General features: G+C 40.6%; 1 long non-coding RNA gene across 1 annotated transcript; it reads left to right on the top strand.

The window, feature by feature from the left end:
* The first annotated feature begins 42093 nt into the window (after positions 1 to 42093).
* Positions 42094 to 68792, top strand: LOC121182924. The gene is made up of 4 exons (XR_005894173.1): positions 42094 to 42364; positions 54342 to 54472; positions 65147 to 65243; positions 68093 to 68792. It is a non-coding gene; the product is annotated as an uncharacterized LOC121182924 (long non-coding RNA).
* The last annotated feature ends 3297 nt before the right edge of the window (positions 68793 to 72089 follow it).

Here is a 72089-nt window from a genome sequence, read left to right as displayed (position 1 = left end):
CATTTTATCATGACCTCATTAGCACGTAAAAGTGGATCCATATGTGCTTGTAATGCCCGTGCATGTGAACTGACACATAATTTACATAGTTAACAAGCAGCCGAGTATGAATAAAACATGTGAACCGTAACAAGACGGGCAACATCCTGCAACATATGTCCTGATCAGATAGAGGCTCGGCCCTCTTCAACCAGCCTTGTTTAGGCCTTTAGCAGAACACCTCAATGCCTCGAGAGCGAGAGTTGAACCAGATGTAATTTTTTACTGTATGATAAAATTATTAAAACTCTCCAGCTGTGGATGCACAGCTCTTTCTGTTACATTTTATGGCATTTTGTGTGGTGGTGTTATGTCAGGAATGGTTTTAGCTCGCTGTAAATCTGGTGCTGAGCCACACAGGATGGGGCTAGCTAGGAGATAATATACATATGGGATTACTGCATGTCGGATATGGCCCTGCCTAAAGTGCCTTAATATAAACTAACTTATGTTAGACGAGAGCGTGAATTAATGGCAGAGAACAGTCACACCTGGCGTCATCTTTCTCTGTCCCTTCTTTCTCTGTCTCTTGCTCTCTCTTTATCCCTTACCCTCAAATACTATGTGAATTGGTAATTGCCTGATACACTGGGAGTTTAATGAGAAAATGTCTGGCAAAGGCAATCACCAGTTTCAGGCTATTTGCTTTCAGCACAGATTATTTCAGTGAGTGAGTGCACAAAATTGGATCATTATGGAGTGGGTTTTATAATGTGAGACTGACAGAGAGCATTAGAACAAGTAGGCACGATGCTTTCTTATTTAACTATTCCACTCATTTTACATTCATCTGTCCGGTAATGGTAAGAGGTCAGCAGAACATATAAGAGACAATGTTAAAAAAGGTGATGAACAGAGAATGTGCAAGAAAGTGTGAGAGAAAAGAGAGGCAGTAAATAAAGGAATAGCAAAGAGAAATGTTTTTCTATGTTATTATTATAGAACATTTGTTAAATCTTTAAATGTGCTGATAGCTCCACTGACATCAAGATTTTTCTTATTAAGGGTCTACTTTCAAAAACAACAGCACCACATTTATTTGGAGACTGACAGACAACACAGCATTTCTAAGTATTAGGCAGTCTAAAGTATGGTGGGAAAATAGAGAGGGAATGAGAGACAAGCAGCTAGAAAAAAAAGAGGGATGCAGTTTTATAAATAGGATGATATTTGTTTTTATCTGATAGTGATGAGGACACTGATGAATATTAGATGGTTGGTATTTGCCAGTGGCCAGCTGTGGTTGTACTGGGCAACTTGTAGGTGTGAATGTTACACTGAGTGTGAAGCAGGTCATTTAAAAAAGAAAAAAATAAGATAAAAAAGAGAGAAAGAAAGAAAAAAACCTGGGAAATTATTCATTGCAAAGTTGTATTTTTTTTTTTTGTTTGTTTTATATCCCGACTATCCTCATTCCCTCCATAACACCCCTAAAATCACATGAACCTTCTTCAGACCTGGTACCACAAGCCAAGACATTTGTGTGATTGGTACAGTATGGTCCTTATTTCCTATGTATGGTATTTTGAACGTGTGGGCCAGATTGAATAGACAAAGCCAGTCTATCCAATGCCAGCAGGGCAGCACATAAACTTGATCTTGGTCGATCTTTCCATCCAGAAAAGTGTTGGAAACATTCCCAGAGTTACGGTAGGCTGAGGCCATGATGACTTCACCCTGAGACAGCCTAATTGGGGAACTGTCATGACATTACTGCTAAACCCCCATTAAAAAAAAGCTTTGACTTTGAATCGTGCTGTGAATTATAGTCTGGAGGAAAATGCCTATTGCGACGTTTTTGATTAATAGTGTCAGAGGACGTATTAAAAAGTGGGGTGGCGGGTCTGCGGACAGAGGAGGTAGTCGATCTGTGAATGGGTAATCACATCTGCAATCCCGGGCTCTGCCACCTAATACTCACGGCAGGGTCCAAGGTAAACACAGCTGTGAAATGTCCTGAGTGACTGCACAAATAATAAATCTGTGTGGGTGCAGTCCGCGGCTGCTGGGCTGCTTCTCCTTCAACCCCCTGTCTATCTATCTGTCTCTGTCTGTCTGTCTTTCTCTCATTCTTTCCCAGAGGGACAGTAGCAGCACTCATAATCAGTAGTAGAATGCAGTGACTGTGTACGAATGAAAGACGGCAGCAAATCAAGATGGATGACAAAAAGAACGACAACATGCATGCTTAGGAGGTATTGTAGATTTGGCTTCATCCATCCATCCACATATATCCTCAATTTAGACAAGCTGTTTTGTTTGGAACACTGTGCTGCTTAGAAGTGTGTGAAACATTATGAGACAGAATGCATTCATGTGAGAAGAATACAATGTCATCTTTTTAAAGCTGTGTACTGCAGAGCTGGCCTTATATGTTTGGTGGAGGTAAGAGGTACTAAGCCACATTATATGAAATGTTGCCTCCCCTCAGGATAGAAACTTTTTATACTTCAAATCCAGATTTAGCAAGCTGAAAAATTTCTGCTAGCAAACATGACTCAGACTTAACTGGTGTGTGAAAAACAACCAAAATAGAGTTGATAGCCTGAATAAAGTTGAGATATGTTTGATGCTGGGAGAGAAATGTCTATTTTGACTCGTCACAGTAATCTGTTTCCAGAACTTAAGCCAAAAAAAAATCCTCTTGTCATTCTTAATGTTATTCATTTTCCTGCCTAAAGAATTAAAGAGTAGTTTTGGAAAGCTACTGTTGTGTCAAGCAATGTGAGACGACAGCCCCGACCCTTGTGACACAGTCCCATGATGATATTTAACTATCAAGGGAAAAAATGTACATTTTTAAAGGGATGTGTCTGTTGTATATCCACATAAGCTGTGTCTCATCACCAACAGTAATAATAATAATTTTACCCTCCCCAGTCAGTTGGCTATTTTTTTTTTTTAACTCTATCCCCAACCATAAGATTCCTACAGTCACTATCTAAATTTCATTTTGAAACTCAGCATTCTTTTTATTATCAAACTGAAGTTAGTTATATGGGCAAGCAGGAGATTAATTTAATACAAACAAAATGTGACCAATCCTGACTCTTCAAACTTGAGGTATTTCTGTAAAAGCTGTTCTTGTTCTTATGCTATTTTCCCTTTCTGGTGACCAGGACTGGCCTCGCCAAGCAAAATCCAAATACACATTGTGATTTTGACTTAAATGGTCACAGTCTGGTTTTTAATAGGACCTGGCGGCACAAAGTTGTGGATTGTTATCCAAATAAAAAAGCCAAGCAATGCAGAGGGTCTACTGTACAGGCAAATGTTTGCCTAAACAATTCTGTAATTTCTTTGTCACCAAAGTGTGTAAATCTCCTAGAGGGGGTTCAAGGCAGGTGTAGGAACATTGACTTTGTCATCTCTTTTACTTGTGTACTTCTTGTCAAGAGGTGTTGAATCCTCTCTGTGTCCCTGGCAGTGGGAGCAGTGAAGGAGGCCAGGGAGCTTTTCCCACTCAGACATCACAGACACCCAAAGCACCTACTGGACACATCAGTGCTGTCCATGTCAATAATGTCAGAAGCAAACAGTGTTTGACTGGCCAAGAAGAGATTGGTTTGGAATACATTCTAGGGCGATTATGGCACATTTCAGTTCTGAAATATGCAGATATATTCCCATGCCTTAAGATAGTTCCATCTGGATCCATATCCATTAAACTTTCTGACAGCAGAAGCAGCTTGCACCAACAGTGAAAGCTGAAGAAAAACTTCCTTACAATATCCTGGTCACAAGCATTTGCCCATGCTATTAGCATTTTATGTTTCCATGCTTCCAGTGCTTGCTGAGTAATACTGTCAGAAGACTAAGAGTTCGAACCACAAGAGTTTATCCTGCCACCCAATGTGCAGCAGAGAAATTTCTTATGTTGACAGCAGTACAGTTATTACTGAAAATCCCCTTAGCATCTCTGCTCTGTGTTTACTTGCACCTCCAACATGACCAGTCCAGCACCACAGCAATATTTTCAGGGCTCTGTGACACGTATTTATTATTGCAAGAACTGAATCCTCTTGTCAAAACAAGCATTCAGTTTTAATTGAGTTTCCCGTGTTGAATCAAAGCCTCTAAGGATGTTTTCACACCAAATCTGTCAAAGGCTTTTTTTTTCTTTCTTTTTTTTCTTTATCCTGGTCTCAAAGCCACTTATGCAGAAGCTGCTCTTGAACTCTGGCATGGTCTAGAGAACAACTACTGATAATAAGAGAACACCTGAGGCTAGAATCTTACTGTGTATATTAATTTACTAATACATTGTCCTTCAGAGTTGTGTTGTATTTTTGTTTGAATGTTATAACATTCATTATAGGGTATGAGTGCACAATTTATCCTAGCTTTTTCAAATTTTATTTGTAATATAATTAACATCAGATAAATCAGGTTGTTATAATAAGCTCACCTTCATGAATGCAAGCAAAGCACAAAATGCTCCTCCCATATCAGCATTGCTGTTTTTACATGTTAGAAATACGCTTTCTCTAAAGCAGATTAAGTGACTTAAGATAGAGTGGCATACCGTACTTGTGAGTGCTGACTGTGGGAGAGAATTGTTCATCCTCACAAGTGGTGTATTGGCCACGTAAATGAAATGTAAAGTACGTGTATTCCTAAAGCCTTCAAATAAAAGGTCACTGCAGCTGATTTCCACCTCAATGACCGGGAGCCATTTTGTCAGATACGGTCACTATCATCATTTTGCTGTGCCTTTAAATGCACTTTCATACTTGGTTACGAAGACTTGTGTGTGGGGGGCACCGTTGTGTTGATTGAGTCACATCCAGCAGGGCTGCTGTGGGTGCAAAACAGCCTCCGGTATTAGCATGTATAAACAGGCTTATAAATGGAGCACTATTTGGCTGTTCATTTTCATCCTCTTAACAGTAAACAAGGCGGAACAGGCCCTGACACCCTCAAATAAATGGAAACCAATGCACGCAAATTCAGCTACAGCAGGGAACCGAGGAGGGTTGTTTGAGTTAAGGTCAATCCTGTTTAGATTGCATTGGTCATAAGCTGTTTTTTTTGCGTTTTGTTTGTTGAGCTTTTCTGCGAGGTTAATCATGTATTCATGTATTCTGAAATCTGATGTTGTAATGAATGTGACTGTGCTTGCTTGTGTTGCTGGGCGGCTTTTTATGGTGAAGTGTGTGTTTGTGGTTGGAGTAGGGGACGGGGTGGGTACAAAGGATTCAGCACAGTGGATGCACTTATTTAAATAGAACCACATTCTAGCAGAGGATCATGGATGAAAATATACAATGTATTGTCTATCTAAATTTATGGAGACATATGTGGATATTTGTGTCATACACACTGTCTTCCGAGTGTTTATATTTTGTTATGTAAATAATCAGAGCTTTGACAGGGGTCAAACCGCTGATTTTAAGGCTTGCTCAAGAAACTTATAGCTGTAAAAAATAAAATAAAAAATGTCAGTTGCACCTACATGAACCATAAGAAAGCTGTTATGATTGAATCAGTATCTTATATTCTTTAGTAGGGCATGCAGCTGAAAAACAAACCATCAAACAAACAAACAAACAAACAAACAAACAAACAAACAAACAAACAAACAAACAAACAAACAAACAAACAAACAAACAAACAAACAAACAAACCTTAAACCTAATTTCACATGCATCTGAAATGAGGTCGCACCAGATTCAGAGTCACTGGGCCTCCCAGTGAATAGGTTAGATTACAACCAGTGGCAGCTGTATGAGTTTGAGAGAAACTCATACAATTTATGCTGCCTACCAAGCACATAATGCCAACAAGTCAAAGTAAATTAGTGGCCGGTAATGACATCTAGCAAGCTAAAGGTCCAGATACCAAAGTTAAGAGGTGAGTTAATGTTGGACATTGGTTATTGTTCATTCAACAGTCTTCACTGTTCACACACCAGTTTTCAAAATTAGTAACCTTTTTGTCATGCAAACTATTGGAAAGGTAAGTTAATTATAGTTATAGGAAAAATTTGTTGCCTGTACAGTTGTTGGATTAAAAACACAGAAGAAGATTTACATTTGAATGCTAGATCATACTAAGGAGTTGGACTGTCCTCATAACCATATGATACAAAGGTTTGGAGTCAGATACAAAGAGATATTTGATAGATACAACTGACAGGCTTCAGCAATACAATTTACACCTTGTCTCTATTGGCTGAGGTGTCTTGGTTTGAGTTATGCCACAAGAAAGGATAATAGTGATTGTCAAAATGGTGGACAGGTTATATATGAGATCTCCATTCATTGAACTTTATCAGTCTTTTCTGAAGAAGCCATTTAGATGGGTGCGCTGGAGACAATGCAGCATGTAATTGTGATAGGTCCCATCTTGGCTTTTTAGTGCTTTGCTAAAACAAAGACAGGATTAAGAGCATGGATTGAAATGCTAAACCACAGTCAAATACATTTGTTTCTCTAACACGGCACAGTCCCCGCTCTCCCTGCGGCGACCTGCTCCGAGTTATTTATGAAGTCGAAATTAATCTCACTTAGCACGATGAGGCTCTCGAAGAGGGGCCCTCCTTGTGAGTCGGCTGCCGAGCGAGGGATGAGAGAGAGATTGAGGAGAGGAGAGAGAGCGCAAAGCCACCAAGGACTTATTCAAATCCTCCCTCATAGATTAGCAATCGCAGCTTGACAAGCCGCCCTGCAAGTTATTATTTATTTAATTTTTGAAAATCGAAGCTGTTTCTCACTAACATGTCAGAGACAGGGGGGTAATCCGTTTGGAATTTACGAGTGATGCACAGGAGACAAACTCGCCAGCGTGTCACAGAGTACCGAGGATGCAGGAAGTAAAATATGTAAATGAGGCCTACGGGCTTTAAAGCAGCTGTCTGTTTGATTGCTGCTCTCTGGCATTGTTTGCCCATGATGGATGGAGGCTTTCATTGCAGGGGCCCACTAGGAGTACAAATATTATGATTTATGATTACACATGATCTTTGATTTTGAATTGATGTGAGGTTCTTTAAATGTATGGTGTGGTAGTTTTCAGAAATGTATATGTAGTTGTAAATATAGACTAATATTAAAATAATAAAAATTGAACTATTCAGTTTAATGCTCACTGGTGTCTGCATCTCCAACAAAGTGTCCAACAAAGATTTAATTTGGGTAGTTATTGTGAAGTGCTCATGAAAAATGCAAAAAGAGCAACTTGTGTCCAGGACTTGCATCAAATTGAATACACTCTCTGCAGCCCTTTCTCTTGACTAAGACTTAATCTATTAAGATAATCTTTCTGCTCAAACAAACAGAATGTGACAAGGACTGTCTGAGGGAATAAACACAGCTCCTTTGTTGCAGCTTCCTCACTGGGACAGTGTTTTAAACAGATAAACAAAGCGTGCAAGTGAATACCAGTCACCGCTGGCACCTCTTTCTGCAAATGCTGATTGTAATAGAAGAAGAAGAGTTTGGTTGCTTGTACAGAGCAGAAGAAAAGTATTAAAAACTACTATGACATTTAATTAACATGATGTGCAGTATGTTAAATAATGCCATCGTCCATTAAATATACTACTCTTGCTGAAGTTTTGTTGAACTTTAACTTGATTTAAAGTAAAACTGATGTTGTATAAATTTACATAAGTAAAAGTAAAAGGTTGTATTTTACAAACAAAATACTCTGAATATGTGAGGGTTTCTGAAGTTCCTTAAAAGAGAAAAAGAAGACACTTGATATATGCATCAAATTCTTTATATGGCCAAATCCTGATTCATATGGTATGATGAGTACCCTATTTTTTTTGGTCAGTAATCCTTGAAGATAAAATGCTCATGAAGCAAATAAGAACAGTGCTAAAAAGCAACTCATTTGCAGAATTATGAAAAAAAATTTTCTTCTACCCATGCTTAGATGGCAAATGGTGCAAAGTAATTTTAATTAAATACAGCTCAATTAATCTTTTAGAACAAGAGAATATGCAACAAAGGTCAAGGTAGGTTGAATTCTTTTTCACAGTCACGCTCACCCTAAACGGTTTCAGTAAGCCAGTCTAGCTCATTAAAGCTGGGATCCTCACAGAATATGCTGGCATCATTTGGAGGCCTTAGCTCCGTGACATTTATAAATATTTGACAACAGATGAGTGGGCTCCGTGGGATGCCACTCCAAGCACCACAGACAAGTCTGCTAATAAAGCAAAGGCCATCACCAGTTCCTGTGTTGAAGACCATATTCAATATCCAGTGGCTGGGATGGTGGTGAAAATACGCACACTCCTGCTCATGCACACAGTACACCCTTGCCCCTTGCCTCACGCAAACTTAGCTACACAAACACAACATATACACACACACAGACACACTGAGCCAGTCATCACAATCAATAACAGAGCAAATAAAAAAACAATTAGATGTTTTATGACCAACTGTGATTTCAATAATAACATTGTGTGTGAGGAATGCTGTGCCTCTCATTTTCTGATCCCCCTCACATTTTTGCTGCTACACTTGAGACAAATTGTAGCAAATAAAATATAATTCCGATGGTCACACTGCGGACAGTCACAGAATCCCCACTTGCTGGATGACTAATGAAATGTGTGTGTGTGTGTGTGTGTGTGTGTGTGTGTGTGTGTGTGTGAATGCGTGTGTGCGTGTGGGAGTGTGCATCAATCTTCTTCCCAGGCAGCTGTTAACCTTCCAGGTTTGAATGAGAAACAGGTGGTGGGGCCAAGTACACACTCTTGGCTCAGAGGAAACACCAAAACAGTATAATAGCTGACATGTTGCTAATAATGCCCTAAACATTGCCTGATGTGTCGAGGCGTTTGTATGTTTTGTGTACTATATATTTTGTTTGCTGCCATATTACAAATGAGCTAAAGTGTAGCACACTTACTGTATGAAAACCTGGTTTTCTCATTCTGAGTTGCTTCTTTGCCCCACTTTACCCAGCGAGTATTTTGACGTTGAATAAATAGTTGTTAAATCAAGATGATACTTGCACAACACCCTGCTCATATGCTGACACTTCTGTAAATATAGCAACGCAACAAAAATTGCAGCGACATCTGCTGTCATCCAAAGCTTCTCATTTTATCATCTTGTGAAAACAGGGCCTAAATATCTTGATGGTATTTGTTCAAAACAGTTTGCTGAGAAAAAAAAAAGTGAATTCCCTATCCTAGTACAATGTTATGTTGTGAAATGTGAAATGGAGCCACACATAAAATGTTGCATGGTGCAGCTTGCTCCTACTTGTCTTTTCTTTTCTGCATTCATTTTTCTGTTTCTTTTATTCCCCACTTTTTGTCAGCCTCTTCATCTGTGATTACTTGTCCTTTGTTCTTGCCCACTTCTCCTTTTCCTACCTTCCATTCCTCCATCCCCATCTCTTTCTGTCCATCTGTATATGTTGCTCTCTCTATGTTGGCACGTGCATCGCTGTTCCCCTGTTGGTTCTTGGCCAGCCCCCCCCCCCCCCCCCCCCGCCCCCCCAATTCCTCTGTTCTCGCTCTTGTTCATCCACCCCCACCTTCCTCCTCCTCCTCTTCTTCTTCCCATTTTGCATGTGTGCCAGGGTCCGGGGGGCTCGGCACAGTGTACAGCCCAGTGGCCTAAAAGTGAATACTTACGTAATTGCCAACTGTCTCCAATCATTAGGGGCAGCCCTTAAAAAAGACATGCTTCGCCGACAGCTGCGTCCCCTCGCCTTTGCCAGCCTTTCAGATCGCATTTGTTTTAAAGGACTCGTCCGCATTATATTTAACCCCAGAACACTGTGTGCACTGTGGATGACGGGGGAAATAGATAAAGGGTACACTATTTATGCAGAGTTCTGCAATATGAAGTATGTAGGAAAGCAGAGTATAGACTTTCTCAGAGCGTGACGTGAACTAAGTCGGAGGATGTTTATGTGTAGTATTACTTCTAACTGATTTTGGGAGCTGACTTTATAAACAGCAGGTCAGTCACTGCACAATAATTACCACGGCATGTGCAGCAAAAGTGTCTTGCATTGTCCATGCATATCTTGCATGACATCTTTCTGTGTGTAATAATCACAGTGACATGTTTATTGTTTTTGAATTGCGGAACATGGTTGAAAATATCTTTTTCCCAACTACATACATGTAATTTAAATACTGCAGTGCATTAACGGGTAGGACATTCAGGGTCTTGCTCAAAGGAGACATCACTGCCTCAGGGGTCAGACCTTTGACCTTTCATGTACATTATCTTTTCAACCAGCAGGCCTCATAGTAGTGCATTCCGCATGAACAACGAGGACTTAAGCTTTGTTGCTTCTCCTGCATGAATTCTCAGTTTAATCCACTGATATAATGTGAGAAATTAAGGTTGAGATGTGCTCAGAAGAGACTCATTTGTTTGTATTAACTACTGACAGTTCCCTGCCAGTTCCTGCTGAGAGATGAACGTACATTTTATTTCCGTGCTTTCAGAGAGACCTCCCACAGTATGGTTAGTGACAGCTGGGTCAGGTCCCCACATATCGGGGACACAGCTGCCCTGCAGACATGTACTCTCACACATACACACACACACACACACACACACACACACACACACACACACACACACACACACACACACACACACACACACACACACACACACACACACACACACTCCCTTGCACCAGGCAAACAGGAACAGGAAAGCAGAGCATCTGAACAGCCTCGGAGCACAAACATACGACCATATTTCTGTTGTCTGACAAAAACCATGTATCTGCAAAAAGATATTTCAACAAAGAACAAATGAATGCTTATTTTCACACTGATCCCCATGTGTTTTACAGAAAATTTGACAATACAAGAGGTTTCAAAGGACCATAAATGGCCATGCACATTTTCAACTTAGGACAGAAAAGTAATGTGTTCAAATCATTTTACTTGATTTAAATTTACCCACAGTTATCAGAAGTATTTCTGAATTGGTGTTTAACTCCTTGGCTGGTAAACGCGTTGCCTAAGGAATGCCCCTGGAGGGGCATGGAGCCACTGCACGGGGTCAGGGGGTGGGGGCGTGTTTTGCTGATGCTATCGTACTGACATTTGTTTTACAAAAATTCAGTTTAGATACATTTTTATTCATTACTTTCCCTATGATTGCTAATGATTGATAAAAATTGTGTGGTGTTGGAGCTTCTCAAGAGAGGTATGCAAGGACAAGTTTGAGAACCACTGTATTTGTCACAACAGCCGTAACTAGCACAACTAACACTCATGATTCATGCTGTGGTCAGGTATAACTAAACAGACAAGCAAAGTTGAAAAATGAAATACAATACAGTTTCACAGGCTTATTTTTGCCTTTCTTTAACACATAAGCACGATGTTAGTGAGGTCAATTTGACATATAGCATGGCATCTCTAACACTTGCTACAACGGGCAAAATGCAAGAATGCCTCTTTTAGATGGCAACTTTTCTACACTGACTGTGGTAACAGAAACCAGAGGGAAGAACCAAATGAAGCAAAATGCCAAAATAGGATTGTGCCGGCAGTCCATACCCACTGAGTCAGATGCGAAGTGTTAAACTAGCGACAAGTCCTTCAAATTAAATGGCAAAATACATCTTTTGTCCATGTCCACTAGAACAACATTTAGGAATGATTTCCTCTCTGATGCCCGTACTGGCAGGGGGACATCATTTATCTCTGTGCTCCAAAACCATCACAAATCACTGTTAAAACTGAATCTGTTTCATGATGCAACAACACTGTGGTTAATGTTTGGTTAGGGTTAGGCATGAAAAAGATTTCAGGGGCGGTAAGGTTTAGGGAGAGATCATGGTTTGGGTGAAAATGATTTCATTTTAGTTAGTGGACCTTTGCTGTCATGGTTAAAATTTTAACCCTGTGGCTAAGGTTAGGGAACAATCATGGTCATGCTTAAAAAAAAACAAAAAAAAAACAACAACAACAACAAAAGGCAGTGCTGACTGACAGTCAACAGTTTTGTTGACCCATGCATCCACCATGAGGACGGTAGTAACACTGGTAGCCACTGAAACACATTTATTCTTCACTTTCCTTGTTTTAAGTTATACTCACGTACTGCACAATGTGGTGAACTCAAACTACTTTCAGAACGTACCTTGTTTTGCTCGGACTGAAGGAATTTGAGTTGTCTTAGAAAAAAAGTGATGTGCAAATAAGTGTGTCAGGCTGACGGCTTGTGTAAACGGTCCCCTAACAGAAGCTCAGAGGGCCATGAATCAACCATGAAGGATAATCAAATCAAATGCAAATGTGGTTTGTTTGAATTTTTTTCTGTTGCTGATGCTTGATGCCCTAAGGGCCCCTGTCAGTTGTACAGGGAGGGGCCGTACATAATGAGGGGTCACGCTCGAGGGGCCCTTTGTAAACATGGTGAGTGGGAGCCCTTTTCTCGGGGACAAGATTGTGGAATTAGTCCAAGACAAAGGGACGTGTGAGCAAGGAGGACCCTCATCCCCTTGCGCGCACACACACACACACACACACACACACAAACACACACACACACACACACACACACACACACACACACACAAACCACCTCCTACCACCTTTGTCCTTTTCATTCTCCATCCTTGTGCAAACCCTTTTTATTCATGAGACTATGTATGTGCGTGAGACATCTAGCGAGGGGCCCAGGGGAGGTGAGTGGGGGCTCCCAGGCCTTTGGGGTGAAAACTGGATTTTGATATTGATATGCTACAGTTGGACATTTCTGGAAATCTGGGAAAGCTTTCCAAAACTGGGCTAACAGCCAACAGATCTACGGCCATCTGTTCTTGTGCAGAGAAAGTGATGATGTCTTAGGTGTATTTTGAGAGCACTGTCCTTCTTTAATCTTTTATTTATTAAAAGAAGGTTTGCTTCCTTTGGATAAATAGAAAGGTTTTCTTTTCTGTAAGACATTTTTACAGGTTTCACATTCACATTGTTACATATGAGAGCAGTTGACATTCTAACTCTGTGTCCTTAGTTGTAAATCAACAGTCCTTATTATCATGTGGCTGCAACCTACAAATGTATATGTATAAAATTACTAAAATGAACCCAAGGTCAAATAAACATGTGTTATTGAACAATCTCTGATACGTTCAATAACCAGTATCCATTTCTCTCTTGAAATGGATATCTTCAAAGTTACGGTCTTTTTAGGAGAAAGATTTCATCTTAGTGTTTCCCCATTTAGCTGGGATGAAGGGACAGGATTTGCCTGTGCTGAATGACAAAATATGTATTTGTTGTTAACATTCCTGACAGTGGAAAACAATAGAAAGCTTTTATTCGAAGTGTTAAAATATTTGTTAAACATAGGCCACATCTAAATCCAAACTACAGAATTTTTCAGAAACACTTTGTTAAATTTGATTGTTTGAAGATGGAAGTATAAAAAGTTGTAGCTTGTATAAGTATTTGAGATTGAAAAGTTTCAGAAAAAAAATACCCTTCAAAACCTTCACACGAGAGTCAAGGCTTGTTTACAGTAATGATGCCCTCCATGGTCACCACAGAGTGTTAAACTGTGATGTGTGACAAAAAGTATATATGGATCGTTCCTCAATTCTGCCTCAGAAGGGAAACCACTAAAAACAAGAGGTGTGGTCTCTGATTGTATGCAATTTAGTTAGTACACTGTTGCCCATAAAGTTGGAATAATTTTGTTTCCAGACACATTCCTCTTTTTTATTCCTATTTTTACGCATCAGTAATCACTTTGGAAGTGATTGATCAGTTACATTTTGAGAAGATATACACTTTATCTAAGAATAAATCACATTGTCACAATCATTTCATGAGAAGAGGGAAAATATATTTTATTCCAACTTTATGGGCAACAGTGTAGTTAACCCTCTAGCTAGCTCAAGTTACTGTTGCTTCTCTCTAGTAGAACATGGGTGGTGTAATTTTTACAGATGACTTTACTGTGACACACCTGCAGCAGAGATGGTATCAGACTTGATTGAAATGAGTATTGTTGCACTTTGAATAACAAGGGATGGATGTATCACACTGGTTTCACACTGACACACATTACTTGACACGTGGTGCACACATATAAACATACTGTTTGCTGCTTTTGTCTTTGTGGGCATGCCTCATTCTCTGTTCATTCTCTTTTAAATCAACCAAGAACAGAACTTCCCACTTGTTTTTACATACATAATCTCAGAAGTGTTTGTTGGAGTGATTGATTTTTATTCAATCATAAATCATCATGATAATGACATGATTCGGACAGAAAACTTTAATCACATAAAGTTGTAAAAACCGTAAAACACACAATAAAGCTAAGGCTTATTTCCAGTGTAGTCCACCCTCAAACATTTTATAGCTTTTGGAAGTCACATCTGAGGGTGCTTATGGCATTCATAGTAGAGTGCTGGGTAGAGTGTGTCATGCCCCCTAGACAGAGGAAACCAGACAATATGTGAGAAATAGCTTTGAGCCTCCCACCTGTCTCCTAAACGTCATGGAAGGACTGTAATTTTAAGTGGGCAGGGTGATGTAAAGTCAACAACAGATTTCCTAAAACAGCTGAAGTGAACTGAACACAGTTGGATAAGTTGAGACACGAGTTCATGTTACTGTACAGCCACTAGATTGTAAATTTGGCATCAGACCACACTGTCACCAGTGTAATAACAGACGTTGCTACTTGAATGTAAATGACCCTAATCTTTCAAAAAAAAGTTGCATGTGTGTTCAGTTGAACCACATTAACCCTCATATCGATTCTAGGAAGTGGTGTTTGACCTCATATGAAAATGAAAAACCATTTTAAAGATACCTTAACTGACTTGCCTTGCACAATGTCTATGAAAATATATCTGTTTAATTAATTTATTTGGTTGTTTTGACACCAGTTAAGCCAGGCAATCACACAGGAAATAAATTCAGCAGAGTAATTTAAAATCCTGTCTCCCTACCCTGTTGTATTCGAAAGAAAATAACACATCACTATGCTTCCAGCTCCTGAAAAAAAAAAATTCTAACTTGTAACATGTGACATGGGAAAAACTGCATAAATATTAACAAAATATAATTGAAAACATGGTGTGCAACTTCTCTGAGCAGTGCTTACTTTATTTACATGTCCTTCAGTTGTAGAACAGGCCACTTCAAAAGCAGTGCAACCAATTTATTTTGTAGCCATGTAATATTTAGAGGGACCATAGTTCATTTGGTTAATATAGCCAAAGCAAAGCTGACTTTAACAACGTGGCCCGGGTAATTCACATGCAAAACTAAAGGCCCTCTATCAGAGCCATGTGGAAGAAGGCTCGTGCATAATTACAGAAGAGGGGTCTCAATAGCATCGTAATTGGAGGCAACACCCAGTCCAGAAAGGGGCCATGGGGCTCTAAACATGTTGAGAGGTTTATTGCAATGAGGTCCGCAGTCTACTACTCTTTAAAAACCACAATGGAGGAGAGTGGGGAAACAATAGTGGGTTAACATGATTGTGCTTGTGTGTTTGACTAGGCCTGGGAGCTCTCTGTTGTCTTTTCTACTGCACTCCTGGTGAGGGGGAAGTGAGGCGTACTGATGACAAAAGCGACGGGTGCTTGGGAGCATAAAGGGGCTGGTTAATCGTGGCCCCAAACTACAGGAAGTGTCTATTCAATGAAGCCTCAGGCAGCCAAGAAATGGTGCAATCTGGGCACTGGGGTGGACCAGAGTGTAGCAGTGGGAAGGTGGCAGGAGAAAAGAAATTGAGTTATGACAGTTTTACAGTGCACAGGCCTTTAGGATTGTTGAAGAGTACAGTTGACTTGCTTCCATAGTTGTTTGGGCTACTGACCAGTATTACAAGGCTTTTGACTATTACCAGTTTGTATACAGTAGGCACGAAGAACTATAATGAATAAATACAACATGTAACATGAACAAAAACTCAAAGTACATATTTGGATTTGATACTTCTTCTTCTTGTGTTAATCCTTATTTACCCTTCTGTTCCATTTGCATGTCTTCTGACTTTGAGCACAGGACATAAATACATTTTTTCTGCCCTCATCCTCACCCTTAAAATTTAAATATAATACATTTTAAGCTCTTTTCATCTTTGCGTGCCACCACAATAAAAAACATGAAGACAGCTGAAGCCATTTAAAGCAAATGTTTATTATCCAGTTTGGGTGTGCACCCATCCTGACTAACTGCTAAACAGATTTTCTGAGCTGAAAACATATTAAAATATCTTTCTGATTCCGCCGACTTGCACCAGAATTTGTGAGGCTGAAAATAATGAATTGCCTATGCCTCACGTACACAAATGCATCTCTAATGAGTAGTGTCCTACTTGTTCAATTCATTACAGAGATTTTCTGACGCTTTCATCTTGTGCACATGCCTCTGTGTATGACTACAAACCTTGTGTGCCACATTACTTGTCCATGCTTTGTATGTGTGTGTGTGTGTGAGTAGGAGGGGTCGGGGGGGTGGGGGATTGGTAGTTTGTACACATCCGTATTATCTCTTGCTGCTCATCCGGCTGAGAAGCTGGCCTTAATTACAACTGTCTGCCTGAGTCACTAGCGTGCTCCCCTACCCACACATATAGACAGCAACAACAGGCAGGATCTCAAAGGAAAGGCAAGAGTGGTTTCGCTTCTTAGCCAGAGGGCAACATCTCCCTGCCAATGAGATACAAAGGTACTGTGGGCCCACATCCAAATGGATCCCTAGACCCTTTTCTCTTGGGCCTTGTTGACTTCCAATTGCTGTGCAAGGGCCTGGAGTTTGGATGGGCTAAATCCATTGTTTATGTTTTTTATCCTGTTGGTTAACTGGTTTTGTTCTCCCTTTTCTCTCTAGCCCTTAAAAATCAGCGACATCAAATCAGCTCTGAGCTCTGAAATTGTGGTTAAGGGAATGGTCCAGAATTAGGCTATAAGTTTTCAGAGAATGTACGTCTATCTAATTCAGACAGTGATCATCCCAGAGGCATTGTGCTGTATCTTGTCTGGTTGCTGTGATAGAGTCTTCATGTGTAGGCAGTTTTTTTTTTCTCAACCCACTCCCAATGCCTGAAACTGTCGACTCAAATGAAAAACTTTACATGGGAACTGACGGGGCTTCAATTAAACATCTGGAAAGACCAGGCACAGCCCAGCTTGGGTGGAAATCGGGTTTAGACTATAAATAAATTCCATACATTTCCTGTGGCCACAGACTACCCTAGCATGCAAAGAATTTCATTTGATGTTTCCATAAAGTTATAACAAGGCTTGGATTTTGGCCAAGACATCTTATTGTTTCTCACTATTGACAGTCTTCCTCAAGCACAGTGTTTTAGTAGCTGGCACTGGTCCATTAGCAGCCAGTAAGATCACCATAAAATGGCAAACCACAGTCATCTGTGTGCATGAATGTATATCCATGCAGAACAACATGCATAATCGAAACTTAGTTTGCTACAAACCAAAACATAGTTCTCAACTAACTTAAAACAAGGTGAAAAGCCACTTGCAGAAGAGCAGCCTCCATCATTTTCTGGAAGTGTTTCAATTTATGTTAAATTATTTCAGAGATTAATTTTGGTATTAGGAAAACAATTTCTTATTTTATGATTCTTTTGCAGAACCTACATTTGACCAGAATGTAATGCTAACTGCTCTGCAGAACACTTCTCCTATTTTTCCAATGACTGCATCTATTTATTGTCGTATATCTATTGTGTGTGTGTACAATTGAGGTTAATCAACGCACTTAGGTATACAAAATGGGAAAAATGTCATTTCTCACTTCCCTCCAAAGTAACCAATACTATGGCCACTAATGACGTATGTATGTTACTTGTTTTCTGGAGAAGAGAGTCTTTATTCACTTGATCCTAAGAAGTAGAGCTGTGTCGATAAAATCGATTCTCCTATTCTCATTTTATTTTGTAAGGATTGATTCGTACGTGCTCCCGTACGAATTCACGCATGCGTGTGTGGTGTGAAGCTACCAAACAATGAACATCGTCGGACAGTAAGCAATGTTTAGTTAACGTTAAAAATAAAAAAGTGCTAACTTGGGCATTACTAAATTACATCGGACAGTAAGCACTGCGTACTGTCTGACGCCATGTTCATTGTTTGGTAGCTTCACACCACGTGCACATGTGTGAATTCGATGACGTGAGTTCATACGCGAGCATGTACGAATCGATCTTTACAAAATAAAATGAGAATAGGAGAATCGATTTTATCGACACAGCTCTACTAAGAAGTGTCTTCACAAAAATCAGAAAATGCAGTTAATCGTTTTAAAACCATTTTAACAAATGACCAATGTTGTTGTTGACAGTCTTTGCGTAGAGCAAGAGTAAGGCCTACACAGAGTCCTACACAGGCACAAGTTTGCAAACCCACACCTATAACATTAATTAAACACATAGTCTACACAATGTGTTCACACAGGACTTGCATGACAGCTGGTCTGACAATATGGCAGCTAATTATACTTTCAGTTTTACTATTGGTTGTGTCTGTAAATCAATATAAACATATTTTTTACGCAGTATGTCAGTTTGTCTTGTATTGACATTTTAGATGATAACATCATTGTAGGCATAAATCTTAGTGTATTTTTTCACACTTACTCATTTACAAAAGTGTGTTTGTGATCTTTTATCAAGAATGTACATCTATCAACAAGGGTTTTATCTGTACCATACAGCATCCAAATAAGAGATGCACTGGGGTTTGACTAATTAATTATGCAGCATTTGATGACCGTAACACAGGCTAGTTCTGCAAAATGTTGCTGGGGAGAGAAAACAAGGTATTCCAGGTGAAAAGAAAAAAAAACTTAAGAATATTTTTAGACACTGAGACATTGGCAAAGCAATCTGATGACCTAGGTCACCCTCAGTGGATTTATCTGCATTGTTCCTGCATTGCAGATAAGGGGAAATTATGCAATTAGACCAACCTAGATTTTAAAATAATGTTTACTATCTCAGCCAGATAGCTGCCATACTATTCTTAAGAAATTCTGATTTAAAAAAAAAAATGGGGAGGGGGGTGAAGTGCACATTTCAGAAAAAGTTTTGCCAGAAAGACACAGCCAAAGTGCTGCACTAGTTCAGCTGGCAAGGGGTAAGAAAATAGGACAGTCAAGTTCTTCAGATCAGAAATACGATTCTGAACACAAAATAGCATTACAAATGCCACTGTTCTGCAAGCCTAGCACCTAGAGCCACTGATGCTGTGTTATTACTGCTCAGGATGGAGTTCGTTCAGTCAGTCACCCGGTGTGAGGTGGCGGCTGTCTTTGCTCGCCCAGCCGCCCCTCTGCTCCTCTCTCACTGCATTAACAGCAGGGAGTCGACTTCCAAAGCCTGTAAAAGACACACTCCATTACGTCTCCTACAGGACCCTGACACTACTCAGATACATGAAGAGAAACAAAAAAAACAACAAAAAAAAAAAGCTCAGCTCTGAGAAAGTACACTACTGTCTTTTTGATATAGACTTCTGAGGTGCACATGGTGGTGATTTAATATGGTCTAAACACAATTGTCAATTATCACAATAAATGAAAAAGAGTGTGTGTCAATATATACTGAAAGAATGTGACAGGGTATGTATGGCATGTTGATAGACAGAAAGAAAGTGTGAGGGTGTGAGTGTGTATGCATGTTGAGAATGACAGACAGAGGATGTGCTTGAGCAAATAAGAATATAAGCCATGTGTTTGCTTTTGTGTGTATTTCTGCATGTTTGCATTTATGTGCAGAGTTCCATGTGTACATGCATGCAGCAAAATAATTGCATAAGGTCAAGGGTAACTGAAGACCTGTTACTTTTAAATAACGTGTTAACATTATGACACTCACTCAACATTATTTCACTGTGAGGGAATCCAAACATGTTTTACATCAGCACAGAACTGTTTGCTTATTTTTAACTTCTTAAAGTTAAGAGATGAGATTCATCCTCTCTAATTCTGACTGAAGGCTTGGCGTCACCCATCTCTGTAGTTAATTGCATTATTGTGGTCAGTACTGTTGAAGGGTTGGCTGTGCACATTTTAAAAGTTAAATAAAATGTGTGTCATTTTGTTGTCACCACACTTCTGTGATGCAAAGAAGGCGTTGTTGTTGAGCAGGCGTTGTTGATGTTCTCTAAAAAATCTTAGTCTTATCCATTTTATTATGAAAAATTGATCTGATATATACAAATTCCTAATCCCTCCACCACCTCTTCCAGTACATATAAAACCTTTTCTTGGTGTGTTTTGAACTTGTATTGTCATGCAGGAGTACAAGCAGCATCTTCATAATGACCAGAGTTGTACGGATATTGATTTGTGCTTTTTTGCAGGAGGGACAGAAGCAGAATCAACCTCTTCCTCATCACATGCAATGCATCAAAATAATTGGCAGTACCCAATTATCCTGTGATCCGTGTGCAGGAGATCTGACGAGCCGCTTGAAAATGAATCTGTAATCAGGAAGCCTCTGGTATGAATCGCAGATGTGACACTGGCAGGTCAACATGTTTGGATAAAATAGGGCAGTGCAACTAGCAGAATGGCAAATGTCTTTTCAAATGTCACATCAAAATTCAACATGGAAAAAAAAATTGCTGACAACAAGTGCCAGCTTACGTGACTTAATCAAAATGTGGGTCAACAGTAGTTACTTAACAGTGAATTACAACTGTGACCATTTATGCTCAAGAGTCTAAAGCCAGTGGAGATGTGGAAGAAGTAACTGTTACACAAGAGTCACATTAATGTCAACATGGCTGAGAGTCAGACAGCATGGACTGCGTATCACCAAGACATTTGGCACCTGTAGATGATTCCGTATTACACTGAAGTTGATGATCAGCTGAATTGTTATAACAGAGCATTGTTCTTTACTATTTCAGTGGTACTCCTCGTGTGCTCTGGTTTATTTCATTAGTATTAGAGAGATGCAGTTTCTTTCATAAAACAAGGAAGGATTAACAGTAATATACAGCTACACTAAAAATAAGACAAGTGATGTGGGTTCACTAAATTACTTGGAGTGCTGCTGGTTGTATTTGTGAGAAGGTGAATAAAGAGCACTTAAACCCGCTTATAAGTAATTGTTTTACTCTCTGCTTTTAGCTTTTTTAGGTTATGTTGTTCAGTAATACTTTAGCAGCTCATATCCTAGCTAACACGGGGGACGTTAACTGGTAGATTAGAGTTTCAGTTGGGCAAACACATCCCTGATGTAACTCAACTGGCTGAGTTAAATCTCAATGTGGGTAGCTGAAGAATAGTCATTTTTCAAAACGCATTTTGGCTAACTGGCTAACTTATCATAAAAAAGAACACAACAGCATCATCTTCAGAATGTGAGCAGTGAGGGGCTTTACCAAATGAGGTAAACCAAATCAGTGACCTGATGAACTGGTGGTATACCATTTACCCTGGACCTACATGAGCCAGAGTGTCTATTCTAACCTTTTCCAGTAATGAACACTCTGAAAATTGGCATAAAGAAAGAATGTCTAAAGTCACAACCCACAGATGACATGAAACGTCAAGAAAAATGTTCAAACACTTTATGGGGAAGGACACGATGATAGGTCAAGCTTGAGACAAAGTAGTCAGAATGAATGCCTTCCAACCATGAAATGTCGTAGCTGTCAGTCAGTGGGTGAACGAGATTGAAGCTGGCACCGGCCATGTCACAAGGTGGCTCCTGTCTATGTGGGGTTTTCACCATGCTGCTTCAAAGAGGAACAAATAGCAAACACTATGACAGCCGCTGCGGTTCAAATAACAATCGTTCAAATTGTGTTGGTCTCCACATGACAAACTAAATACAAGAGACAGGGTTAAAGGAATCATATCAGTACAATGTGTCTTTTTGTATGTAAGAAGTGAACATGATGCTGTTCTCCATGGTGACTTTCTCTGTGCTTGAACAGGTGTGGGGTTCTATGGTCCAAGTAAACATCAACGACTCTAATGTTTGGAGCCGAGGATGTAAGGTAAACATGTGACCTTGTGTGAGAATAACTTTCACACCAATTAAGCTATGCTAGCGTACTGTTGAGCTTTCATCACAGACTGGCCAATTAGCATTTGTATATCCTTCTTGGTGGATGGTGTGACCTACTTGGAGAGATGGATGGGCGGAGTTTTTACATCAGGAGAGTCTGATGTTATACGTTGTCAGCAGGATCAGAAATTAGGTACAGAAAAAAAATGGACTCAAGCTTTGATGAAAATGACTTTAAATTAAAAAATTACAACATAAAAAAACATCCTTGAAGATAAGGAGTACTAACTATGGGGAGTTGTATTCTGTAAGTTGTCAGTAGGTACAATAAAATCACGGACAGAAAGTGGAAAACACCTCCATCCTCTTCTATAAGGCCTGCCATTGGATTTCCATATTTACAAAGAAATCCAAGACGTGGGATATCAAAACAAAACAGATCTTAGCCATACAAAATAAATGCATATTTATCAGTATGTAAAGATAAAATATTCATTTAAGCTGCCTCAAAAAGAACTAAAATATCTCTAAAAATCAAATCAAGGGGATAAAGTGGAAGATGGCTTTTTCTGTCCCTTACAGCCAAATGTAGAAAATAGGAATGTTCTTGTATTTTCTCACACTTTGTCTTGTGTGAAAATCTCTGTTTCTACGTAAAATTAAAACAAGTTAATATGTAAAAATCAAGCGTGTTGTTTACAGAGATTTGTAGATGTGTACTCACAAAGAAGTAAACAAGAGAAAACAGTGTCATTTAAAATTCTTGCTGCTTATTTTTCATCACTCTTGAAATAAGAGTCACAACCAGAGGACTCAGCTCTTCGAGAAATAATTCATGTCGCACTCCCCCTTGAATGCCACCTTTCTCTCACGTGTGTTCCTCTTCCACCTGCTCCTGCAGGGAACTAAAAAAAATGTACATGCCTGTTTTATTTAAAGCTCTTATTTTCTTATCTACAACTTCCTTCTTAAACCATTCTAGCAACACAGCTGGATGTTACAGCCCAGACACAGTCCTTACAGTAGTGGATGTGTTTTGTGTTGAAGGGCTAGAAATAAAACTTCTTCCAATGCAAATTGTCCAGAGTTGCTCTAGTTTAGAGCCTCATCCAAAGACTTTGAATCCAAATACATAACACAGCAGTTAGCACTAATACATGTAGTACTTACAAATATCTATTGAGATTGCCACTGTGTGACCCTCTGTCTGAAAACACTGAATTTTCTTCCAGCAGATTATAAAAACCCATCTGAGATAAATGACAAACTCTGAGTTGCAGTGCCAGGGAGGCAGAGGCTACATCGGATTATGCTTGAGCGAGCATGTAGGCCATACGCCATGGATGCACCACACACCCTGAGGTGAGTGGAGCAGAGCGTTTTTTTATATACACGTCAAGCAAGCTTCACTGCATCCTTGTGACACAACCCCTGCCTCAGAGAGGAGTCAGCCCTGTACTGAATAAAATAGGCCTGATATCGGCACGGAATATGGTAAATTGTTGAGGATAAAGATTAACTGGAGGGTGGAGGTGTTTGTGCTGATATGATTGTGCTGACAAATTTCAAATAAGTGTGCAATGTGTTGTAAATAGCCTATTAGATATTATTATTATTATTATTATTGTTAAAGAGTCAACATATATCCCTACATTTCACTGTGCCTCAAATCATGGACAGAGTGTGGAGGTTACAGGATTTCCTTTTCCTGTGAGTTTCTACAGTTAGGTCATTTACTGTCACCACAACATATGAAAGAAAAATGACAGCTAAGCCCTTCTCTTTTGTTTAATACGGGACAAACACAGCTCTGAGAACAAAGGACCTGCCAGTGACTCAGCAGGTGTTGAGCTAACTCTAAAAAAAAAAAAAAATCTAGTGGAATTCCGTATAAACATTGCCAAGTTGGACTAATGGGCTTCAACTTTCTGAGTGGAGGCTAATTAATCTAGGTTGTTATAGCCTCCCCTTTCTGAGGAAAATAATTTAACAACACTGAAAATTCTCACAATAGTATGATATGAACGTTGTAAGATATTCAGTATGACATGCTCCAGTCTGTAATGCCCCACAGAAGCTGACAAGATGCCTCCCAGCATTATTCCTTTCTACAAAAACTGAGAAGTCAAAATTTCAGATCAAGAATAAAAGAGTATCAAGAGAGGTAGATGTACTTTCACCATTACAAAACCCACATAGCCAACAACTGAATTAAACATACCAAGGAAGATGTGGTTACTCTGTTGCTAGGTGATGTGACCTATCACATCTTTGGTGAGAATGGGCAAGCCAATCCTGTTTCCTCGTTAGAAATCCGTGGTGAGATTAGATGTGAAATTTGAATATGAATAAGGATATCTGAGCTAATTATAACCCCTCATCTCACTGCTTCGTCAGCACCAGGCAACATTCAATGGAATGAAAAAACTCCTGGATGAGAAGAGGAGGGGGAGGAGGAGGAGGAAGGGAGGAAGAGGAGAGAGGAAGAAAGGAGCAAGGAGGGAGGAGTCAAGAGATCAATCCCTAGTTTGGGATTACGTGTGCTCAGATAACATCCTCCACCCCACCCACCCCCACAGAGATGTGCTTCCTTTCAGGGTGAGTATTTCAAGGCTGCACTGAGAGATTCCCTAACCAACACACACACACACATGCACACACACAAAAGCACCTTCAGTTATACCCTGCACCCCCCATCCTCATAATGCCGCTGGCCAAGTTTACACCTAGCTCTGCCGCCACGGTCTCCAAATGCGATTAACGCTTATCTGAAGGAAGACCAAACTACCTTCATCATCGGGTTCATCATCGTCACATCCATATTCATGCCGTTCAAATCCCCTCTGGAGTAAAACTAAAGGGATTCAAGCACCTGAGAACACGGAGCGCTTAGTGGAGGAGGAAGGATTGCAGTTTTCTCTATTGAGGTCACAGCACCGTCTAAAAGAGGCTTTTTTTTTTTTCAAAGAGTTTTGTTCCACAAAGAGATACCCTCCATGGGAAGAAAGTGACAACTATTCTCATACAGTGATAGATTGCACATAATGAGAACAAATTACGACACCTTTAAAATGACAGGAGGTGATGTAAGACCTTCCATGACAAAATAATAATCATGTGACAGACTTTCATCTATATTTTTGAATTTCTTACAGTACTCTTAAAAACTCATTTCTTTCTGAAATATAATATCTTTCTTGCACAAGCTCATGTATTCTGTAGTTTTCTGCTGATAATGATGTGAGTTTTTCTGTGGTGCTGTGGAAAGACAGGAGGATTGTTTTTCGCTGGTAGTTCAAGTTGCAGGGCTCAACAATGACAGAAGCTTCCTTTACATGGAACTGGTAACATTGTTGGGTTTAATTACTTGAAGTTGTGTTAGGCATTCGCATATACAGCAGGTTTCGTATACTTAATGAGTCTGTAAACACAAGATGGCTCCCAATAGATTAGGCATTTCTTTCCACTCGCCATGTGTGGCAGCACTGCAGGAGACCAGTGGTGAATTGGAAAATGAGACCACAGAGTTTAACTGAGTGACTGTCTATTCCCCTTGACCGCATTAGGTGTTTCATGTTTGGAAAACCATTAAATTATTTCCACTGTAATCCTGGGCTTTGTAAAACAGACATATGTAAGAACATAGTAGCACTTTTCTGTCTTCTGTCTGCATGTGAGTAGTTGTTTTCCAACAAGATATGCAAGATTTTTAACAAACTTACAAGCTTCTGAGCAAACTCCTTGAGCATCTTAAACAAATATTAACTCCAGTTCCCACAGTGTCCAAGCTGAATCGCAGAGGTAGGTTTAGGCTAACTTAGCACAGAGCTAACCTAGGCTAAACACAGGGGTTGCAATACCTGGCAAATCTATGTACTGAATCAACAGGAAAGAGGGTTATGTGGATTTTCTCCTGTGACTCCAATAAAACAGCAAACAAGTATAATTTAACATTTCATGTGACAGTGTTTTAATTTCACTCAGCATTTTTAACCTCTCTGTTAAACTGTGGTTTTGAGCACAGCTGGTGTCATGAACATTCACTGTCCAACCCACTGTAAAGATTTCTGACAGGGTTTTCTAAAAGTTGAGCTCCAGCTAGAAAACAAAAGAGGTGACTGAGTTGAACAATGTCAAACTTTTCTCTACCTGAAAAAAAAAAAGAAAAATTCTCAAGCAAACAAATATAAGGTCCTTTTACTCATGATCGGTAACAGTCAGCTATCCAGAAGAAAGAAATTATGCCCTTTGTTCTTGAAAAGCCACAAGTTCAACATATGGTAAAAATAAAGCTTCCTCTTCCACTCTTTTACTCTTATTCCTTTGTCTTGTGCTGCTTCTCCAGTAGATTCTTGTCTCTCCATTACTCTGTCTTCCTATGTCGTGGCCACAGCTCCTCTACCCTACTGTAACGAATGTTTCCCATCATCAGCCACATAGGCCTACCTTCAAACCACGGCTTCAACGGTTTCCTACCACTTCCACCTCCTTGTTCACAATGTGTGTGTGTGTGTGTGTGAGGGGGGTGTGTGTATATGTGGCTATATGCAGCTGTCAAAAATGCAGTCGAAACCTTGATAGCATCATCACACAGGAAAGAAGCTAGTGAACTAGACACTACTGGCGCTCCTAAATGTGGAGGAAAGGGGAGCATTGCAGTTAAGTGCTAATCTGTCTCTTTGTGGATTAAACAGATGTTCAGCAAGCATGGGAACCCTTCAAACTTCTTCACTGTGGCTTCTTTGTGGAGGTCAGGGTAGCAGCGTGTCCTTATCCAAAGTTTATTACCACTACTAATTAGCTGAGACGGATGCACAGTATGTGTAAACCAAATATTCACACATAGGCTTTAGACAGCTTTCAAAGAAAATATGAAGTTACAGCCAGACTCTGGTCTTATAGAACATCCACCTGAAACACACACATTCATACTGTATAGTTTTCAGTGATATACCTTGCACAAGTCCCATTTTTTTTGTCTGGTGCTGAATTATTGTAGCCACAATGGCTTTTGTATATTTTTTCAGTCTAAATCATCAGTGGTAGATGTCAAATCTGTAAAATAGATGTATAAGATGTGGTTCTTTTTAGAGCCGCCATGTTGCACCAGAGTTTAACAATCACATACTGTGTGGAAGAGACATACCCACCGTACTGCTGCTTACTGAATAAGATCACAGTCATACCCTTTATTCAGTATTTGCTGACTTGCCTAGCTATAGATTGAGGCTAATCCTCTGGAGATAATTAGGAGTTATCCTAAAGATATGAAATCACTTGCATTTTGGGGGCAAAAGAACGCCTAAAAAAATAAATAAAATAAAAAAAAAAAAAAAAAAAAAAAAGGATCTACAAAACTTCCACAAAGAGTAATCAAGGGTCAAGGGCAACACAACACAACAATTTTGAAAATACTACTTTAGACGTTTCAACATTAGTCCTAAAACTCAAATCTATTCATGAATGAAAATGAGCTAACTAATTAAGTAGGGCTGCCAGTTTAAACATATTTACTGCAATGAGGGAGTCAACTGACATATTGTATTGATGTTCTAAAAGTGTATAAGTCTAGTGCTATCCACTTCTAGTGTGTGAGGGTGTACTTTTCCCCTAACAATTCAAATGTAAACCTTTTTGAGGATAGAGGGAAAGATACATACACTAACTGTTACATGTGTCACAGTATTTACATTATGCAAATATGAGTTAATTTGCACATGCTATATCCATTTTTGTAGTGGTTCTATTTTTGACTCCATAACAAAAATGTCCCTTCTGAACTAAATTCACCCTGACTTCTATCGAGTTTTAATAATTATTCCCAAGGCAATAGATGCATATCTGTCCACAATCTGGTTTACCAATCAGCTTATCTAATATGCTGCAAGTGAACTTTGTTCACACCCCACATGTTCTATCCCTGTCCCCACCACCATACCCCTCCTGCCCTTTTCCCTTGCTCCACAGCTTTCATCACTCCACATCCACAGGGGAGATGTAAAGCTTTTGGAGTAAATCAAGGCTTTCTCCTTCATAAACGCCTGTGCAATTAACTTAGCTCTTTCTCCCACTGATTTACAGCAGCCATGTTGGAGACTGGAGTCAGCCAGGCCTTCTGGGTTTCAAAAGAGAGGGTTGGTTGGCTAACTTCCCTCCCCCCCTCTCTCTATCTCTCTTTCTCTCTCTGTCTCTCACACACTTTCAACCACAAACACTGTACGCACACACTCAGACTCATTCACATCTGCTTCTCTGAGAAGAAAATACGGAGCGAAAATGAAGAAAAGAGCAGTGAAACGATGAGGCATGGTAGAAAAATGGATGATTGAAAGAGGGAGTGCAAATTCATCTGACATCAGCCTTCTTACTAAGGTGTATAGAGACTAGGAGTTTATGTTTAAAAACAAATTTACTGTTAATGACACATTAATCATAATAATAACTCTGCCCTGGATAAACTTTAAAAAGGGACTGTGTTTCCTTTTATCTTAAAGTAACAAACATCAATTCAATTCATCAATACATCAATTTTAGTTAAATCCTTTAAAAAACGAACTGTTTTGGCACCATGGTGCACCATGGGAGTGATGGTACACACAATTTGGAAAAAACCAACCACGTCATTCTCCAAGTGGCTGGTACAAGTTGGAAAATCAGGGTTTATTGGTTGACCCAGAATTTTCCCACAGACAGTCCTGGCCTCTGCTTTTGGGGAAAAACCTGGCTTCCACAGACGTTGCGTGTCTTCCTTCCTCTAAAAAAAATATAATTCTAGTGAAGAAATGAAGACATGCCTTATGATAAAATGCAACAAGTTCACTGTGAATGAGGAAAAAAAAAATCAATCTAAGTTGCATAAGTGTTCCATAATACAGCTGTTGTATCGAGAACACCTGCAGTTTTGGTGGTTTTCTTCCTTGAACTGGTAGCTAACTATACAGGTTTCATGAACTTTGAAGGTTCAAAACTACATTGAAACACCCTTTGCATGAGTGCAGTACTACTGTAGGAGAAAGTGTGGTGTGGTTGGTAGTGTTTCTTCTTTACTGTAAAATGTCACTCCCACAGTTGTTTTTTATTCAACAGCTGCGATAATTTGACTCTGCTGTTCGGATAATGCATGAATGCAGACGAGTGGAAGAAATAAGACAGACATTCCTATTACAAAAAAATATCATTAAAATATTCAGCTTGATTGATTGCCTTAATGAGGTTTAGTGTTTAAAACTTCATCATAAATATCACAGTAAATCAATCGGAATCAATCACATGTGTTGTGCCTTGAAAGAATGGGCCTGCTGATTAAATAGAGCACCTGGCAGTGGGATTAAAGAATGGTTAGACAGATGATGCTGTGACTGAAACATCACAGAGTGTACTGCTGGAGTGTCCTTGAGCAAAACACTTACAGTAACATCCTACCTGTGTGCTCACTGTAAGGCGGATAAGGAATGTCAGCTAAATGGCTTTAAAGTTAAAAGAAACACTGACATAGTGAAGTCAGATTTAGTTTCATAATCTTAATCATAGTTAAATGTCGGAGTTGAAGCACAGCTGTGACAGGTTAAGAGGCAGACTGATGCACCTTGAAAATTAGAGCAAGGGAAAAAGAGATTCTAAAGACATAGTCCATGCAAACTGAATTTTCAATCTATGCTCGGGTACAGGATTAGGATTACAGAACAGAACTGCTCCTACTAGAATTAACAGGTTAATTTTCTTTACTGCTACCAAAGAAGAATACAGCACTTATCAGATTTTTGGTAGGCTATTGTCCAGATAGTTCAACCAACGAATCTGCGGGGTGAGCCCAGGAATCCAATAATTATGCATCTCCTATATTTCCCCTATGTTTGAGATAGACCTATGGGTATTAACTTGCCATTATTACCAGTTCTGAGTTTGAACTGACAAGAACAGGAACAGACAATGACTGAGAATTTTCATTTTGGATTTAATATTTCTTTGAAGGTTTTTTTTTTTCTCAAATCCTTTGAGTGCTGCTTTTAGACAAGCTTCTAAAATTAGCCTGGAAACGTCCATGATTTTAATAATTTATTCCTAAACTGGCCTATAAGTACACAACTCTCACGTCCTTTCAGGGCTTTGTACTGTAGATACGACCACAGATCTCCCAGTTTGTCATAATATGACTCCCAGAATGTCTGAGATTCTATTTACGACTCTGTCTATTTATTTAAATACATTTCAGACGTATGGGCCAGAGCCCCTCCCAAAACCTACCCACATTTTCAAGCTCTCTGCACCCCCAACACACACTTTCTCACACACACATGCCCCTGCAAAACCCCAGCCCTGCCCTTGTCTGCTGGCTGCCTCGCTGCACACTGGCTCCATTCTTCCAGGCCACGGATTGAGTGTGTGTGTGTGTGTGTGTGTATGTGTGTTTTTTAGAGTATAGTGGTGCATACAGCGCATAGGGTGTGCTGGAAAGTCAGTGTATATGTGTGGTTGTGTCAGGCCATGGATCAAAGGCTTTAGTTGTGTGTTTCATGTTTTTTGGAGTGATTATAGTGTTAGCGTGTGTGTAGAAGGGACAGACTGCAGATGGGCTTAGCGCATGTGGGAGGGTAATGTGTGCATGTGACAGCAAGAGGGAGGGAGACAGACAGATACAGCATGTCATGATGTGTGCAGGAGTATTCAGGCAGATGACCCTCTAGTCCCCTCTTTTACCCCCCTAGTCCAACCCACCATCCCTCCACCCTGTACCCCCCCCCCCCCCCCCCCTTGCAAACCCATCCACCCCACCCACATCTCCACCCCGCCTTGCTCAGGCCAGTACACAATGTTCTCACCGAGGCTGGCCTGTCATCTCCTGGCACAGGATGTCAGAATGGATGTAATTGGTCGGTGTCAGTCTCAAATTATGCTTTCATTTTTGGCTGAATGATGGCAAAATAATATAAGACAAGTTTATTAGTCCCCCAAGGGAGAAAGTGGTGTAGAAACAGGGAGAGTGGATGTGCACACACTTTGAAACTAAAATTAACATTACATAAAAGTATCTATAAAGTCGCTGACATTCACTCTGTCATGCAACAGTTTTCATTAATGGACACTGTTTGATCACTTGTTTATAACACCTTTTTTTTTTAGGTTGTACATGTAACATTTTGTGTTTCTCAAACTGTAGAAAGCATTTCCCAAAAACATGTTATTTCTTGTCATAAAGACAATGTTGTTACTTCTACTTACTGCTTCCTGGCATTTCATCAATGATGGAGAAGAAGGATAAAAACAGATATCAAACCCTTGACTAAGGCAAAAACAAATTTTGACAAGAAGGCAACTTAAAATATTATTGTAAGCACACAGTTAAATCATTAGTATGGTGTTTGTTTTTTGTGCCACGAACCAGTTTTCCTTTGTGCTGTAAACAAATTCAGCTGGTTTCCAACCAAATTGAATCCAGTGGCACACAGTATAAAGTAGAGCTGGATGCTTGTCTTGGCGGGGGTATAATAGTTCTGTCTACATGTCTCAAATTAACATGGTAATTATTTTTGACCATAAATGCAACAAAAACTAAATTTAACTACAGAGTTCAAGAGTTGAGCGCAGACGCAAAGCAGTTATTTACTAAGATATATTTTTGGTTTCTGAGTAAAAGTAGTGTAAGGAGCGTGCCTGTGAATACACAGTCTTTGATCACTGAATGGCATAATCATTGAAGTAGTTTACCATCAAAACAAAAATGCACAGTGTGATGCAGTGAGGCACGGTGCTGAAACCCTGAACCTGAAAGCTGCCTTTGCTTTCCACTTCTTGCACCACATGGGCGCTAAATCACAGAGACAGGAACATAACAGCAGCTCACCTTTGTGTCAGCCCATGGCACTCAGCAGTTTCTCCCTCCCTACACCTTCACTTTGTAGCCCATGCCAAACACTGTCACCCCAAATCTCCTTCTAACCTGCCTCCTTATGGCAGCAGTGCTCAGAGGGCCACCGCGGTGGCATGGCGGAGCCACGCGGCACCATCTGCTTCAGTGGGGCACATGGAGGAGGAGAGGGAAGGGCTTCCTCCCTGCCTCACCCACTCTCTCCCCCTTTACCTTCTTCATACAGATCCTTCATCCTATGTCCCAAAGATCACCTCCTTCCACTCCCCAGCACTACTCCCCACCCCCCTAAAAAAAAATCCTCCTGATAATTTTCAAGGAATGAGAATTCCCTCTGCGCTTGGATTTATGAACTCCTGCGGTAGCCATAGCAACCATGGGCAACTTTGTATTTGTGGAGGGGAAAAGGGTGGGCGACAAGGGTGTTTGGGTGGGGAGGATGGTGGTAAGATGTGTCTGTTTGGAGGGGGTGGAGGGGTCTTGCAGAGAAAGAAGAGGCATTGTTGTATTGGTATTCAGGGTGTCAGCAAACCAGAGTAATTGCTGGGTCTTTATAAAGGGGAAGAGGTAGAAGGTTTGTCTGGGGAGGGTGCAACTCTCTAAATACTCCCAGCACAAGGCTGAAGGGAATAAACACACACTCAGTTTATTGCCTGTTGACGAAAATGATTTTTATAATTTTTTTTGGTACAACAGTGATGGAAGGGTCAATTCAATTTGTCTGGGTGCAAAATGAGACATGGCAGAGCACCTTTTTTTTTTTTGGCTAAAATTTATCCTCACAGGCACTTACAATCCCTTCACTATGCTTTTAGATGCAAAGGTAGAAGTTGGCCAGCTTTTTACAGTCACCCTATGCTAAAACCTCTGTATCATATGCCACATGTAAATCCTAGAAACATAATGTATGTGATCTGTTTACTGTCTCCCTGACTGTGTATCTGCAGCTCACTCCAGGATGTATATATCTTCTTTCAGCCTCTTATCAGGCGCTCACAGTGTTCCCTGTAAAGTACAGACTCAACCACTATAGAGACGTATTTGCTGTGAAAAGACAGAGTGAGGGAGAGAAAGAAAACGAGTGACAGAGAGAGAGAGAGAGCAAAAGAGAGAGGGAGAGAGGAAGGAAGAAAGAGAGGGGGATGGAAAAAAAAAACTCCTGACACCTCAGACTCCACTTCACAGCCAGTGAAGGAAGAAAGTGAGTGAGCCGCTAAGCCTTCCCTCCCCACAGCCGCCTGCAAGGTGGAGATATTACCGTTCACATTTGGACAGAATGCGAGGATCCCACTGTGGTGTGTGTGTGTGTGTGTGAGTCTGTCTGCGTGTGTGTGTTTGCACGGCTAAGGCCTTCAACTGTCACTGAGATTTCCACATACACTAAATATCTATTACTCTTTGATTAAGTAACATTTAAGAAATATAATTTTTTTTTTATTCACAGACTGACACAAAAGTGATTTTAGAACTGATTCAAAGCTGTAAACTGCAAATCTGTAAACGTGTCCTTTATCCTAAACTTTGGGAAGCATGTCAATTTCTGTGTGGTTGTGGTTGCGGTAATTGTTTGCATCTACCTCCGGGAGAGTTGGACACTTGCTGGGAACAATGGACGGATGCTGGTTTTTATGTATCCCAAATGGTCAATTTAGAGAGCCTGTAAAGGGTTTTGTTATGGTCATATTTCTAAATGCACAGCAGGATTATTTCTAAGTGTGAGCTTTGAAAGGCTTTATGATTGAGCTGCTAGGGGGAACAGAGCAAACATACTGCAAGAGACAGGGGCCCTATTGGGTGTAATACTGTGTAGTTAGAGAACAGCAAGACAATAATAGCATAATCAAACATGACATGATCTTATTGCCCTCCAAATGTCAACTGCTGCTAGCAAACATTCAAGACCACTTACACAGGGAGTAGCCAAGCAAAGGAGGAAAAAAAACATTACAGTGGGCACAAGGCTAAAAAGGCTGTAAAACAAATTCTCAAAAATAAAAACAGTTGCAGTCAGCATATGAACTGAACCAAAATGGATAACTAGGAGGAAGTCTGAGTGACTTGTCCATACCCTAGTCTCATGTCTTATGCACTTTCATGTTGCATTATATTTAATTATAGATCATACTGGGGCAGCCCTTAACAGGGCCTGCTTGCCTCACAGGTACAAACAGTTGAATAATTCAGTAGCCGGCGTGTAGGATGGGATGTGGTGTGAGTGCAGCAGGAGAATAAGCTTACTGTTATTCAACCCTCAGCTCCATCTTGCTGCGGGAAAAATAGAGATTCAGTGAGGTTAAATGGCACATTTTTACAAGCATGTCCTTTGCAGCATAAACTAACCAGGACATCTTTCAGGTAGCCAACAGAAAAATATCAAAGTTGTGGTTTACGAGAGACTGACAGCAGCTAGTTGCTGATGTTTTATTTTTAATGGCTGTACAAGTCATTGGCAAGCCATTTATCCAAAAATCAATTGTAACAAAGAACAAGCTTTAGAGCATTAAACCGTGTCAATGTATACTCCACAGTTTATTACAGGTTGACAGTTGACTGCTATCATTTTCAGCCAAACCCATTACTGTTATCTTTCTTTTATCCTGTGTACCCAATATCTTTTTACTTTCTCCATTATGAGAAAGCAAATTGCAGGTAGAGCTATAAATAAAAAAAGGAATCTTATTATGGCTGCAAGGAGGGAAACACAATTTTTTTGCATTTCTGTTTATAGCAGGAATTAATGGACTCTGGAATGACCTAAAAGGAATGGTAAATCAGGTGGCATGCAGAGGTGATATAATTCCTGTACTTCCTGAGTAAATAATAAATATGTGCTTGCTGCTCATGTTTCTAAAAAAAAAAATGAAAACAGAAATGACTGAATATTACTAAAGTTGAAGAATAACCACTGAAAAGGGCAGAACATAGTAAAAATTCTGTTGTGTACAGTGGACAGCATTTGTAAATAAAAAAATTCGAAAAAAAAAAAAATTAGAGCGTCAATGAAATATAATCAATAATGGAAGCATAATTTGAGCTGGCGTTTGTGTACTGAGTGCCAAAGTGGGGCCAGATAAAAAGCTACTTCTTTCATTTTCACAAACATGGCCATCTTGATTGGGTTTAGGATCTTCAGTGCTGTTAACAGAGCTGCTCTTCGCGGAACCCTGCACTTGAAGTAAAGTACCAACTGCTTTCATCTTTTGACTGAACCCTGATTTTATTGCTTTGCATTGCCTGAGTCAAAACATGTTTCCTTGCACTGTCTTATTATATACATGTAGTTTTTTTGGAACCTTCATTAAATCTGACCTTTGACCCCAAACTTGAAGAATGAGTTTACAATACAGAACGTGTATGTAGCCTCTGCAGATACATACAGTATACATGAAAACTGTATCATGGACAGTTAATAATGATGTAGCAAAATACAGACATTATCATGAAGCCCATTCAAATAATGAAGAAAAGGCTTGACACCAGACAGTAGTAGTTAAGTATGGAATATACTGTATAAGAATATAAGTAGAATATGTAACACCCACAAAGAAACATACAGTATATGTGAGGGATAAAGTACCATTTCACTTTGTCTGCACATGCCTGACATAGCACATGCACTCAATATTGCATGAATACTGTATCTTTGTAAGTTTACAGTGCAGGCACACTTTGGGAAAAATAGGCTACAGTCACAATATCAGAATAAAGAGGATGCTTGTAGTAGTATTTTAATGTTTCCAGCTGCTGTCTCCACTGACTGTGTTGAAAGGCAGACTTGAATGCACAGCGGGAGTCTGGAGTGGTGGGAATGTGTTGTGCTCTCCTCAGTGATTCCTGCTGAAACTTTAGAATGAAAAGGAAAACTCTGGATGTTTGTGCCATTCATTTTCTTAGAAAGTCAGCTGCTCATTTCTGCCAGCCACTGACAGGAAAAAAAAAAATATATAGCTTTTGCCTGTGGTGTGTGGGATGTAACTCCACTCCAGGTGTTTAAATCCAGGTCAGATATTGGCAGTAAGACTTTTATCAGAATTCAAGACTGCATGTGATCAAAAAAGTTCCAGGTATAGACATTAAAGTGCGTAACAAATGAGAGAAAAATGACAACCCTCAGCATGTGCGTGAGAAAATAGAAATGGTTTATGGGACAGATAGTGAAGAGGAAGACATATAGATGGGGGTGGAGTGACAGATAGAGAAAGAGCAAGAAGGGAGTGGATGCAATGAACAGGAAGCATCCGGAATGAATTCCCAAAGATGACCACGCATGGCTGGGCTGAACTGGCCTGGATCCGGGAGGAGGAGGCTGGGTGGGGGGTTGAGAGGCTCCTGCACGTCCAGCTGGACAGAAAGAGAGAGACAGAAAGAAGACAGAGGGAAAGAGAGAGGCCCCCGGGCGCTGACAGGTGTAGCCCTCCACTCCAGCTGAGGCCTCACAGCTGACCTGGATCTCTGGATATTTCTCTCTATGACTATGTCTCTCTCTCGTTCTCTCTCTCCCCCTGTCAAAACACATGCTTTAACTCTGAGGGTTACACACACGACAAGCTACGGTATGTTACACCATGTTCGCTATTCCTCATTTAATATGGCAAGTCTCCCAACCAGGCTACAGCACAGCGACAATTCATCACACAATTGCCTAAAGTTAAAAACTAGCACCCACTGTTAAACACTAGAAAAGTCTGCCTTTGTGCATCCATCCTGTGTCTTACTGCAGCTAATTACTTCTTCCTGACTGATGTACAGCAGGGGCATATAGTAAAGTACAGAGACTCTTAAGAGGGCAGTAAACTTTCCACAAGCAGGAAGTGAGTAAAACTTTGTTTTTTTTTCCTCAAAGCAATTCCTCTTAGGATCAAACACAATGCAGCACCAAGCATGTACAGTAATAGGAAATGCGCCTACAGTGGTTAGATCTGTATATCTCAATCATAAAAGCGGCTGTCTGAGGAAAAGCAGAGAGACCTCTTTGAATTTTTGTCTTGGGTGACAGTGGCAAGCAGCAGGAAATATGGGATGGCATGAAAAACATCTCTGGATGAATTCACACCCAGGACATTGTAATTAAATGACCTGGACCTCCAGGCTAACTGGACACCATATAATCCCTAAATGTACTCAGTGTGCACAAATTTCACTTGATGCAGTTTCTGCTGAGAGATAAATCTTGTAGAGCGTTAATACACTCAGAGTACAAGGCTTAAAACAAAGGCCCAAAGCTGACTAAATACCTCTGTATTTCTCACAGCACTGGTATTGTTGCTGCCGATGTTTCAGAATTTTAAAACCACATTTCCCATAAACTCAGTTGCTTCCTCCCACAAAGAAAAAAAAAGGACTTTCTCCAGTCAATGCTTCTTTCTTTGGCCCTGCTAAGAGAATAAATATGCAGTAAGTGACTTTTTTCACTCCAAAACATTAAGCTTCAGCTCTATCTGCAAAGGAAAGGAACTGACCTCTTCGAAATCTAAAAAAAACTTCTGCTAAATCTGACCAATAAATCTAACTGTAAAATGCAATGCAGAAGGTGCATACACATTTATAGAATAATACTCAGTCAGTTCTGGTCAAAAAGACCAGGTCCTCCTCTTGTCCAATGTTGTAATATTAAGGTACATGTGGAATATAAAGAATTATCCCTTCCATCTCAAAACCATTTTTTTTTTTTTTGCCAATTAGTGTTTCTATCATCATCCAGACCTTTTTGTCATGCACTGTTATTTGAAACATCAACACGATTAAAAGTAGCCCAGAATTAATTTAATTTGCTTCACTGGGTCGTTACGTGAGGCGACTCTTAACATGATGAGTAAATGACTATTCCAATATGACAAGTTAAAATGATAAGGTCAGCGCTGCTGAACAAAGAGGGACCGTTTTCTGTAATTCGACAAAGGACTAGATTACACTCATGTTAAATAAACAATGAATTAGAGCGAATGAACAAGAATAGATTGATTTGCAGTTAGCAGCACAGCAATTAATCTTACACCGCAAGTGAGTGTATAGGAAAAAAAAAAATACAAAGAATGAAAAAAATACAATGAGCACCATTGTGAAAGCAGCATTGTTTCATGTCATTGTCAAATTTAGTGAGTGTAATGTACTGTACTTACTACATGTTTTGTCTTTCCCTGCCTAACAGGTTTCATACTTAGTTCCCTAAAAGAGGTAAGGCAATCTGCAAAATGGGTAATTTCATTTTTTAAACAGGGTTACTCGCTTTGGAAAAAAAAAAAATGTAATCATAATAAAAATGTCAGAGTTCAGTTCTACATTCAATTAGTTCATTCACAGATATTTTAGCAGAATTGCAATTTATTTGTGTCATTGTAAGTTTTGTTTTTGTGTTGTACCATTTATGATTCCTGAAAGCAAAGGCATTCCTCGTGAGGAAATATATCTGTACACACTTCTGTGAACATTTGGCACCAAACTGTTCAACTTTCAATACTTCGGGGACAAGCATTTTTGTCTTAGCTGCGATATTTGACTATTTGGACAAACATGCAAGTGTGTGCATTGGTGCATGCTCCCACCCACATACACACGCTCACATCCCTTAAACCAAGCTTCTCCTTCTCAACACACACCCCTCCATCCAACCACACACGTACACTCATGTGGATATTATCAGTGGTGCTCAGCTGAGGCTTCAGGCCTGTCTGGTCCCCATGGCGTAGTGGTGACCAGGGGAGTAAGAGCTTATCTCGGCCCCAGGCCCCTCCCTCGGCCCTATGCCTTGGCTCGGGGAGCTGGGAGGCAGATGCCATGCAGGCCCCCAGTGTGGCGTGTTTCTGCGGCCAAAGCGTATAGCGTTTAATGCTTAAGGGACAGGCTTTTGAACCAGACAGTCCATCTTGTCTGTGTGTTTGTGTGTAAATGTGTGTGTTTGTGCAGGCCACACAGCAGATGGAGGTAAAGGCTTTTACTATGACCAACTCCCCCTGGCCCACCTGGACCCGATCAGAGCATTTGGTACTCTCACACACACGCACACACACAGACTTTAACCGGCTATACTCCCTGGATAATAATAAATGGGACTGAATTATAACCAGGTGTACTGTTATTCCAGAATTTTTTTCTTTTAAATTCATAATGACTTGATCAGTGGGATGGGATTTTAATCATACGATGATAGAGATGAGAGTAACAAAGACGCGAACTGCAGAGGTAAATCGGGTGATGCTCTGAGACAGTGAGGGCGCCTTTAACACCAAAGTTCACGTTGTTTTTGGAATTGATTTCAGATAATACCAATGCCCTGGTGTGCAGCTGAAAGAATCAACCACCTCCTCACATTTACAATATGTTCTCACAGTCACACTGCACCATCATCTCCATTCATAACAAACTATTTCCTCATTGAAATGGAGAGCGTTTCATAGGACGACAAAGGCGAGAACAGGTGTTTTTGGAATGCGCAGCTGAAAATCTCCAAATGAGTTTTAAAGAGATGAGGTTAACAGCCTCCAAAAGCTCCTTTCGTCTCAGCGAATTATGCTAAGTGTTCACAAAACATCGGTCTAAATATAGGCCTGGAACGCGCCGCAGATTAGCTTGCACAGTGATGGGTCTATAAGACGGCGGCACAGAGCTGTCTTCCGTCTTTGACTGGCACGGCTTTGAACCCCACAGCTCAAATTCACTCCGCAGTGGGTAAATATCTGCAAGTGTGTGTGTGTGTCTACCTATTAGCCTCTCTGTGTATCTTCACACACAAACCAAGGACGAATGGTTTTTCTGTGTTCTGAGCAAATCCTATGCGTTCAAATGTTTGGTTGAAATTGCTGATGTACAAGCTGTACAGGGCACTGCAGTAGAATAAAAATGACGCCACTGGAGTTTATTTTAGAGCAAGAGCACCTTCCTCTTGGCTGTTTAAAGGTATTAAAGAGAGACTGACATTTTGGCTCTCGGGGCTAACTGTATCATACAGGCTCGCAACCCCCTGAAAACACTGAATGGTTAGACTTGCTCAAGTCCTGCGAAGACACTCAGGCTCTAATATTGGAGTCTTTCCTTTGATGTGTAACCACACATGCGCATGTCTACCACTCACACATGCACAATACATTTGCTGAGATAAAGTGACTGCAATGTATGACCCATTTTGCAGCGGCAGGGTTTTGCTTTCATAACGATGGGGTGTGAGTGAGCGCGTGTGTGTATGAATGCAAAACCAGTATCATACACCGGGATGATGCAGCACGACAGGCTTTTAAATCTTGAAAAGGAAGTGCTAGGCTGGTTTCTGGTAAAAATGCTACTGTCACACGTCCAGTCATAATGCCGTTAGCCATACTCCCCCCAGGGCGACAGGCAAGCAAGTACTGAAAGTACTCACAAGTGGCAAGAAAAGGGGAAGCATTATCTTGAGTCAAAAAAATTCATAAATCTAATGTAGGGGGTGTTGTGAAATATATTTCATGTTCCTTAAGTGTGACGACAAGCCTCGAAACCCCTGAACATGCTCCTCAAGCAGTTAATAATCATTGTTTCACGGTGTTGGAGGAGCGAGGCGGAGATAATGTTTTGTGTTGAGATAACGCGTTGCCTTATTTCTGCCGACTCCCCTTAATGCACGAGACAAATGGAATGGGTGCATTGCCTTGGAGCCATCCAAATGAGGGTGTCTGCCATGAAGTGAAGTGAAGTGAAGGAGGAGGAGGAGGAGGTGGAGGAGGAAGAAGGAGGGGGGCGCAAGTGCCACAAAAATCAGGGAGCGGCTGCTCGACCCTCATGGCGCATCACGGCAGCAGTCAAGTGAATGTGAAAACAAGAGAAAGCTTTGCGGAATATTGATTTAATGCCGCAGCCTGAGCAGGGGAAGATGCGCGCTCCAGATTACATGCGCTCTATTTCCCCGCCATACAGATCCTTGAGTTCCTCTGTCTCCACACTCCAGAGAACCAGAGAGGGACAGATATAGACTGTTGTTTTATGTGTTGTTGCCTTCTGTGAAGTCCACACTATTTAGAAAATCAATGTGGAAATAGAAAAGAGGGTAAAACAGCATAAATATGTAAAATATATCCCTTACTCATAAATAATGACTGAGGTTCAGAACTTATTAGGATCTAAAATGATTGTAGAAGTTGGTTTAGGTCCTTACAAACTATAGTGGCGAAGCATCAGTAAAAATTCAATATGAACCCAAAATCCTTTTTGGAAAGTGAAGATGAAGATGTATAGTGTCATTTATATTATACGGGCATTACTTAACAGTTTCTATTTCCTCCTTTTTTTTTTTTTTGGTTATTTTTTCTAATCAATTGCATGTGAAGATTACTTGCATTTGAGGCCCACCTGTGATGATTGCATTGTTAAGTATCTTATTAGCAGAATTCCTGATCAACCTGCATCAGTTCCTTTGCTAATAAATGTTCCAGGAAAACACTTCAACAAATCAAACTGTATGAGCCACAAATTAGATGATTTATTCCTTCTCTTGTAATCAAGTAAAATCCTGCTGCTGTGCTTTTCATGTTATGTCACATCATAAGCAGTGGTAAGTATATAATAAATATATTTCACAATAAAGTACTAAAAATATATCTCAGTTGATAAACAAACCACTGAAATTCTTGCATGAACCACACTCATGCAAACTGATTGATTGAAAAATTGATTAACTGACAAGATATTTATCAGTAATATTAAACTGCCAGTGTATTAAGCTGCCAGTGTATTAAGCTGCCAGTGTACAGTTAATGTGTTAATGTACAGTTAATGTCTTTTTAGATGATGCTTCAAATTAACTTTTTTTTGTCAATTTTTATGTCATCTTTACTCTTTACAATAATGATGAAAACTTCAAGATCATATTTTGCACTATTTAGATTAAAGTGTCCGCATCTTTAAGTTGACTCAAAAGTTATGTTGACTCACCATTTTCATTCATTCCCCTTTATTGTAGAGAGGAACCAACCATAGTGTGTACGTTTCTCCGCGCTGCCCTTCGTGTAACTCTGTGCGTCGATGACAAAAAAAAAAACAGAAGATCTTTGGAACAATTTGTTACTTAATGTCCCCCCCACCAACCCCCCCTCTGGCTGCTGAAAATTATGAACAGTGAGCCGCACACACATTCTTGCGCACAGCCAAGTGAGGAGGCGCCTCCGCTCCCGTCCTGGGCCAATGGCGCACAGAGAAGCCTTATCATACTTGTCCCCGGCTGGCCAATGGCGCACCTCTCCCCGGCTCACATGACGCCTTTCTGTGCGCTCCTTCTCCTTTCAGCGCTCAATCCCGGCGAGTGCAGGCATCACTGAAGACCTGACAGCGGCGGAATCGGACGTCCTCTGTCCCCGGCAGAATTAACCAGGTGCTGTCTTATGCAAACTTTATAGCGATCAGATGTAGCTGACCATCCTGCCACTGAGAATGACCCTGCTTCGCCGGAGGAGCAGACTTTTTCCGTCTCCAAACGATCGGAGAGGCGCAGGGGCGAGACAATAACGCCCAGAAGTTATTGAAATGAATCGTAAGTAGGCGATATTATATATATATTTTCATCTTCTAATCGCTTATTTATTGCCGCTACTCTGGAAAGTAGTAGTTATATTTAAAGTCCTTTTGTGGTCGACTTCAGTTTTAAATCTATGATCGCATGTGTCACTTTTGCGCCGTGTGCTTTATGTGTTTTTTGTTTACATTCAAACGAAAATTAAACGTTTAAAAATGTTTTATATGCTTTTTTTTATCGCTAAATAGATTTGACTTCAGTTGGTACTTGAATGATCTCTTAAGTTCATTTCGGTCGGTCGACATTCTTTGTGCGTCTCTGTGCATTTTCTCATTGTGGATGTGTGGCTGTCTCCGCGCAGCGCCATAGCATGAAATATAGATAAAAAGCACACGGTAAACCCGCTGACCCCAGGCAGGGAGGCTGTGCAACCGGTCCACACGGCTCAATGAGGACAATTAGGGGGTGGGGGGGGACAAGAGAGGGAAAAAAATGGAGTACTTGAAGCGCACTAAAAACAGGACTGCACTTCTCTTCAACCAGCCAGACAGGATAAGGGTGGATCTTCAACAACCTTATGTGCCATTTACAATGCAGGATATGACCAAAAAAAAAATGTCCCTTAAGTTTAAACTTAGGTCAGGCTCAGAGAAGGAGGGCTAAAATTAAATGCTTTATTTTTTTAGGAATGAGCAAACAGGCATTTATGTCAAATTCCAGTGAATTTGACAGACACTCTTTGAGGTCATGCCATTCACTGAACCCTTTTATTGATTGTAGATGAGTGGGGTAGTGGGGTCGCTGGGGGGTTTTATGTACATTTGGGAGTCGAAGCCAAAAATGGGTGCCCTCTGATTTTCCGTGATTTCTGCACAATCAGAGTGAAAAAGCGGGGCAACGGGGCCATTTGATGTTTTGAAAGGCTTCAGATGGCTTTAATTAGGACCTATAAAATCTGTCTGCCCCATTCTCTGAGGCGGCGCTCTGGTGGAGCAAGAAGGGAGGGGAACTGACAAAAAAAAAGAAAAAAGAAAGAAAAGCAAACCGACACAGAAAGTCACTTCAGTGAAGATCGTCTAATCAAATTTTTATAACCCTCCTTTTTTCTTCTCATTCACCCCCCTCCCCCCACCCCCTTGCCTCCCACCCTCCCTTCCTTGATGCTGGTGGTATGTAGGCAGCCCTCTTATTCCCTCTTTGTCTGGCTGCTGTGGTATCTACACTCACCCCCCCCTTAGTCCTCCCACCACCCTCAACCTCACTACCGCCTACAGTCGGCCCGACCCCAAGACACCTGAAGGCTAGACATAATGATCAAGAGAAGTTCCAGTCTGTCTGGAGCACAGCCAGTTGTTTTAGGTTTTCTCCTTCTTCTCCTCCTGCCTCTTCTCTTTTTTGTCCTCCTGCTTGCCTGGCTGGCCCTGCCCATGTCTCTCCCTCTTTCCTTGTCCTCCATCCACAATCAAGGCACGCTATGTTGTTTGTGAGTTGTGAGTGTATCTGTGTGTGTGTGTGTGTGTGGTATGAGGGTTCGCAGTTTCATTGCTACTGCTACTGTTGCTGCCTCTGCGTAGCCTATATGGATCTTGGATGGAGGGTGGGTGACTCACACAGCTGCAATACACACGCTCATGAGGAAACATCAAAGACTTCCTCTGTGTGTCTGTGTGTGTGTGAGAGAGTGAGATTTCAGCTATGCTGTTCTGGTGAGCGTCTACAAGAATATAGGTATGGCGTGGTGCCTCTAGGTATTTTAATTTTTTTTTTCTATTTTGTTCAAATGTACTGTGCTGCTTAGCTCTTTTTAAAAATGTTACATTAATTCTACTATATCAGAGTTATGAATTTTTCTGTACGGCATACAGGAGGCTCTGAAGCTTGATGTTTTCCATGTTTTAAGTTTTTCCAGTGTGTTGATATTAAATAGTCTTAGTCTTGATCTTGGAATTCAAACGGATTAGGGTCAATAAAACAACATTGTCCCACTATTAATGACCAAGAGTTAAATCGTTTGAGCTTCTAAAATAAACATAACATATAATCTCTGCTTGAAGATTCCATTTTACTGGAGGTTTTGAATGAGACCCTTGGATACGCTCAGTCGCACCTTGACTGCGACGATGGGCGTCTTAAGGCAAGGTGGCGTCTGAAGTAAGAAAACACTAATTAGAGGTGGCAGTTGGTGAAAATGTTTCGACATGTATTATTTCTTTGACAGACAAATACGTCGTCAGGAGTGTTTTCCTTTTGAGGAGAACACGTCTTTGTTTTCTCGATATGTGTTGGTTAGGGATTACATCATTTGGCTGCTGCTGGGTTAGCTTGATAATAAGCTAGCTTGCTTTATGTAAAATGGCTGGTTGGAGTGAAGTCTTTGTCGGACATCTTTACTTGACAACAGCGAAAATCAGAAGAAGAGTTGTATGTAATGTTTTTCTGTTTCCAGTTGAATGAGGCTAATAATTTTTGTAGCATATTCCGAGTTGTTTTTCTCTACAGTGTCCGTTCTTTTTTTTTTTGATAAACTTGTTTGTTAAAAGATTATCCCCTAACAGCTGTAGTGTGTTCCATCTGTATCCACAACCATGTAATCTTCTCAAATGTAATGTTTTGAAGAACATATGTTCGTAAAATTTGCACAGGGCTCCAGTCAAAATCCTACCACTTGTTTGTGTGTGTTTACTTAAAGCTGACTGTGTATCATGGCATCAAGGAGACGGAGGATGTCTCTTCTTCTGCCACCACCCTTTGAAGGGGGAAGTAATAAAAAGCTCAATGGGTGCAGCAAGCTGTTCTGCCCTCCTACACTTTGAGGCTTTCTACCTGGAGATGAATAGGAGGCCCCTCCATAACGAAGGGGGAGAAGAGAACATTTTACTGAAGGCTGAGGATGTGGGGGGATGCGACATAGCTTATAGACACTTGGTGTGAAATAGTCCACTTGTACCAGTTTACAAGACAGCACTGTCTACTCAGTTTGACATAAGAATAATTATTATTTTAGATCCTGTCAAGGCATAATTTTCTAAAACATCACTAACCTGTCAACATGTTTGAATACAAATGATGTAAATCTATTAGGTTTAAGTGGGTCAAAAGGGTGTTATGTAAACATTACCAAATTGTCCTGTTAAATCCCGTTTGAAGTAAAATACCATTTTCATAGCATGATAATACAACATCCATGATAATGACATCAGACGATCGCAAAGCCACAGATTAGGATTTTCAGTAACCAGATTTATGCGTGAAGGAGTGAAGTCATGGTCAGGAATGTAAATGGCGGAGTCATTCAATTACCACTGTGCCCTTTCCTGGGAAAAGTCCCCAGCCGTGAAGAGGTTAATTGTTTTTGAATCTCCATCCAAGGGGAGAAAATGGGCAAACAGGAGGGATAGGAGGGATAATTGAGCTGCTGATAGTTGAGTGGGTTATGGATTACGGCGCCTTTCCAGAGGAGAAAAGAAAAGGAAGTAAATGGGAGAAGAAGGAGAGAGGGAAAGAGAAGGATGGGATGTGAAAGGCCCATGTTCTGCAGCCGCAGGGATTGTCTGGCCTTCTTAGGAAAGAGGGAAAACTCTACTCCTGACCCTTGACCTCTCGCATGCTCCTCCCTGCTCCAGGTGCAAGCCCTCACTGCTGGCAGCTCACACACAGACACGCACTACAAGCTAATTTTTCACACACTCTGCAAGCTGTGGGGGGGAAAAGCCGTATGAAACGCAGATCCTTTTCACATTTTCACCCCCCCCCCCCCCCGCTTCTTTTTCTTCATGCCATTCTATTGTCAGGGGTTAAAGATCCAAGCCTCCTTGTTGGGTTGGGGGACTGTTGCTGTAATATCAGGCCTCTTTCTTTCTTTTTTTCTTCTTCCTCTGAAATATTTTCTTGCGAAGAAAATGGATGACTGTCTTTAAACAGGGGGTGGGGGGGGGGGGGGGGGGGGGGTTCTGACATGGTGCAGTAATCACAGGAGTGTTAATCAGAGGGATGTCATGTATAATTACTACAGTGTTTGATAACACCACAGCGAACCACCTCAGGCCATTAGCGAAAGTTTCTCAATGCTATTAATGGGCGTTAATAAAATTCAAGAAAACCCGGATGGAACGAGCCCTCTGCATGGCCCAGTGGTTAAAGCGCTGTAAGGTTAATGAACCAATTTACATACTTTCTGCTGCCATCTGGTTGGAGTGACGAGGCAGATGCTCCCTACTCTGTACTGTTGCGTTGTGCTGTTCAACATGGAGGAATGTGTCAGGTCCGCAGAGGTCGATAAGCACATTTAACACAAAGCCTATTGTCAAAAACATTCATGAATGAAGTGAAAATCGTTGCTGCTGAAATGTCCTGCAGAAATAAGCATCGACCAGGCTGCTTTTGTAGTTTGTGTTTAATTTTATTCAACCCCATTGCAAATGGGTGACTAAAGGAGAGCTTTTCTTTTGGTGGATGTTAAATGTGGTTGGTATTTGATTATAACTCTCAGGTCATCAGCCTTAGAAATTATCGTTCATAAAAAGTGACACTTTGATGTGGATTATACCCTGACCCCTCCCCATGTCAGGGAGAGGGGAGTCATCTGGGCCTAAGGCGATGAGGAACAGGGGCAATCACAAAAATCACTATAGACGATGCTGGAAACTAGGGTAAAAAGAAGATTAGTGTCTGTCAACCTCTCTGCCATTCTCATCTGGGTGATCACATTACAAATAGAGCATTCTTGAAGCGCTGTTTTAGCAGAGGAACAAAATGAGGTCTGTTGGCGATCAATAAAGCAGTGTGAAGGCAGAGGGATATACTTAAAAAATCAAAGGCTCTCACTGGCATGGCCATCATCTCACCCCGTCTGCTGGAATCAGATAAGGGAGCAGGGCCTTGCAGGAAAGGTTGTTCGGCCCCAGGGCAGCTTGACTTGACGGATATCCCTCCTACTGGCACCCATGGCAAGCAGATTTCATCTGCAAATGGGCAAAACCAAACCGTTGCAGGATCTATCTGGTCCCTCTTTGATACTGTACATGTGGAAGAACAGCTGAGGGGATAGATGGGTAAAAAGGAGCGTAATAATAAATCCCTGCAGCGTGTATGGGGAGAAAATACGCAGCTATTTCACTAACCCCTCTGTTGTCCTCCATGGATGATGGCTTTTACCTCATGCTTCACTTTTCACATTTAAAGAAAATAAAATCACCCTGGTTTTGGTTTGACAATGTGTCAGAGTTGGTGCGAGTGTTCGTCTCAGATTAGCTCTTTGTGCCGTGAGGAGAGAGGAAAGACGGGGTGAGGGGGGATCAGGGGTGGGGGTACAATACCGCTGCAATCCTAGTTGAAAGAAATCATTTGCACAGTTTTGTGAAAGCAGTATTTGTCCGGTCCGATGGTTCTATCAAAGCCTAACAGCCACGGTGGAACGTGATTTAAATGACGGGATGAGCTACAAAGCCGGCAGGATGTCGGGTTAGAGTCATTTCTCAGCTGAACGCTCTCCAGGTAAATGCAGATAATGCGCTCTTGAGTTTTTCTTTCTCTTTCTTAAAGAAGTCTCATTTCTACAGACGGCTCTGAGCTGACACCAGCACTGCCAGAGCTTCTGTTCTCAGAGCTAAGCTTGTACAACATTTATGTGGTGAAGATGAAAAGACATCATGGATATACTTTACGCCTGTAAATTCATCCCTGGAAAAACTAGCTCAAAAATGCCAGAGTTTCTTGTTCTTCTTAAAGTATTATCACTGATTTTTTTTTTTTTTTTTAATTTCACTCCAACTCTCATTCTTTTCTAAAACACTCCCAATTCTGACTTATAAAACTTTAAATACCACAGTAGTAAACTTGCCTATGATGAGATTTCAGGTAAGTGAACAGGAGATGTAATAAGAGGGTGAGTGCAGCTTTAAACCCGCTGTTCTCTTGCAGTGCAGATAAAAGATTTGCCTCTACCCATGTCTGTTGTTGTCTTCAGTTTCAGAACCCCCTACAGTATTTCCTGGTGACTCACTTCTTTCCGAGCCATTTATGCTTGAAAACTTCCTAAGGATAAGCCACACATTTTCTGAGTTTTATCGTCGATGAAGGACCATTGGGCATAATGAAGTTCTGTTTCCCAGCATGAGTTTGTGAGGCTCATGATTACAAACGCTCCTGTCATTGTCTCCCATCATCTCCTGCCTAATTGAAGACAATATAATGAGACAATGGGGTCTCGCTCATCATTCTGCATCAATGGCATGCTCTATGGAACGTGCCAGTCAGTTAAAAGCAGGGTGATGGTGGTGTATGGGGGGTGTGGGTGTATGTGTGTATGTGTGTGTGGATATGTGAATGCACTCGAGCTTGTTTAATTTGGACCAAGAAGATGGACAATTAAACTACAGCTCCCGGGGGGGCTGTTCATTTTGGTCAACTTCCCCACTTCATGGCCGCCCGCCCTTGTAAACGCTCCTGGATGTGTCTGGGTCATGCGTTAGGGGGTGGAGTGGGGTTTGTAGGCGGGAAGGGGATTGGGCGGGGGTCTGCCTCTGGAGGGGTTGTCTCAGATGATTAGGACAGCCAAGTGTGGAGAGTCCCTCAGTGCCTGGCCTCCTTCACCTCCCTAATATGCTCTGAATAAGTCCCCCTCCACTGTGCATTTGTTGTGGGGTTTGGTGGGAGGTGGGGGGATTATGTCTGGCCATGGTTTAGAAGTGTTTGTCATCTGCCCCCTCGAGGCCTGCACCGGTTCCTTTGTCTGAGCGTCAGGCGTCGGTGCAATGTCAAATCACACAATGTGCCTATGCAATCAGGGCATCTTGGGTTAGAAACTGACACAGGATTTCATGTCTGGATTTTTCATTTTTCTGTAACTTAATTTTAGGGTCTAAAATTAAAACAAGTGATAAAAGTCATAACAGTCCATACATTGTCATAACAGTCTTATTTGTGTATTTTGTGCTTATTTTGTTGTTTAAAAAAAAATCTACAAATCACTTAAATACTAACACATCATTCCGCTCTGTAGTTACATTTTTTTTTTTCATTTCCATAAATGATTTGCATGACATAGATGTGACGTACTATGAGGATTTTCTCAGAATATTATCAGGTAGAAGCACATCTTATCTATGAGTAAACAACGGGTTATGTTATGAGTTGCTGAAAATTAAAACAAGATCTTTGCTGGAGTCACAGTCATGCTAAGAAATTCCATCGTAGAAGAGGAAGAGATGCTCATTTCTGCCGTCACTTTTGCAGTCACAGCCTGCATCTTTGCTAATCTATGATTGCTCGTGATAAATCCATCAAACTCTTTCCAGCAGCTTTTTGTCTAATTTGAACAATGTGTAACTGTGGCCTTATTTGTTCCCTAGTTTCACTTAGTATTGAATTTGAAAAAATCTGCTCAGTGCTATAATGAATTTGCTCCACTTCATGTGAGACAGCCATTGAAAAGCATCCTGAGAGAGACACGATACCACTTAATGACTCAGGACTAGATGAGGCAGGTTATCGTAAATTAAAATATTTGCAATACTTGATACAATAATTCATTAAACAAGATAATTGATATCAGCGTAATAGTAATGATAGAATTTACTTAATACTTTCTTTCTATCAGTTTACAGTGAGAGCCCTGTTCCTGGTGTTTACATACATAGTCTGGTGTTCAGTTTAATGGTCTCAAAGTTTCTATGGTTTCATACAGTGCATCTCTGTATGAAATTTGGAAGAATGATTCATTCATGTCCAGACAATGGGTACCAAAGAGGGCACTGAGCCCCTGCCAAATATCACAAGTTACATTGAAAACAAACAAAACACTCTTGCTGTATACTGTGGAGGCAAAATCTCCCAGTGACTGATAACAGTTCTGCTGATTTAGGAAGTGTGGGAGAAATAGCTTCTGTGGCTTTGCATTCAAGTCATTTGGCCATTCAGAGCACCAGGAAATGACACACATTTCTCCTTTGCAGTAACAAAATAAACCCAAATCTAGCTTCCTACTATTTCTGAATAATTGTGTCTAAAATTTAAAAGTTAATTGCTTTGGTAGAAGTCATGAAATTGATTTATGGTCTTGATTTCATTGCACTTTGGGGACTGCTTTATTAAAATCTGGCTTCAAATACACTGGACCTTTTGATTTATCTTAAAAGTTTCTTTAATTACTTTAGGCCAGAATTCCTCCATAATAACTAGTAATGGAAAATAAAAGGCACTGTTTATACATGGTTTAGTGTTTTGAAATCATATCTCTCTGTGGTTTTAAAGGCTTTTGTTTAATTTTGGGAATAATTTTTGAGAAGTGGAAACACAGCCGCACACATCCACATTACTTATGTACAGGGACACAGCCTTTCTAGCCCAAGCATGTTTCTGAAAATGTTCAACAAAGATTTAACGGCAGCACTTAAATTCGTTCGCAGTCATATTTTGTCTTTTTCAAGCTGATCTTGTTCCTAATTCCATCTCACAAAGGCACACTGCAGTGACTAATTGTATCACGCTCTCTTGTCACAATATACAATTGCTTATAATGTTCACTGTCCAAGGACGTACCTTCCTACTTTGCAGATGAGTAAATACACCAGGCAGATGAGTTTTTATGACACTCAACAAGCTATTTTGATCACGTTACCCTTCTTTCCGTCATTTGTGAGTGGCAGATCTAGGTGTTTCTCCCACACCTGTATTCAGAGTCTCACAGGCTTGAAAATCTTTCAAACAAATGAAAATATCAGAAGTGCACTTGATCTGCCTTCTCTGCTTGTGTAAGACTTTTTTTAAGCTTCTAAGTAGTTTCCACTTCATTTGACTGTGCCTGAAGGCGCATTAAAACCATTTTCGTAAAGATTTCTGAATAAGCCCCTGAGATGTTTTTTTTTATAGCTGAGGTTTTAAGGAGTGTAGATGGACACATCAATTGGGAGTGAGGGAGTAAAGTAATTACAAATGTGTGTGTGTGTGTATGTGTGTGTATGCGTGGCCTAATTGAGTTTTCAGGGTGAGAGTCTCATCTGACCAACAGAAAAGTGTTGTTTGCTGCTTTTTTTAATCCCAGCATTACATTGTAGAAGAGACAAAATAGTTGTGGCATCAAAGCAGTTGCATACTCAGCGTGATTTTTGGCAGATATTAAACGCTTCCAAAATTAGTTGTGCCACTTCCCACAACCCAGAGTCCTTAAAATGTGAGAAAATTATGGAATATAATTGAATTTTGCTTACACTGACACACAACAATTCTAAATCCCCCTTTTGATTTTTTTTTTCATCATTTCTAGACATGGAAAGCTGCAGAAGGTGAGGGTTAATACACTGGCACTTATATCAATCTATTCAAATCATCTATCAAATGGAGTATGACTTTTTTTCTGGTGGTACAAGAAAGCAAATCCAGTACAGATGATCTCTGTGCGGGCAGCAAGCCTTGAAGGTTTGCATAATTTCTGCCACGTTCTCCCTGAGGGCATTCTAGCCTCCTAACATGCAGAAACACACACACACACACACGCTCTCTTGCACGCACACTACCATTTTTCCTCACAGCGTAGCAGGAGTCTGTCTTTATCTGTCCTATTGATTAATGAAGCAGGCGCAGCGGGGTGCCCGACAGAGGTAGGAGTCTAGATCAAGGCTGTGAGCTGCATCAGTCCCACCACACTCTCTCACACATTCACACACACGCACACACACTTTCGCACTCGTGCACTCTTTCGCTGTCTTTGTCATGTTCTCTCTGTGTCTGTCACAGCAGACGCTGAATGCACAGGCAGCCATGACACACAAGTGTACACACGCATGCATACTGAGAGACATGACACACCCAGCAGTGCTGACACACACACACACACACACACACACACACACACACACACACACATCGTCATAACTCACAAATACACCATATCACACCACACACACACATGCACATTTGAAATGAATTACCATGGCTTGGCTGTGCGGGCGCCTAAGCTGGAAAGGCATTTTCTATAAACATAATGTTTGCAGATTAGTTGAGGTTAATGATCCGATTGCCTCGGAGCTGCCACAGCGTCTGTGTGTGCACATGTGTGTTTTTGGCTGAGGGGAAAAGGCACTGCTCTACTGTGATGTCTCCCTCACTTCCAAATGAGACATGCCCCAGGCACCATTACAAGAGCAGTATTTATGCTATTAGAGAACTGGGTTCACCGCGCTAGCAGCAGTAGCAGAACAAAACAGCTAAAATTATGTCTTGACTAACCTCAATGGGTAGGTCCAGTATTTTCTTTGCATAAATGAGAAATTACAAGTTGTATACTTAAAGGCTATTTTTACAAATCGCTTGTTGGAATATCACGCACATTATTTCTGGGCCATGTAAATGTAAAAGCCAAGGAATAGAGCTGTTTCTTTCTTCTTCTTTTTTTTTAAGTGTTTGTTCTTTCAGAGCAAAAATAAAAATCCAGAGTCAGAGTTTTTTTTCCCTCTTAGCCATCTTTACTTTGGTGTTTAAAATTAGCTTCATAGTCCAAACCAGAAATAGCCTTTCTCAAACGACTCTCTACAAGTCTCAGTCAAGTGGAGTTGGTGGGTTCAGTGTGGGTGTAGTCCCTCTGAATCCACCTCCCTACTCCCCACAGAAACACTCTGAGAAGCCCCTCTCATGCAATGCTGAATAAACAGAAAAGCACACAAATGAAGGAGAGAAAGAATGACTGAAACGTGACTGTAAGACCCCTACTCTTTTTTTTTCTAAAGTGATCCTCCCCTCTCTCCACCTACATATTTTTCTCCTATCCCTCCCTCCATCCTTCGTTCCCTCCCTTCCTCTCCTCCGGCGTTCCTGTCGAGGCATGCCTCCGTCCCCGCCAACCAGCATCGTCCATGTCAGGGTGAGGGGGCAAGAAGAGAGGAGGGGAGGAGGGCAAACAAAGGAGTACTGTTGCTGCCTTGCCGGGGTTTTGGGGAGGGTCGACACCAGGCTGGAGGGGTGCGGGTGGAGGGGTACAGACGGAGGGAGTGTGACTGAGGAGGCTTATCATTAAGAATAGAGTTTAAAATGAATGGGAGGGGAGCAGGGGTGTCTGTTCTGTTCACAGTAATAAAGAGGACAAGCAGTGCCAGTCGTTTTTTCACACGCACCCAGACACACACAGACACAGTTGGCATACTCTTAGCAATGATGTAGTTAGTGTGAGTGAGTGTGAGAGATAGGGGAGGGATGGGGATGGTTCATTGTTTCCTGCCCATTGTACAATATTTGCTTAACCCCGGTGCTTTATCTGTGCAGCTGTATGCTACAAATGAGATGGCGAAAAGTGTGCAATGGCGTCTGTCACAGCTGTTAGCAATTTCATCTGCGCACTGTAAGACAACCCCTACACACGCATACACACAAACCCTGTCAATTTACGGAGCTGTACGGCCCTGATAAAATCATTCTCTGAACAGCACAATTACACTTCGACTTAGTCTACGCAAACAAAAGGTGGACAGTGAAATAGACAGTAACAAGCCAACAAAGGTATGCAGACAGTAAACGGCAATCATGCAGCTGTACAGGTACTTAATAATAAAAATAATAATCCTATCTTTGTCACTTTTTGCCAGTCACTGCTCCCTGAACCCCTCATGAAACTCATTCCTTGTTACATTGACAAAGCTTGCTCCAATCTGCAAATATACCACTGGCTGTTGTCGCTCAGGATATCTCAGCATTACTCAGGTTTTCAGGTATACATTTTTAAAATGGTTACTCAATGCTTGGGATGGAATACAGAATAGCAAAATAGGTCATGAACTGAATCAATTTGTATCTTGTGCGCCTGCCTTGTTCATACAGTCTTTCTGCACCATGAGTAAGAAAGTGTTTTGAAAGATAACTGAATTTTGGAGGCAATAACTGGAATCCCACGGGGCCCGACTCCATGAATGGAGTGTTTTTTTTTTTTTTCTTGACATAGGATGCTGGTAGAGATAACTCCATTCCACTCTAACAGTTTCTTATTGGTTGGCTTCCCCTCTCTGTCCAGGTCATGAAAGGAGCTGGCATGAGAAGAAGAAACAGAACGAGCGCTAGGCTTCACCGCAGAGGGAAGGAAGGGAAGCAGAAAACTGTCAGAGCAGAGCGCAACAAGGAAAAGACAAGAGTGATGAAAGAAAGGTAAGAGAGCTCGGTTTGCCCCAGGGTTACACATTGTCTTGTGTGTGTGCGTGTGTGTGCACGTGTGTCTGTCTGTCTCCTGTTGCCCTTCCACCTGGTGGCCTGAGTCAGATGTGTATCTGGAGTGAGTTTGGCGTTTGCATGCATGTGTGTGTTATTGTTATGTGTATGAGTGTGACTGTTTGTTTTTATCTGTTTCCCTGGCGTCAAGGTGAAGAGTGTACCATCCTGTCTGACTCACCTGCTGCATCCTGAACTTCTCTATTGTTTTTATCTCTTCATCTTTTTTCTGTTTTCCACATTCGTTTTGTTTAGTTAACAGTTATTTCTTTGTGTACGGATATATTTCTTGATTTATATGATTTGATCTCCAGGAAATGCAGAATTACACAGAATCGGAGTGGTTAGCAGTTTTTTGACTGTGGCTTTTGTTTGACACCTTTTGTTAAATATCATACATTGACAAGTGACTAGTCCTTGTTAAGATGAGGGTTTTCTCACTGATCACTGCCACTGAAGACATGAAAATAGATTTCTTTGCATACATTTATATTTAAATTAAATAATTATATCTTTTATGAATTTTATTCTGGATTCAGCAATTTTATTCAGTTCCCTTTAATATTAAATAAACATTGTGTGTCACTTTGCAGCGAGGAATTACTGAAACAATTTAATCACTACAATTTCATTTAAAAAAATCTTATTTCATGTATTCATGAATACTGTAGTCATGAAGACCTATATCCACGTCACAGACATTTTGTCCTTTCCTCTTTTGTGTTAGAATACAGAGAATCCATTTCATGTTGTATGGATTTGACCTTTTATCTCCAGCATCCATTAGAGTTAAAAACAAAATCCACCATTTGGGGGTGCAGGGAGGAACAAAATAAAACATTACCTTGGAGAACAGCATAGCCAAAAGGCAAAACACTGGAGTGAAACTGGGAGAAGAGCCACCTTATTGTCTTAACTGTGTTTCAGTGGTTCCCCAAGTGAGCAGTCTCTCAGAGACTAATCGTCTCGCTCTCTCTGTGTGAGGCTGAAAGCAGCAGTAAATCATTTTCTGCCATGCGGGCATAGCCAGAATGGCTGCCACCATACACAGATAGGGGGATGGTTAAAGAGGGGAGGCAGCAAGAGGAAAAGAAAATGTTGTTTTTCACGGTTCTTGTCATCCTCCTTTCTGATGAGACCTCTTCCACCTCAGCCTCCCACCCAGAGGTTACAATAGCAATGGTGTGATTTTTCTTCAAAGATTGTTGTAACCAGTCCAGGGTATCTTACTTTTAGACATAGATCCACTGCTTCAGTTCAGCTCTTCTCACTTCATATCAAACCAGTCCAGTCAAACTCAATTCTCTCTTCTATCTCTTCATGCCTTGCAGTCTCACTCACTTATTTTCGGTCTGCCTGAGCCTTGCAATCTTCTGTCTTTTCTCACATTTTCAACTCGCTTCTGTTCTTTCTCTCTCAAGCGACCACAGCCACCGCCGCCACCGCCCCCCCCCTTAGGTTTATGCACATGTATCTTTATTTACATTCCTTCCACCACCGTCTTTCTTTCATGTGTACTAGATGTTTGTTTCTCAGGTAAGGCCACTTCTGTTACATGGCTCAATCATTCTTCTGTCTACAACCACCAAAAATTCTGCCAAAAAAAAGGGAGATGATGATGAAGAGATTATTTGGTGGGCTGTGGGGGTGTAGAGTGCTGGTTTAAAGGAATGGGAAACTATCCTCCGAGGGACTGTCCAATGCCAATAATGATCAGTTTTAATTATTGGACTTCCTCACATTTCAAATCTCTGCTCAAATAACCCCAGCTGGATAAGACAAAGTTGTTTTGATATGGAAGAGGTTTTGAACTCATTTGAGGAAGATATTACTTCTCCAGGGAAGAAAGAAAGGAAAAAGGTGGAGGATTTTGTTAGCAAGTATCCAGACATGGTACTGCTTTCTTCTCCCCTTTTTTCCTCTCAAGTGTGTCTGTCCTCTGCTCCGGTGGAAGAAGGTCTTTCAGGAGCAGCCAAGTCTGTCTAAGCTGGCTTTAAAAGCTGCAAGATTCAAGAAGCAGCATGGCTCTCTTTTGGTGTCCATTTGTGTATACGGAGGCTGAGTTGCAAGGCTCAAGCCACAGTGTGTCTCATGGTTTCATATTTCAAAAACCGCATATGGGAAAATGACAGGCAAATGAGTCACTCTGTCAAGTCATATTGATTCACTGCAGGACGGGGGACAGAGCGAGTAATTGTCAGTTTCATGCTCTCGCAAAATAACTGGCAAATGATGGACGATGGTTTACAATGATGAGGGGGAAAACACATACTCAGCTGGAGAAAGGGTATATAAACCTGATGGACACGTGTCAGAGATGGTAACATTTGAAGACAGACTGATGGGCATGAGGGGGCAGAAGCAGAAAAATTAAACAGAGATAGAGGATGGTGGGCAAACAAAATTTCAGAGAGAATAGGGATGAAAGAGAAAGACGTTGGTTGAGAAGATTTCAAAGTGAGCACAAGAGAATCATCTTTGAGAGAGGACCACAAAGGGGGAGAAACTGTAGAACAGGCAAATAGAGAGGTGGGGGGTGAGGGCCAATGAAGCAATGCCTCTAATGTCTTTATAAGGCCATAAAACACTGCACTTCCTGGCCTCTTTCTAATTGCAGAGAGGGACAGGATTGGGGGAGACTCGACTCTACCTGCTTACTAAATGAGGCTCCTAAATTCCCACTGATTGGCCTTGGGGGGTTTCTTTGGGATTGCTATGCCAGCAAACATGGATGCAGAGCGAAGCCAATTCAAGGAAGGTTGTTGTTTTTTTTTTTGTTTTTTTTTTAATTTTACTTAGAGAGAAATACAAAGAAGAAGGAGGATAAAGTTCTGTATTTTAATGATCCCCTCAGAGTTCTCTTATCTCAAAAATAAAGGTGAATGGAGAGTGACAGAAGGGGAGTAAAAATACAAAGACAGAGCTAAGAGTAAGAATATAATGTACTTATAGGCTATTCCTTACAATAACCACTTGAAAACAAGGCTGTGAAAGAACACAGGGGTGGAGAGAGAGGATTTTATAGACTCAGCAGGAAACAACCGTAGAAATGGCTACGCTTCCCCAAGGAGCTGTATGCTGAACTCTTAAAAACGTGAAAAGTAACGCTTGCCACCATTGGAAAAGAAAACATTTTCATTTCATAAACTGCTTGACTAAGGGACTCTGCCCCAACCTCTAACCCTTAAATCAGCACAGTAAACAACAGAGCCTTCAGAGGAGGAGAAAAGAGAAGTGTTTTGTTTATTTTTTTTAAACATCTGGTTAGGTACAAACCTGTTCTAAATTATGCCCCAGATACCTGCAGATATACTTGAACGGAAGAGCTGTTAATATCAATATTTGTTCAGAAATAAGACATCAATTAGACTGCCAAAAGTGATGTGAATAGTCTTATGAAATGTTTTGGAGCATGAATTGTAAAGGATAGCAGACAAAAATGTACTTTCACCTTTATCTAAATTCGGATATTTTATATTTAGGGTAACCACATATCCAGAGATGTTATAGATATATTGGTGTGCAGAATTGGTGGCAGCTAGAATTCAAATAGTCAAAAGAGCAGTGTCATTTCTATTTGTCTCTGATTAAATGATTTTCCAGATCCTCAAACAGAATTGAAACAAACGCAGACTGAAACAAAAGTGCATGTAGAAATTAGTAATGCATGTGTAAATATGTTTTAATTATATAATTTCTATATTTTGATAGTCAAATATCATTCTCAATACTGTTATTGTCATTGAAAAGATTACCAAGCCCACTCATCATGTGGTTTTGCCTTTCCATCCAGTCACCCTATATGCTGTATATTTAATATGAATGGTGATTTCAGACATTGTGATTTTCCAGTATTTATCTTTTGTCAGTGACTTAGACTGAGTTTATGAGCTGTGTGTGCATAACTTTTCCGGTTTTGATGACAGGAGTTTGGGGGTTGTATTGTGTCTCAACTTGCCACACTACAGGAGCTGTAAAACAGTTGCCTTTTTTTGTGCTGGGTTTTTATCAGTGGGCGAGAGACTGAAAAGGAGTCAAAGGCAGCCCCCTAAGCTTTCCATAATGCGTCCCGAGAGGAGACAAAGGCCTGCATTCACTGCTGGGTGTCGATAAGACCTATCATTAGTCTGCCATTGGAGGTATTACCAACACACCGAGACACACTTACACACACACACACACTCATGCACAGAGTGCAGTAGGGTACTTATTCCTGAACCCATTCTCTTTTTCCACATACACATGCATAAATATTCGTATGCGTGCCAGAGAAGTGAAAGAGGCATTCCAGCTTGAATTGAATCAAATAAAGGCTGAGGAGTAGACCCCCTGCCGCTTTCCCATCACAGTAAAATTCACTCAGCCTCGCATGGCTGAGGCTTCCACACTCAGCTATACCTCGTCTGTGTGTTCATCTATATATGGCTGCAACTTTAAGTAGCTGATGCGACAACAAGCCAAAAATAAAGAATGCACTCCTATTGGTCATTTTTGACGAACAATCTTAAGGTTAAGAAGTAAAAGCCATTGGAAAAAAAATTCTTCATAATGGTTGGAAAGCTCACTTGTGATGTCTATTGACCAAAGCATGCTAGCACCAACAGGTCTGGTCATATGACACTTCACAATCACAATCTAATGTTACTTAGCAACCATAGCTAGCCAAATGGTCAGTGACAGAGATACCTCCTTTGTGACATTTAGGTATAATGTCAAGGACGACAGGCAAAAGATAAAAAACCTTAGTTTTTTCACATGGCCAAATACTGGATGTGATGGCAATAAGGAAGATACTGCTAACATTCGCAGCTCCACCGAGTCAACAATGTTAGCCTAGCCCCAGGTCAACGAAGCGCAACCAGCGAGCACCCTGTCTTCAGTAATGCCGTTAGAACAAAAACAGCCGCCGTTAATGTTGTTAAAGTTACTGTAAGGTAATGTAATGTTACTTAATGCTGTGGTTCTGCCACAGAAGCCATATGGTTACTTGTTTGTACTTGTGCTGGAAGAATGGCTTCTTTGAAATGTTTTGTGCTGTAAAGTATTTTGTGCAGTAAAGCATACCAGCAGACTCATGTGGTTAAATGCAGTTAAAAGCTGGTGGAGGCTGCCAGCCATCTTGATGATAGAACTCCTTGTTTACAGTAATAATACCAATCTCTCTGAATTAATGTGATATTGACTTATTGATGATAAAATGCTACACATAGTACATTTACTTAACAAGACAGGAGTAAAATTAGGTGCAAGAAGAGAAAGACGGTTGGGTTTCCTATTAGCGTTTTCCTGTGTGTATTTGTGTAGATTAAGGGGAGAACGACAGCACTGCTGTCTAGGTCCTAAGTAGATGATGGACCGTAGCTCGTATTCCCATTCCCTCTCATTAGCTCAGCCCCACCACCACCTCCTCTCTCTGAGAATATATGAGGTTACTTGCCTACCCTTGCTCTGAATTCCCGGCCAAACGCCAAGCATCGGCTCAGGGTCATTAGCCTCGCTGCTTGGAACAAATGGCCTTCAATAGCATCTCAGCTAATACACAACAGAGGCAGATTAACCCCTTGATCCTTGGAGGATAGCATATTGAAAACATTAGGAAGAGAAGGGTGGACAGGGGTGATGACCAGTTTTTTTTTTTGTTTTTATTTTTTAGCCTTTTCCATCTTAAACTAGCTCTTTTGTGTTTGTTTTCCTATGTTTTTTAGTTGAAGATTTTGAGAGTCCTTGTTTTTTTTTTTTTTAAATCCTTGGAATCTCTTTGCACTTCAGCTAAACATCACAGTTGTTTGCCTGAAAACAAAACCACAGAGAGAGAAGTGGGCAGAGGATCAAAGCCCAAGGAGGATTTGTCTGGCAGATAGTCGCTGGGGTCCTGCCTATGTAGACTCTCTCGCTATGTCTTCATGTCTCTGTCTCTCTATGTGCACACCACTAGGTTGCCCCCTCACATTGCCAGCTTGAAAATTATAGATCATGAAAAAGAACAGTGCAGTCACAACAACCTCCTCCCTGGAGCAGACGCCTCCTTATTACAGCACACGGGTGTGTGTATACACACACGCGCTGTCTTGTCTTTTCCACCCTTTTATCTAAGTGCCTACTTTGTTCAGGTTTTGATATTGGTATTTCATCGCATCTCTTTTGAAATGGTAAACAATTCACCCACTTGATTTTAACATCCTGCATTTTTGTTATCAAAAGAACCTCTGCAGGAACTTTTAAAGTCTGGGATAATTTACGTGCAGGAGGAGGGTACAGGAGGAGATAATCCAACAATAAACAATATAAAGTCAGATTGTCTTTTGTAACCTCAGTGAAAATAACTCCATCCAGTACTGAATACGTTTATTTCCATCTAAGGTCAATGTGTTCACCAAAAAGTTCTTTCCATAAGGCCTCGGTGAGGTTTGTGGCCTGTTGGTGGGGGGGTGGCTCAGATGTCTGTTTTGAGCAGAAAGACACGCCCAGAGGATGGATATAATTAAGACTAGTGACTTTTTTTTTTTTTTTTGTAAGGAAGGAGGGTGCATGAGTAACTGTTCTGGGTGGTCTAGCTCTACATGTCTGTACTAGTTTTATTACAAACAGGCACAATATGGTAAGAACACAAACATATTCTGACAAAGCACAAAGATCAGCATATATAATGCATTCAGACATAAGTAGCACAGAAGTGAAAACAGCCATGTCAGTTGTTTCCTGGCCTGGTACCCATGTTGGTTGTCTGGATGTGGCAGAAAAGATTTAAAAAAAAAAACTGAATTGATCAAAGCAGTTGGCAGACATACCTGACATTCATAGAAGTGCACTAACAAATGACTGCTTAACTTTAAAAAGAACAACTGTGAGTCAGTGCCCTCTGCATTTCATCACAGAACCAATTTTAGCCTTCAACCAAGTATCTTACAGTTTCATCCAAGCCTTTATTTAGGTATTGAATAGAAGCCAGATGATCCATAAAGGGCCTCCTTTTATGTGCATAAGGTTACCATAAAGACCATAAGTGTTTCTCTGCCCCTTGAAATATATATATATTTTTTTTTTCTTAGTGCACTTATTTAGCTCAAACAACTAGAGACAAAACTTCTACTAAACTGCAGGCTTTTCCATAAAGAGCAGGCATCTCTTACATTATCAAGTATTTTTCTTTTCAGCCTTGGGTGGCCCAGTGGAAGTTGGATTTTCAGCTTTTGCAATGTTTGTGTTGTTCTTTGCCCATTGAGCCATGCAGGACCACAAGTAGGGAATTTGTCTTAAATTGCTAGGGGATATAATCATTAATAACTGATAAGTGACTGTTGCTCCACTTCAGACATGCTGCTCTACAGTTCCTCTGACTTTCAAATTAAATGGCCACCCAGGGATGAAATGTATGTTAATTTTTGATAGAAAAAATCTGGATATACACGATTCAGTATTCTCCTAACACTAAGTTTGTTTTAGTTATTTGTTAGGAGTCAATATAAAAGTTAAACAAGTGTAATTGTCTTACAATCTTTCTTTGACACAACTGGAAACAAACTGTAATTTATACAAGGCTTCCTTCACTTTGTGGAAAAAGAACAAAAGCTGCAAGGCCAGCCAATCCCACAACAAGGGCTTTCCAAACAGTCAATCCTGATTAATAGCATCTTCTCGTTAACACATAAACACCCTGTGTACCATCAAAACGTCCATTAATTTGGAATTTCTTTTCTTTTTTTCCTTTCGCGTGAATTGGCTCATTTAGCTGGCAGAGAGAACACAGATCTTTATTGTTGCATTTTGTTTTGAAGGAGCCTAAACACATGGGTGGTCCCTGTTTTTGTTTTTGTTTTTTTGTTTGTTTTTTGTAATGTACTGAGCAGCTCATGGATCCATTAATGAGAATATAAATTGGTGACTCTGTGCCGGGACCTTAATGACGGAGGTGCCATCCCCTAGCTCGGCAAGTCTGCGTACTGGAGCAGAGAAAGGGATGGGAGTGGGAGAAAGAAAAAAAACAATGAGGCAGAAATGGAGAGGTGGGAGGGAAATGATGCAGGGGGTGGCTAAAAAAAAACAGTGAATGTAGGAAGGAACATACCATAGAAGTAGTTGTAAGTGAAGGATACATTAGCTCTGCAAGACAGAAATAGTAAATTGCATGTATATTCTGGCAGATGCAGTAAATTTAACAAAGGAATACTTTAGAAAGAGAAATGAGGGGGGCTGTTCTTAGGCAGCATAAAAGGTTTAATTTCTCCTTCGGCTGTGGTGAGAAGCTTTCCTGTGCTGCCCTGTTTCACTGTATTTAACATCAAAGTGAAGTATGAACAATCGAGGCAATTTTTCATACGGCCAAGGTCAATCATTGTTCTTTCTGTGTGGATGTAGATGCAGCTGAGAGGAATTCAGAGGAACCATATTTCACTGGCAAGTCTATTTTAGCAAGCCACCTTTCAACAACCTTTTGGACAGATTTTTTTTCTTTTGTGTGTTTTCATTTGTAACTACGTTTTCAGATTGTACATCTGATTTGTAGAAATTTTCAGGTCCATTTATTACAACTGTGGTGTTATTTTTTAGCACGGGTTTCATTAAAGTTCTAGACTGCTTTAAATAATATGTGGGACTTACTTCATGCAATATGAAATATAAAGAAAGATTGATGGATTAAAAGATTACTGCTACATATAATAAAATGTCATGGTTAAAGTTGAGGTTAAAGCCTTAGATTCTCCACACATATCTGTAGATTAGAATCAAGGGCCTGTTCCTGGGTCAGACTTAATATACAAAACACCACTCCTGATGTTTACACAAACCAAAAATGTATGTGGTTATTATATTCTTTGTATGCTTAAACACAGCACATTTAGACTTCTAGATATCTTTAGAAAGAAGCTCTTGTACTTGCCACATCTAACCATGACACTCACTAGAGTTTTTGCCTAGGATCAAATGATTGTTGAACCAAAGAAGAAATAAGGATTCTGAGGGACTTAAAACTACAAACAGCAGGTTGCTCAGCTGAAGAGGCTTAAAAAAAACATTTGACAAAATGTCTTCCACAGGAACTTCAATGTGCTTATTGACCACAATAAACACACAGTGTTTGTCTGTCTGTGTCAGTGACTCATGATTAGTCACAATTAGAGACCAAATGGTTCTCGAATCAAAGACACCAAGGGATGCAGAGAATAACCACAACTGCCTTAACGGAAAAACTGTGATGTGATTCAGTGCTACATCTACTACTACTGTTACTGATGATGATAACATGTTTTCTGTTTTTTTTTCCCTTGAATGTCAATTACAGTGGCCACACATCCCATTTTGATTGGAGTAGTCATGATTTTCAAGCCTTCCTGTTGTTTTATTATTTAGGCTCAATCATAAAACATTTGATTTGCCAAATGGTCTTTGTGAAATGTGACACTAAAGAAGATTTTTCTTTCTTTTTTTCATTAGGGCCATAAACACATCACTTTTTGAATATGTCAGCATTGGTTTCAGAAAATTATGTCTTACATTTTCACTATTTTTGATTAACTATGCATCATATTAATCAGTAATAATTTTAATTTGTTAAGTTTGCTAATTATGTTTGTATACTAAACTACTATCTATCCACTACCTTTTTACAGACACAGTAAATTATGCACAAGTTTAGTTAAATACTAGGAAAATTACATCGCCCCTTTCTGCATGTCCAGGTTGTACTTTTTTTTTTTCCTTCCCTTTCCATCTGGTCAGCCTAAGATGGTATACTCAGAAATTCTTTTTGATAATTCATTCTGTCTCAGTGCACATCACTCCCAGCCTCATCATGCTGTGGGCATGTCAGACACCCAGCTCTATATAATACATTACAGTCAGTGCCGTCATTATCCTGAAATTCTTTATTGTGTTTAGGGCACCACATAAAAGCACATCAGTGACATTCCAGCTTCATTAGAAGAGACATAACAGCCATCACAACTCAAAAATCACTAGCATGTTTTATCAAGATCTGATTTAACAGACTGCAAAGTGGCTTCAAAGGCTGATTCCACTATGTGTGTGTTAGCCGGACTCTTGTTCTTGAGGCCTCACAGTATTTTTTTCTCTTTAAACCACATAGCTTCCGTCCAACTTTTTTTTTAACTTTATTTTAAGATGAATCGTGTGTTAATGTACACACATGACGGCTCCCTGTCATCGTTTCTCAAGACCACCCAGAGTGTTTATAGAAACTGGGTTGTGAGTGGGCTTGTTGTACATATAAAATAATGTGTGAGTTCTTTAGAGGGGGTGAAACACATACTTAATACTGTTACACAAATCAGGTCATTGTTGTTGAATAATGTAAGTGAATAATTTAAGACACGTCAACTCTACAAACATGTATTATTTGGAAATGGAAGTGTTATAAACCACTTTGTGTGAAAAGAGCAATTTGGTAATGTGTTGGTTAGAAGGATTTGTTGACTGTGCGTGTCTGTCTTTTAGCATGTACGTGCATGTGCTTTTTCTGATTCATTCACTTACGTGGCGTATCACAATGTGTGTGTCTATTTGTGTGTGTGTATGACATTTTAATAACATGGTTTACCAAACAACACCTGAATTTATCCTGTGCTTTCTTCTCTTCTGTTTTCTGCCCTTGTCCAGACATGAAGGAGGCATGCATGCGCACACACATTCAACGGCACCTAGAGTCTGTCTGCGGTGTACCACCAGCCTGCCACACACACACACTCCTGTTACGGTAAGAATCAGAGACCACCGAGTCAGGAGGATAATAATGGTGTGAATGTGAGAAAACAAACTCATTATCCACTGCTGTTTTCTTCTCTGAGTAATTTTAAGACAAATGGACTACTTAAATTCCAAAATGCTCCAAATTCAGTATTTAAAAAAAAAAAATAAAGAATTCAATTATTTTAAAATGACAGGATTCACTCAGAAATGTGGTTTCTTTGTGCTGTTCAATAGTGTATGAAAAGAATGCATTTTTATTAAATTTGGATATTTCCGTTTTGGGACTAACCTTAATTTATACAATGTCATTTTACATAAGGAGTATTTGTATGTGCCTGCGTCATGCATGCCATTTGTAGTGTGTTCATGTGTATGCAGAAAACCCTGCTTCTTTTTTTTTCTATTTCCATCAGTTAAAACCAATCTCCTCAAGTCAACTTTAACAGCTGCACCACATATCCCACAAAGCCCCACAACCTACCCCCTTACCCAACCAGTGCCCCTCCCAGGCTTCCCAGCATCCTGCTTCGTCCTCCCTCCAAAAAACCATGTATGCTGAAATTACAGTGTGTGAGGTGGCATTGTGGGAAACCCTTCCCTCCCTTTTAAGTGCTGTATTTGCCCTTCATGTCCCTCCTTATCTTTTTCTCATTCCGCCACTGTTCTGCATGGGTTCGGGTGGGGCTTATTTTGATGTTCATTAAACTGTCAAACAGCTGCCCATGTTAATTAGCATCTACAGTTACAGTAACTATAGTTCAGACTAAGGTTAGCAAGGTTTTAATGCAGTAATAAAAAAAAAAAAAAGATTGGCCACTTTGTATGGATTATTTTTTATTTGTTGGCCTTTGCGAATTACATTTAGGATGATAGTCATTTTATGATCACCAAATCTCTTTGTTTTTGTTAGTGTGTGTTCAATGAACTGTTTAGAACACAACAGCTCATATGTAAATAAAAGACATAATTTGCATCGATCTGTCCAGTAGATTTCCAGGTTATCACAATGAGTACTACTACTACTCTTAGACAAATGGCTTTGGTCAGTGTTAGAGTCATTGTTTTAAAGCTGGCCAACATTTCCCAAAACTATACAAATAAATGCTTTTGAGTTTGGCTACTATCACTCATGGACAACACTGAGTAGTATTACATCCTATGCTCATTTCAGGTTCACATTCCTCATATCATGACATGTATCTCTCAGGGAATATTTTTCCCTAATTCACAGTTTGTTTGTAGTGAATAGAAGAGAAACTGGATAGTTATCATGAGCAGTGATTGCCAGAAAAGAAAGGCCTAAACGGAAAATCCTGCAGTGAAAATGATTTTGTGATAAAAATGGTAATACATGAAGATTACAGTGTAAAAATATGACAGCATGGCTGTTTTAAGCAGGAAAGATATGGTCAAAATGAGCAAATATATAAACCAAAAGAAGAAATTCAAGGATTGCTGCTTGTTGGGAAGCTACTTAAATCAGAAAGCCGCCCCATCATCTTGGTTCCTAGCTTCAGGTTAACTGATGGCACCGCCCTCACAGCGACCGTGTTACTAACCAGCTGTAATGACACACTCCATCAGTTTGGCTTTGCCCGCGCAGGGCTAGCTTGGTTAACAGTTGGCGGAGGTGCAGCATGAGAGCGTTTGTGTGTGCACCGGCTATTAAAGCACTTGAGAATCAGAGACGAAAGGACTCGCACTGCTAATGGATGTGTCTATTGATGTTCCCATTTAGCAGCACACTGTAAACGATAGGGCAATGATTGTGTCGAAGACGGAAGGAGGTGGAGGAGGAGTGGAGAGCGGTTTGGCTGGGCGATGATAATGACAAGGAAGGTTATTATTTGGCGCCCTGCGGAGTCTCTCTTTGCTTTCTGTGTGTGTGTGTGAGAGAGAGAGAGAGAGACAGGGGTACTCTTCCTCCATCTCTCTCGCTCCTGTCGGTCTCCAAGCCTATTGGCTATTATTCACTTCTCGCTTTTTCTCCCCACTCTGCTCCTCTCTCATGACATTATTCACTGCTGCTAGTCTACATCAATTGTGGCTGTCTTTCTTCCACATCCACCTCTACTTCTCTTTCCTCAATGGCCCTCCCTTTTTTTTTAAATGTATGGTGCAGATATCTATTGTGATGGCAGACAAAATAGCAGAAAAGGAAGTCAAAGACAGAATAATGCAGCAGAGGCTGCAAAATAGTTTCCTGTTAAAATTTTTTTAGGAAGGTTTGCCCTTGAAATATTGATTTACTCACTAGTAGGTGTTTTTTTTTTTTCGGCTGTGTGTGTGTGTGTCCTGTCAGTTCCAATCAGCGTGTGTGTGATGAATATGAATACAGGCAGCCTGCCTGCAGGTTTGGCAGGAGACCACCTCCAGCTGGACTCAGACCCGTACTCAAGTGTGTCTGTGTGTGGCTTTGTGAGCGTGGTTGTACACGTCAGCCTGTATCTGTCAGCACTGTGACAACCTGAGGATGAAATAACGAAAAATATACAACATAACTCAGAGGTCAGCATCAGGGGCAGTTGAAGCCCTTGCTCTGCTTATTGAGATGTGCAAAAACCCTGTACAGATTGAAACGTATTGAAATTGCATGAATTTCTTGTTTTGATAAATTCTGGCAAGTATTAGGAGGTTGTATGTCCATTTTTCAGTGTATGCAGCACTACCTTTACCAGAATTACTGTAATCAACCCTATTCTTTCTAATCCAGCTTGTCAGTGCGTGTCTATGTGTATTTTCTTGTTGACTGCACATTGTTTGCTAGAAGATTAATAGTGTTTAAATTTGTAAATATCTTGTCAGTGTAGTAAAAAGTCCATCTATCATTCTGTGTGTATGTGTCTGTAATCGCAGGGCAGCAGCTACAGTGGGAGACGCCATTCCAGCTGTGAGGAGACGGAAGAAGTCAACATACACACTCACACAAACACACACACACAGGAACACACAGAGCCGGAGGCATGTGAGCAGGTGAGCATTAAGTCAGGCAGCTAAACAGATCACGTCGCGGTATGATATCTGCAGACAGGCAGACAGAGGAGGCCGGTCTGTACCTGCAGGCAGAGAGCAACAACTCACAGCACCCTCGCCAGGAATTTCCTCCCCCTCCTGAGAGAAAGCGAGAGAGTGACTGAAGGTGAGAGAAAGACATAAACTGGGGTTTCTTTCACTGTAAGGTGTGTTTTTATGCTAACCGGATTTTAAAGTCTGAACACAAACTGGCTGGTAAATGTTCTTTTTTTGATCTGAACAGCTTCAGGGTCACAACATATTTTAACTTTGACATTAAGCAGTATTTTTTTTTCTTAACTAGAAAAATGTGTTAGGCAGTGAGGACTCATTTACCAACAAAGTTCAGTCTGTATTTAAGTCAGCAGTTAAGCTTTTTTTTTTCACCGAAAGTTAAATTGTGACAGCTTTTGCACATGGGTTTCTCCCATCTAAAGCACATTCAAAACATAGTACATTTTTGTTTTTAAAGAACTTGAAATATGACCAAAATTAGCTGGCAAGAGAACTCGGCGCAGATTTTTTTTTTTTTTTTTAATTTTCATCCATGTTTTGCTCTGAGCAAAAGTTTCTTTTTGCCTAAAATGAAGCTGATGGATAAATATGTAATATGCAGAGTTATAACTAAGAGGACAGTGAGATGGAAGAAATGAGAAAAAAATTCTCTTACGCCACATTTTAAACTCAACATTCTCCTTTACCACAGTTGATGAAAGAATAACCTTTGAAAATGAAAGAGTACAGCACATTCACACGCTACTGTGATACCAAGTACAGATGGTTCGATTGTTATTTTGGAGTAATTCAATCACCTTCTGTATGATGTCTTTCAGGAATTACTAGGGTGTTTTGACAGGGTCCTCAGTGCTAATTGTGAAACTTTGACAGTATCTGTTACGCAAGCTTGTTCTGCTGGTTTGCTGTTGTTAGTGCTCCTCAGAGCAGCTTCGACATATTTAGTTTTTATAGCTCTTGCTCATTCACAATCTGCTCAGCACATGTGGCCTTTATCTGTGGTGTCCTGTATCACATTCATAGTTATTCCCCTTTGGGAGATGCCCGTTACAGTTGTGGTCTCTTGGCTACCAAGCAGCTTGACTGAACCAACTGTGGGTTATGCTGTTGCTTAAGAGAACCTCAACAGTAGTTATGAAATAAGGGGGGGGTGGTATCAGGTCATTTCTGCATAGATTTCGACAACTGATCCAGCAGATCCAACTGCCCCTTAAAATCTTTTCTCTGTAAACTACTCTTATCCTTGAATTTAAGTTGTTTCACTCATTAGGACGATCAGCCATGTTCTGTGATCAGCTTTATTCCCTAGCTGAGGCTTTGTTCTTTGTCTTTTTCAAAGCTTTTTATATTTAGCCTGAAAAAACGCCTTGTGAAATTTTTACAAGTCACAACTCTCCCCACCACATCCACTTATCTAAAAATGATTCAGTGGTTAAATGTCAGAGCTGTCCATGCCATTAAGGCCAGCATGTTTGAAGGAAGGACACCCTTGTCTGCCCTCTCCCTCCTCCCTTCTCTGTTTCTTCTCATCCCTCAACCCCCCACCCTCACCCGTTGTGCAGACCATGTCATTCAGATTAGGGCCACATTGTCAGCTCAGGGCCCTTCTCTCTCTAGTTGCGTGTCCTGGATCTTTCTTCCTACTGTCACCCTCATCCTGCGGCCAAAGAAGACCTTATAAAGCAACATTCCTCCTCATCCACTTCTGTCAATTCCAACACTGTCACTCAAATCACTGTTCGGGAGAGTGGAGAGAAGCAGAGTTAGCGGTGTCCCTCTCAGCAAGGACTGTGCTTTTTGGTCCAAGCTCGGGAGACGTGTCAGCAGTTAGCAAACTGTTTTTTGATTGAAATATTTTGAGTTGTGATATAGTTTATGCTTTTGCTCACAACTGACAAGCTTTTCACAAGAATATAATTAACCAAGATACACAGGAAATGGAAAAGTAGAAGCAGCTCTCGTGATCTAGAGGAGAGAAGAGAAGCAGCACATTCTTCGTGGTAGAAAACTTCTTCAATTATTACTACCTAATGTGTTGCTGCTTTATAGTAAAGACTAGTCACAGTGTTATTTTTAACTATGTTTTTCTGTGAAAAGAGTATTTGGCAGGAGATGAGATATCCACGTCATCTTAGTCACTTCTTATCCTGCCTGGTAAAAGTGTCCCAACAGCATATTTATCATCCAACCACATCTTGACTCACTGCCACAGCTTTATTGTCACATCATATCTAATTGCTACAGCAGCTCAGTGACATTTGATTCTTGTGCTTCTCACAAACTGCACTTTTTTTTTCTCATGATGAGCAACAGTGATTAGGCACCGTGTAATAAAATCTTACATGCACAATGGTGGACAGTTTCTTTACTGGTATTAGTGCGAAAAGAATAAAAAAACACCCGGTCTTCAGCCACAGTGACACATCATAGTGAAAACAGCAGATGCTATTGATCTGGGTGAGTCGACAGTTTCGTACCCAGTGTCTTCCTCATCCTCCACCTTGCATGAAGCACACAAGGCGTGCTAGTGCCTCTCTAGAGGCCATGCTGCTGCGCTTCAATACAGCATAGGATGACTGGGTGCAGTCTCGACCCAGGTGCTGTGTTTACTAAAACCCACTATGAGTCATGAGTTTCAAGATGACTTCCCTCCTCTAACTGCTGCTTGTAGTGAAATAAAATGTGTTCCCATACACTGACAATGTTTTTCGTGCCATAATGACCATGGGTCATGGAAGGAAACAGTGCATACTACACTCATTCACTCACAAACAAAGCTGCCATTGCCAGGATTTAAGACCAGATGGGACACAGCCAGTTCTTCTTCTTTTTACAAGGGCTGGTAGTAGAAAACACAAATTAAATTGCATTTAATGTATATATTAATCATTTTCTGCCTTTTATCCTAAGGTGTGTGTGTGTGAGAACACTAGGTGCAAAGAATGTGGGGGAAAAAGTAGATTTTTGTATGCATGTATATCCATTTTACAGCAGGTGTTCTGAATTTAAAAACTAGTCTTCTAATACAAACAGATAAGGAATTATTGTTAAATAATGAAGTTTGTAGACATCTGATATGCCAAAATGGAGAAGATGGCATCACTAATGACTCTTTCAGTGTCCTCCTTGCTTAGAGAATGAAAAGGGGGATTTAGTGTGAAGGGAGAGAGTTAGGAGCCTCTCTGCCCACACTGAAGAGTCACTCCCTCTGCATCTCTAAGCAGGCTGTCATCTCTGGTCACCATCAGGTCTATGCTCGCCCCAGTGAACATTCAACGCTGTCGGTGAGTTTGAGCTAAATTGAAAAAACCATCGACCGTTGATTGTACCCTGTGGCCGGCCTTTGTCACTTAGTGTCTCAAAAAAAAGGAAGGAAAAAGAAGTCAAACACATGCAGAAACCTGCACACAGACATGACCAGCGACTCCTTGAACAATCACATGAAGAGCACTGCCTCCCTCCTTCACAAACAAACAAACAAAAACTACTTCCAGCTTCCAAACCACAGCAAAGGTCACAATCAACATTCATTGCTGTCGGTGGGTTTAACTGTGTGGAAGAGCTCACTGAACGATGAATGCAACTGTGTCCCAGATTTCATCCAACCGTCACAAGGAATAGCATCACGATATGCTGATGATGGCATTATTTGTCGGGGGTGGAGTGGTCCAAGTCTAGCTACAGCAGCAGGGGAAGTAGAATAAAGATGCAAAAGACAGTTGGAAAAGACTTTTAAAGAAAAATACTCCAAGAACGTATGGCTTGTATTGTGTAAGGTTTGATAAATGATTTAGTTGTTGTAAATATTACATGAAAAACAAACAGC

The sequence above is a fragment of the Toxotes jaculatrix genome, chromosome 6 (genome assembly GCF_017976425.1).
Source record: "Toxotes jaculatrix isolate fToxJac2 chromosome 6, fToxJac2.pri, whole genome shotgun sequence".
NCBI classification, from domain to species: domain Eukaryota; kingdom Metazoa; phylum Chordata; class Actinopteri; family Toxotidae; genus Toxotes; species Toxotes jaculatrix.
The sequence above is the reverse complement of the archived record's forward strand: the minus strand, read 5'-3'. Positions and strand labels throughout refer to the sequence as shown.